The sequence below is a fragment of the Anguilla rostrata genome, chromosome 14 (assembly GCF_018555375.3).
Source record: "Anguilla rostrata isolate EN2019 chromosome 14, ASM1855537v3, whole genome shotgun sequence".
Lineage (NCBI taxonomy): Eukaryota > Metazoa > Chordata > Actinopteri > Anguilliformes > Anguillidae > Anguilla > Anguilla rostrata.
In genome coordinates this window covers 39,277,388-39,349,476 of record NC_057946.1, presented here as the reverse complement: position 1 = coordinate 39,349,476, position 72,089 = coordinate 39,277,388, and the positions used below count along the sequence as shown (strand labels likewise).

At 41.4% G+C, this 72,089-nt stretch overlaps 1 long non-coding RNA gene across 1 annotated transcript; it reads right to left on the bottom strand.

Annotated features, from left to right (window-relative positions):
* Window positions 1–43,300: 43,300 nt before the first annotated feature.
* Window positions 43,301–47,021, bottom strand: LOC135239793 (uncharacterized). Its single transcript, XR_010325489.1, has 2 exons — window positions 46,848–47,021; window positions 43,301–44,114 (listed from the first exon to the last, which is right to left on the bottom strand). It is a non-coding gene; the product is annotated as an uncharacterized LOC135239793 (long non-coding RNA).
* Window positions 47,022–72,089: the final 25,068 nt, after the last annotated feature.

The window sequence follows — 72,089 nt, the reverse complement described above, 5'->3', positions numbered from 1 at the left end:
CAACCTCAGCTGTGGCAACCTGTAGGCCAGGTCATCACTGTCCAATGTCCTGAAATCACCACACGTGTGATTTTGGGCACAGAGGCGCAAAATAAGCAGCTAAATGGCCACCAAAAACAAACACATGTTAAATATATAGTTATGCAAACATTCAGTTTCTCGGTGGGGTTCATGCAAATTTGCAAGATCTTGTTAAAAGTTTGATGCGCATAATGTCATCATTCCCAAGATAAGAATTTTTTAAATAAAATTTTAAATATAAGCGTAATCTAAAAAAAACAGAACTATAAAAGCAAGGTTTTAGAAAATAGAGTTTAAGAAGCAAATAAGAAAACACATATTTTCTGATTTAGCTTCCAACCAAAGTGTAAAAATATACACTGAGATGGCACAATCGGTTTGTGCTCTGGATTGATTAACTGGAGCAGTGAGAAAAAACTTTTGATTACTGAAGTTCTCCACTTGATTTACAGAAGAAGGAAATGTCTTTTTTAAGCATTCAGGGGTCAGGCCATGTCTTCCAATGTCTTAAAAGTTGGAAAAGTAAACAAGATTCTAAAAACAACTGTGAACCAGTACAAGCAGGGAAGCAGTGCTTTAATGAGTGATGTAGGTTAAATACACTGAAGCAATGTAGGTTAAATACCTTGCTCAAGCATACAATGGCAGGGTCCTATCCAGGCATCAATCCTGAGACCTATCGGTTACAAGACCAGTCCCTTACCCATTATACTACACTGCCGCCATAATAGCATGGTACACTCTATCAAAGGCTGCACTGTGGATGCAATCACCAGCATCTCCATATGTCTCCTCTTATTAACCACTCTGAGAGGAGAAGTTTCAATACCACTTTAGTGAAAAATAAATTCACAAAATGTTTAAAATGAACTACAGGTCAGATAAACTCTAATTTTAGCTTTGAGAGCTGGATGACTGTGCAAGTGGGATTTGGCCCCAATTTTCCCTCACAACGCGTCTTAGAAGTCATCAGAAATGAGCCCTCGTTTATGTGGGAAATGTATGCACTTGGCCTGGACCACAGTAGCTGCCAAACACTTTAAGTGGTTAACAAAGCCTCCACGCTCCAAGGTAATGTGTTGTGCTGCAGCGTTTACCGAACGCCTTAAATGAGCAGGCTAATGATCTGTGCAAGGTTTTATGACACCAATTAAAATGAACAAATAATTATTAAAAGTTAGATAGGAAAGCCTGAGAGAATTATAATTGTGTATTTACTACATTGTTTGATTGGATAGGAAAAGAGAAGTGATTAGTTACTTCGGATGAGACAACAAAGAATTAATTAGCAGGGATCAAGACTGCAATTATTGTGTAATATAATGCGAAACGGAAAATCAAACATGCACGCACACATACACACACACACACGGGCAGGGAACAAACACACATCACACATACACACTCTTACACACACACACACACACATCAAACATACACACACATGCATACTGAAGCAATGCAGGTTAAATACCTTGATCAAGGGTACAGCAGCAGTGTTCTACCCAAACATCAAACCTGAGACCTTACAGTTACAAATGGACTGCATTTATATAGCGCTTTTATCCAAAGCGCTTTACAATTGATGCCTCTCATTTGCCAGAGCAGTTAGGGGTTAGGAGTTAGGTGTCTTGCTCAAGGACACTTCGACATGCCCAGGGCGGGGTTTGAACCGGCAACCCTCCGACTGCCAGACAATCGGTCTTACCTCCTGAGCTATGTTGCCCCTATGTCGGTACAAGACCAGCTCCTTACCCATTATACTGTCAGTGTTTCTTTTTTTTTTGTTGTTGCTGTTTTTATATAAAGCAGTGTAGTGCTGGATACAGTAGTCTTGTTGTTTGTAAAACAATGCCTTACATCACCAGCTTTTAGCAGACTCTCTCAACCAGAGAGATTTTTTGCATGTTTACACTGTATCCAGGCAGACAGCCAGATATGTACTGAAGCAATCCAGGCTGAGCACCTTAATGTTCCAAGCCCAGCTCCCTGCCCGTTATACTACACTGTGGCCTATAACTTAGTTTGATGTGCAGTAGGGTAGTTCACAAGCTGTCAATGGACTCTGCACTTCTCGTACTTGCTGTCAGCCCTGGTACTACACGTTTCCCCTCAGGGGAATTTCTGTACTTTATTAAAGTTTTTTTTTTTTAATGCAGCAGGAAGCAGTATTTTCTTCTCTTGCACAGAAGTCATTCGAGAAACGCCAAGCTGGCCGACAGATGCAAAACTGAAAATTGTCACGAGTTATACAAAGAAAAAAGAAACCTTTGTTGTCCATGTGTTACGGATGTGTCCTTCTCTGCAGTTTGTTCTCAGTATGCGATTGTCTGTTTCGTGTATATTTTGTGCTGATAAAAAAAAAAGAAAATTCTCATTGTGCAGGAGACAATAGGAACAACAGAGAATTTATCTTGCCACCCACTTCACTTCCATGAATATCTATACCTTTCTGAAGCTGAAGTCCCATAAAGACATTGCCTGTGCAAATAACGGTCTACGTTCAATTGGTTTCCCAATTTCTTAGAAAGAACAGCTTGCTAAAGAATCCTGAAAATGAACTTGCCTAACGACAGTATGTTTGTTCAGAAGAGTAAAGGATAAAGCTAACAGATTGTGAGCCAATGTAATGTGAGGTAATGAGTGTGCATATTTAATGTGACAGAATAAAGGCTTAGGCTGTGAACCTGCCGGCACACTGGGGATCGGGGACGTGGGGCCTCTCTGGTCTGGCATGGGGCGGGGTGGTTTCCGTAGAGACCCCACTGATTCCCGCTGTCGGCCAGCGAGCCACCGCCATTACTGTCACTGTAATTTAAAAACCCGTCTGGCAGAACCCAGATGGGGGCGATTCTGGCCTGTGTGTCAGGGACATAAATGCAGCGGAGGTTTCCGTGCCAACGAGACGCTTGATGCCCAGGGCTTCCGCAGCTCGCACCAGGCCCCAGGCATTAGAGCCAATCGTTACTCAGCCCTTAGTTACTAAGGGGGCTGTAACGTTCTCCAGTGGGTCCCAGGCTGACATGACTTCCTCTGATCTAACAAGAGCCCAGAGGCAGTGTAGAGGAAAAGGAAAGGTGAGCGGAATAAAAAAAGGAGAGAGGGTGGAATTAAAAAGGAAAAAGTGGAATGAAAAAGGAGAGAGAGAGAGTGGAATGAAAAAGAGAGTGAAATGAAAAAAGTAGAGAGATTGGAATGAAAAAAGGACAGTGAGTGGAATGAAAAAGTTATAGAGTGTGGAATGAAAAAGAGAGAGTGTGGAATGAAAAAGAGTGTAGAATGAAAAATGAAAGAAAGTGGAATAAAAAAATAGAAAGTGGAATAAAAAAGGAGTGGGTGGAATGAAAAAGAGGAGAGTGGAGAGTGGAGACTTGATTTGTGTGAAAACTAACTATTAACTTTAACACCAAGAAAACAAGTGCACAAGAAATGGAATGAAAAAGAGAGAGAGTGGAATGAAAAGGGGGAGAGAGTGGAATGGATGAGAGACAATGGCTCAGGCTAAGAGGTTCACACAAAGCTCATCCTTGCCCTGGGTAAAAAAATAAATAAATGCCTCAGTCACTGCAAACCTTTACGCTAGTAAATTATTAACTAAGAAATAAGATGCACTAGTGCTATTACATCCTGTTAGACTAATGTAAAGTGCTGCCGTTTATTATTATAATTATGTTTTATTTTTTTATATTTGACTTTACTGTATTTTGTCATCCATTTTATCTAATTTTATTGCCATTATATGTGTTTCCATCTCTACAGCTTATGTTGTTAATGGTTTTTATCAATGTTCTATCAATAAAAAATTGATTCCCAAAAAAATAAATAAACAATGCATTCTTGATCATCACTCATTCTGTTCCAAGTCTTATTTTGTGTGAAAACCCATCCCATTAACTTTCACACCACGAATAAGAAAATTATACTGCTTAGCTGAACAGATGATTTACGGTTTAAGCGCTAATTCAAATGGCCCTTGAATTACGGCCATTATTCTCTGCATTAATACAGAAATTTCCCATGAGACTTTGCTGACCCGAGTCACAGTAAATCCAGACATCTGTTTGTAAACACACGAGTTTGCAGTCCTAGATTGCAGTCATAGGTAATTTTCCATAGAGCCCGACCGATGCCAGATTTTTGGGTCCGATGCCAATCCCGATTTTGGAGAGTCCTAGCCCACCGATTACCGATGTTTTGACCGATATTTTGTCAAAAAGTAAAAAAACAACATTTTCAAATCAATTTGAAAAACTTATATTTTATTAAAGTTTCTATATTTACGAACATGTAACTTATAAGCAAACAAATAAAAATAAACACACAAATAACTTTTTAGATTAAAAAAAGTGAAAGATGATATTAAATTATATATATATATATAAACGCCATCTTTAAGTGTGTGAAATCAAAATAACTCCACACCTTGCTTTTACTCCTTTCTTTTTCAGCCATCTATAAAAAATTAATTTAAAAAAATCAGTTTTCCAGTTTCGAATATGTATTTTTATGAATATTATTATTATTGTTGTTGTTGTTATTATTAATTTGTTATTATTTCTTAGTATCTATTCTCAGTACATGAATTATATTTTCTTATTTTATTCCTACTACATGATCTCAAAGAGTAAGACTTCCGAGCTCCCTCCTAGAATCGTGGTGAAATAACTACAATGCGCACGTGATAGAGACCTGAATAAATAGCTATGACACAGCCTCATTATTTCTTATTATATATTCTCAGCAGAGGTGGGTAACCCGGCTTAAAAGAGTAAAAAGACTGACCATGCATTTGCTCCAGCACCATGCACTAAACCAGCTGATCACAATAATTAGTTCTCCCATCATGCTGAAGAGTTATGCTAATTAGAATCAGCTGGCTTAGTGCATGGTGGTGGAGCAAATTCATGGTCAGTCTTTTTACTCTTTGAAGCCGGGTTACCCACCTCTGATTCTCAGTAAGTTAAATGAATTATATTTTCTTATTTTATTTCTACTACATGATCTCAAACAGTAAGACATTATCTAGCGGAGCTAAAGAGTGAATCAAGTGTAACGTTAGATGAAATTAAATTGACTGGATGAAATACGTGAAAGAAACTACAATACGCTTTCGTGCAGGTTACCCGCGCTAACTGTTGGTTGATTCACTTCTCAAACAGCAATCCTTCTCTCATGTTATCACGACAAAGCTAGATAACGTGGCTGAAAATGATCCATGTTAGAAGTGTTTTATCTGCGTTTTTACTGTCTGGTTAGCTTGCTACGATGACGCGTGACTAGATGACACACTCGCTTGCAATAACGCGTTGGCTATTGACACAGCATCATATAGTAGCTAATATCATTATCTCACACAAAAAAACAAATGTGTGATGCATTCAATCACCATTTTATTTTGGCTGGTTATTTATTTGAGAATACAGCGACGTCCTCTGGAAATGTAGATCCTACGCTGCTTATGTGCTCACTGCCACTTCATAAAGGCTTGTTAGCCAGCTAGCTTGCTAAAGTGAGCCAAATATGTTAGCTAGCTCGCTCGCTTGATAATGAGGATTGATAAACATAGTGGTCGTATAAACGCATTTAATTAAAAACTTTCACTAAATATACATACCGTTATTGCGGAAACTGTGCAGACAAGTCTTACAGTGGAGAATATTGGATGAGGCACGAGTGACAGACGTCTTATTAGAGAAGTAGCGCGTCAGCTGCTGCAGTTCACACTTGTATTAGAGCTCCGTCTACTGGATAATTCTAGTAAATAGCAATTACAACGTTCGAACAGACCAAGCGGCCAAAACCAGACTTCGTTTTTGAAGCTCATTTCCTGGTCTTGTTGTTCCTGGTTGCTCACTAGCGCCACTACGGTTGGCTCCAGTATAGGTGTTTTCATATCCGGTTTCCATGTAAGTCTACGGTACAAATGCGGTCAAAATACAAAGTCAATAAATTTTTCTCATGAGAACAAATAGTCACAATATGTGTATTTTATTCGTCTTATGACTGTCCATGGGTCGATTTCATGATTTGTTGTGTCATTTGAGCACTGTTATAATATTTGTTTTGGACCAGTGAGGTACAGTTTACGTCACTTCCTGATTACTGCGGAGAACTAAGCTACAGTAGGGGCTACAGTCTATGGTCACTGGGGTGGGCGGTGGCGCCTCTTGGCCTTGACATTGCGACATTGCGGCCACAGTCCACCTGTGCGAAGTCAGAAAATGCAGGCATCCCATTTCGTAGTGATTTCATTATGGCGTGTGCTATTTACAACTGCACTAGACGACCATAAAATAATCCTCCTCTTAAGTTTTCAGTAGGACAGTCATTTTACTATTTCCTTAGCCTACTTAACCAAATAATTAGTTGGCAGAAAGCGTAATCAGCTTGCTATATTTGGTAGTCCAGTAACCTATGCTAAAACAGTTTGCAACTTCGGCTACCAAGCCATTTGACTAGCTAGCTAACCTTAACCGGCAAACATTCAATCTGTCAGACGTGTTTGACGGCTTGTCAGTCATGTAAATTCTGTAAATCTCTACCTGGGCCATGCTTCACGATCCCGATTTTTGGATAAACACTTTTTCACGAAGCGAATTAAGAGTCTTAAGGTTCATTTGCTGAATAACATAGGCCTACAACACACGATGAAATCACACACATAATTTAACGAAATTAACCATCTTTGTAAGACTGGCATTTAGAAAGGAACATGTTTTTAGCATTTAAGAGACCGACAAGCTAGGCATTTAAGACAGTGGTTCTCAGAATCAGACGGGTATATGAAAATTAGCCTAGTCAAATCACCAGTAGCCTACACATTTCTGATTGATTGACCATCAGTGTAGTCAATGTTCTTCCCCTGTGGTTCATATTGCTAATGCGTGAGCTAACCACGGATAGCCTACCTAGCTCACTGGCAAGCTGATATGCTAGCTAAGCATATTCGTTTTGCTGAGAAACATAAATTGAAGATAACTGAACATAATTGTATTTTTAATGTCATACATATAACGTGATTACATGACACAGTACAGTCACGGATGGAAATTAAACTCCGTAAACATCTGATAATATATTTTAAAACATAACGGCAGACAGTCAGCTAGCCTCAAGTTCGTTCTGCAATCGTTCGTTCAGGTTGATGGGCTTTTCCGCACCGGACTGTCAATCACATTGTAAAAATCACAGAGCCGCTTAACTCTATGGTTTTGGCTCCAAATCGACAACATGGCCGCGCCCGCCATTGAGCTGCAAAACGTGTTTTAGAGACCCACAGAGAGTCAATGGGTGACGTCACAGTAGCTTTGTCCATATTTTTTACAGTCTCTGGAACAGACAAGTACAGATAAATAATCAATGTTTTTTTTGTTTATTATACTTATTAAAATATCGGGACACATCGGTGGCATAACTGCCGATCCCGATGTCGTCAAAAAAGTCAAATAATGGCTCGGGCTCTAATTTTCCAGACAAAACCATTGCTGTAGAACACATGAGCAGGCTGGACCTCGTTGCCTGCTGTTAAATGAGCTGAGCCTCTCTCACACGATACAGTCATTTTAGCACAGTAGCGCTAATATAATTACCCGCCGTAATGTTTGCTTTACAGACACCTTATTTAAGAATGCCTTGCACGGGTGGTCTTCACACTAGAACAGGTACACAGCTGGGACGAGTAATCTGCACTCTATACTAGTGATGGGCGAAAATGAACGAACAAATCTTTTTGAACTCTTTTTAGTGTCCGGTATGTACCGGGTCAGCCTGTCAAACGTCCAAGTGCTCATGAATAGGCCTCTCCCTGCATTTTTCCACTCAAAACTGCTGCCTGCTATGGTAGGTGCAGTGCTCAAAGCATAGCAAGCGGAACAACCAATGGATGAGCGAGATCGAATGAACCGTTCTCTCTAACTATAGGACGTCAATGGGACAACTAATGAATGAGCGAGATCGAATGAATCGTTGTCTCGAACTATAGGATGTCAATGAGTGAGTTGAATCGGACTTGACTCGATTCGAGACAGACAGCCTGCACTCACTGAACAAGATCGAATGAACCATTCTATCGAACTAGGACATCTGCTACTTGCCCCTCAAAAAGAACGACAAATCATTGGTCACATTTCTGTAACATCGTATTGAGCTTACATAGCCTACCTACATACAAGTAGGATGCAGAATCAATGTATTAAAATGAATATTTTATCTTTATTAATGTAAACTCATACATGATGAATGGTAATGCATTGAAGGGAAGTTTGGTGGGGCGTGCAGCACTAGCTGTTGAACGTGCATGTACTGTAACGGAGTGTCACGGAGAAACTGATGCCATTTTTTTAGAAAAAGTATCGAAACTCGAGAGGTTCGAAAGGTTCGATACATTTACATGTATCAACTCGAAGGAACCGATACTGTGAAAAGAATCGGTCCGCCCACCGCTACTCTATACTGCCTTACTGGGGCACTTCATGGCGTTGCAGTCCTCTACGTGAGTATAGGCTGAATGTGAAAAAATAGAACAAAATGTTTAATTAAGTCTTTTTTTCTCTATAGCGTCGCATAATAGCGTACCCCATGATACTCATAATCGTAAAACCTTGATAGCCTCTTTCCTGAGACTATTTTACACATTTTAAGATTCTGCGAAGAATCTTAGATCAGAGACCAGACCAGAGCGAGACCAAATGTTGTCTGTTAGAGTTGAATTATCTCTGGACATTTTAGCCTAGAGTGTAAGGCGCTAAAAATATTGTCTGGTCAGCCTAAGACCGTTTCCTTAAACCACTTTGATTTCTCTCATTCTCTCTCTCATGGCTAATATAAACATCAATCTCATAAAAAGCACGTTTTCAACGTACAAAAATGCCAAGTTACTCACACATACAAGACATACACCGTCTATAACTCAGTCATTCAGACTGCCAAAATCCAGGCATGCCATTAAAAGTATTGATATCAAAATGACGCCAAGTTACAGTACTACAAACTGTATAGGCTATCTTGCCTCACCAAAATTAAATATGATGTATTCCAAAGCAATACAACCCAATATTTCCTCAATAGGGTTTCCTCAAACCCTACGTTCCCAAGACTGTAACCTTGCCCACTAGGCCACAGGCAGACTAGCTGTTTATACTGGAAATGTTTCAGAGTAAAAAGGTATGGGTATTTTGCGTGTGTATGTGAGTTTTTGATTGGGTCGTGTAGGTGAAGATTTGGCTGGGTCCGTAAAATGTCCAATGGGGAGACATGTTGTTAGTGGGATAGGCGGCAGGAAAAATAAGAATGAGAAGAAGAAGAAGAAGAAAGAGAAGAAGGAGAAAATGCAAAATCCCCTTAGTTTGGGGCTTTACCAATTGTGTGGACATGTGAAGTTGTTTATGAAATCTGTCTGTTGAAATGGGGTCAGAATGTACAGAATTGAATGTTTTTAAGGGCTGAGTGTCTGTGGCTGTTGTGGTTATTTCTGTGGGGAACCCTGAAAAGTGCCAAACTCTCAGTGCTGTATAGGTATGGGGCATCATTCACACAAAACGTTTAAGGGGGGCACAGACTCAAACTAAATATAGATGTCATTGGGATGGCAGGTATGCCATCCCCCCAAGGCGTAACTTGCCATCCCAATGACATCTATATTTAGTTTAAGTCTGTGCCCCCTTAAACGTTTTGTGTGAATGATGCCCCTGGTTGCAGGTGTCAGAATCCGCCAGCAAAATGCAATTCATAATGCGGGGCCTGTCGTAATTAAGGTGGGAAATGGAAGTTAGACAGGTTACACCCCACCCGCCCCCATAAAGGCTACTGCTCCTCTGAGCTGCATACAATCAATCAATCAAACTTTATTTATAAAGCACATTTCCGACAGTGGGTGCAACTCAATGTGCTGTACATAAAAAGACAGAAAAAACAGGCTGACTGGAGGATATATAAAAAAACATTTAAGACCTAAGGACAAAACTAAAATCAAGATAAAAATTAGGGTAAACGGCAGCAGTAGAGAAATTGATGCAACAACAAACACAGCAGATAAACAAGGTCGGATAAATAACAGAGTAAATAGTTTAAAATAAATAAAAACATTTTTAAAATGTATAAAAACAGAAGTAGTACAAATAAAAATAAAAGTATAAGAAGTAAATCAGGGAGGGTAAGAACCAGGCTAAAACCAGGTAAAATGCCATGCTAAAGAGAAATAAAAAAATTAAAAGAAATAATAATAATAATAATAATAATAATAATGATAACAGTAATAATAAAATAAGTAGAAAATAATAATAATAATAATACAAAAAAATAAAATAAAATGGGGATAAAACAGTGCTACAAAACCTAGGTAAAAGCAATGCTAAAAAGGTGTGTCTTAAGATTTCTTTTAAATACATGCCTATGCATGGCTTTCTTATAATTTTTTTTTATTTGTTTTTTTTTTTTTTTACCCAAAATGTGTTTATTAACCGTATCGCACTTAGATTTGATTTTATCAGGCTATGCAAGTGACAGAATACACATTCACCTCTCGAGCCAACGTATGTTTCTTTGATGCACTTGTGATGTTCCAGAGCCCACAGACTCTTTCCCCTCCTGCACAGTCTGTGCCTCTCCACACTCCTCCACAGTCAGCCAGAGGTGGAGAGTCCAGGGGTCAGAAAGTAAAAGTCCTGCCGTGTGTTTCTTCCACCCCTGAACACAGCCAGCTGATTTCCAACTAGTTCTACCTCCTGGCAGAAGAACTGAAAAAATTGCTAATTCAGGTGATTTGAACAGAATACTGGAGTGGATATTTTACTTTCTGAATCTGGATTTTGCACCTGTAAATTTGGCACATATAATCCTGTTACACTGGCTCTATATACCTGTACATATACTACTCAGAATAAGCACAACAAAATACTAGAGTGCTTCATTGCATTAATTTTCCTTCATAGTGTAGAAAAGTCAGCTGTACAACCTCCCCGAAACAGTCTTTCATGGTAGGGTGTTTCTCCTTTTTATTGAGTATTCATACATGCACATTTATTAATGCCATCAAAACAGTACTGAGCACCAGTTAAACGGTGGAGTGGGTGGATGGAAGATACCAAAATATATTTATAACATTTTTATGCATATATTATAAGTATTTTTTTGACTCCAAACTTAAAAAAAAAATTTACATCCCAAGTCGAGGGGATAATCCACAAAGGGCTTGTGGTGCTTTAGCACCTGTTAAACCAGAGCAAGTAACAGCAAAAAAATGAGGTATTATTCACAAAGCACCCATAGAGGGTGGAAAGTGCTGGTAACTGCAGGACTGGAGAAACAGTGCGCTGGTGTGTTCATGCATATTCAAATTGAGTTATCTACATAAATTTCAGTGTTAAAATGAGAACTTTTATGCAAATGGAGCTCAGTGCTAGCCAGGCATGTCTGATTAATGTTATGTCCCTGCTTAGAACATACAGGTTTAAGCTCAGGGACTCTGGCACGTAAAGCAAAACCACTGTAGTGGTGGTGGATGTTTTAATTCATTAACAGCCAAACACATGAACCGTGTAGCTCCTGGTGCTCCTCACTCTTTCCACAGAAACTACATTTTCACCTATTTATACACCAGTCTCTTTACCAATCACAGTGCGGTGTTTACCCACGACTACACTAAGTGGTTTACCATTTTAAAATATAACCAGTCCTAACATGGGGTTAGTTCACCACAATTAGCAAATATTTCAAGTTACCACTCATAGTAAGAATGGATTTTTTAAACATGACTTGAAATAGGGTGGTAGATGGGGTGCAGTCTAGTTAAAATGCCATGCAGTGTGTAAACTTGTCAATGACCTTGGCGGCTAATATGTGAGGCAGGCAAGAGGGTGGATCTTCTGTGGATTAGTTGTCATTACAGGCATACTAGAATTGCTTGATGAGAAAGATGACACTAAACCTGTAATTTGTCTTCAGCTATAATTAAGTTTGGCTACTTCAGTATACGGAGAAAAATATTGTGACACCTCCAATAACCGCACGACTTCAATACAAATAATTCTCCAAAAATGGGCCAATTATATGAATTCTATGAATTTCCTGTTCCAGGAAGCAGCAGGAGGTCCATTTGGTGAACGTTCATCTTTTCTGTGACTCATCGGTTGCTTTTTCCATCATTATTATACCTGCACCATTATTTATGTGCAAATTCATAACTAATCCTTTGTAAAATGACAAGAAAGTTTCCAATTAATGTGACCGAATCTGCGCCTGCTCAAATTCACAAACAGTTAGAAGCAAAAACAGGCTTTTTAAGTCACATTCAGAGAACTTGTCACCATGACCTGATTCTGAGGAAAAACAATTAATTTAAATAATTATATTTAGAAAATTGATGCAGCCTCAAATGTAAAGTGATGCAGTAGTGAAGACACAACTTGAGTGACCCTCGATCAAAATATATCTCATGATCTGATGGTTGAACAGAACCACATGACATATTGAACTTGTGAATGGCGATTTAGGTGTGTCTGCACCGTTAGCTTATTGGCATGAATACTCCAGTGTTATGTGTTTTTAATATGATGCAGATAGCATTCGCAGCTGTTGCACCATAAGCAGCATGAACTGCATGTTATTTTTGCTTAGTAGACCTACATTACATTTATTTGTCAGATGCTTTTATCCAAAGCTACGTACAGTAAGTGCATACCATAGGTCATTGGAACAACTACAAAACACAGGTACAATAAGGTACAATATTACGTTATTCATAGCCATGAACACATTAAGTCCAGTTCACACAGTAAGCATTACTCTGACCTAACCTATGCAAAGTCAAACTAGGGGGCATGACAAGCTACAACATCAAGACAATGATACAAGGCACAATAAGTACAGGATAAAGGTACATGTAACATGAGAGGCACAGGAGGTACTGTACATGTGTAGCATGAGAGGGGGATTTAAGTGATAAAATGATCCCAGATTGGGAGTGCCCCGCAGAGTAGCGATAGTTAGTCCAGGTATAGTCTGAAGAGATGATTCTTCAGGCCACCGCGGAAGATGGGCAATGACCGAATGGTTTGTAGAGGAACAGGGAGCGCATTCCACCACTGGGGAACTAGGGTGGAGAAGCTCCGTGGTGGGGAGATAGGGAGGAGCAGCTTGGTGGTGGGGAGCTAGGGTGGAGAAGCTCCATGGTAGGGAGCTAGGGAGGAGCAGCTTGGTGGTGGGGAGCTAGGGTGGAGAAGCTATGTGGTAGGGAGCAGTGTAAAATATGATTCCAGTAGTCAGTATGCGACAGTTGCATTGACTTTTCCCTGGAACTGAAACAGTGTGTTACCATCCATCCATCCATTATCTATACCCACTTATTCTGGGCAGGGTCCATCAAGTATCTATACCCGCTTATCCTGAGATGGGTCACGGGGGCTGCTGGAGTCTATCCCAGTGTGCATTGGGCGAGAGGCAGAAATACACCCTGGACAGGCCGCCAATCTATCACAGGGCACACGCACCATTCATTCACCATTCACTCACACCCGCATACCTATGGGCAATTTAGAGTCTCCAATTAGCCTACCTGCATGTCTTTGGACTGTGGGAGGAAACCGGAGTACCCGGAGGAAACCCACGCGGACACAGGGAGAGCATGCAGACTCCACACAGAAAGGCCCCAAGCCGAGATTCAAACCTTCTTGCTCTGAGGCGACAGTGCTACCCACTGCACCACCATGCCGCCCCAGTGTGTTACCGATGACAGTTAATTAATATACATACTGTATGTCATTTATCTGGAGTGGAAAGTGGAAATGTCTGTTAATGTATGAAAATCACAAACGTCACTTGAAGAAAAGTAGTCAAATGCATGTAAAATTCCTCCTACACAAGTGTGGGTTTTGTTCAAATCATCCTGGATGTTCATTTTTATTTCCAAAACCAATCTCGGGGTCAATTTGAAAAAAAAAAAAAAATGAAAACCCCATGCAACAGCTTTCTGGAATATTCCCAGACAGATGGGTGCGCAGGGGAGACAGCTGGCATGCGGACTGCCGCTGTGGCCGTAAGCGAAGCGTGTGTGTGCACACTGCCGAATATTTATACCCACAATGCAACGTCTGCTTCCCCCCCCCCCCCCGAACAGCCCCTCGTGTCTGAGTTCAAGTCTCCCCTGCAGCCCTCCCCGCCCCGCTCATAGCTCTTCATATTTATTTTATGTGCTGTGAAGCTCAACGCCTTTCTCATGTTCAGCGTTTGCATTTAACGTGATTTGGCAGTCGGTCGACTTCTGTTGCGTACAATTCGTATATGCTGCTGTATGTATAGAAGCTGTACAGGTTACAGTAAGCGCCTCGCTCGAGGGTACATGAGCAGCGCTACACCTGGGAATCTCATCGACAGCCTTGAAAACTGCAGGGCCGGTTCACTAAGCGCTCGCACTTAACTGCCGTTCTACACGTTACATCTGCATAAATTGGACTTGCCATGAAACGGTTGCTATACCCTCGGCCATCTGAACAGCTTCTACAAATAACCGGCAGTGTAATTTAAAATGACATAACGAAACGTTCCCTAAACTGCGACACCGAGAACATTCGGTGGTTGCTTTTTCTCAGGCTAAAAGCTCCTTGTTTTATTGTGTTTGCCTATCCTTGTAGTTATACGTTGTAACGGCCACAGCAGGGGTGGTAATATTTAACTTAAAACTTTATTTATATTCATCTTTCCAGCACAGAGGGCCGAGGCTGAGAACCATCTCTACTCTGGAAACAAAAAAAGAGTTATAATGGAAAGCAAGGCTTGGGCCTGGCCCATGACCGTAGTGACTGTTCCCTCGTTTGTGCCAGAGAGGTCTTTAAAAGGGCTTACCGGGGCAATTTTAGGTAAATTGATGGCAGTACAGTAAAGAATTATCTGCTGAAGGGTAGGGCTAATTGATTGGAGTTTGCATACTCAGTACATTCTTCACCTTGTTATTTGGTCCTAATCTGTCTTTGAGGATTGGTTGAGGAGGCGAATTAATATAAAATTGGTCTTATTGCTCTGTGTATACAGGTTACAATCGCCATTTTTGGATATTGATTGGATTTAGTTGTTCCTGAGTCTCCACAATAAACTTGCATCATTAGCCAAATGCCATTTTTTATGCAGTATGTGTAGTGGTAAATGGATTTATGTAGGCATATTGCCATGTAATATGTATGATATCATATAAGATGGGAAGCGTTTCTTGATGAACCAGTTCTGATTAAGAACTAAAATAACAAAAGGCAATTATTTAGGCCTACTTGTTTATTTATTTTTTCTTAGACTGCAGATTTTAATAGCACCTCTGGTCTTGGCATAACTCAGACCTAATAACCCAGTTTATAAAAGTCAATAATATCTAATGTTATTTTCATTTCAATTAAAAACTTTTTTTTTAATTTTTGAAGTTTGTTCAATTGCCATTGTGCCTTTTCTGTGTTTGTCACATTGAAAGCTCTGTGTTCCATTAAGATGGAGGCACTTCAGAGAGCACACTTAACGGGTATGACAAAAATAGTTTTCTCTGAAACCTGGGGATGCTGGAAGCAGGGTTTTTAATCTCGAAAGTCTAACGTGAATGGACAGGGACAGATTTTGAGAACGGAGTAAAAATAGAATGTATGCCTCGCCTCTCCACCCTTCCCATTTTACCAGCTAAAATACTTTCGTTGCGGAATCAGGAAAGATAGCTCTCTTGTGTTAAAAATTATGTAACATAAATATAATACCTTTTGATCGCTTCGATGAATTTTTAACTGCTATTAAACAATGCTATTTATAATTGATGTGCAGAACAGATGAAATGTGTGGTGTCCGTGTACTAGCGGTGGAAAACAGGCTTCTGCTTTCTGCGGAGACATCACAAGCACTCAGGATAAACTGGCTTCCCGCACGCACTTTAATTTTACGGGACTGAAATAAACCTGCGAGCAGCGTGTTTAATTAAAGTCGGCTCCTGAGTACCCAGCCATTACTCAGACCGTCTGACCCCCGGTTCGCAAAGTTTAGCGCAGAGCTTTTTTTCTCTCATAATACCGCGGAAAGTGCTTTTAGCCGCGTACTTAAAACCACACGGAACTGCCCCGTCGGTTGCAATAAAACGTGTTCCACATATGATGGAAACGTTGACTATTATGGTTTTTACCCTCCTGTGAGATAAAATTGAAAAAATGAAAAATTATAATCCCTTACAAAACGGAAGCTTTTAAAAAATATGCTTTGAGTACACTTTTCTGATGAACTAAATTTCACTGTCGCCTCACAGCAAGTAGGTCGTGGGTTCGAATCTCGGCTTGGGACCTTTCTGTGTGGAGATTGCATGTTCTCCGTGTGGGTTTCTTCTGGGTACTCCGGTTTCCTCCCACAATCCAAAGACATGCAGGTAGGCTAATTGGAGACTTTAAATTGCCCATAGGTATGAGTGTGTGTGTGCCCTGCGATAGATTGGCAGACTGTCCAGGGTGTATTCCTGCCTCTTGCTCAATGCACACTGAGATAGGCTTCAGCACCCCCTGCGACCCTGCCCAGGATAAATGGGTATAGATAATGGATGGACCCTGCTCAGAATAAGCAGGTATAGATAATGGATGGACCCTGCCCAGGATAAGTGGGTATAGATAATGGATGGACCCTGCTCAGGATAAGTGGGTATAGATAATGGATGGACCCTGCTCAGGATAAGTGGGTATAGATAATGGATGGACCCTGCTCAGGATAAACAGGTGTAGATGACGGATGGACCCTGCTCAGGATAAGCGAGTATAGATAATGGAAATACCCTGCTCAGGATAAGCGGGTATAGATAATGGATGTACCATGCCCAAGATAAGCGGGTATAGATAATGGATGTACCCTGCTCAGGATGAGCGAGTATAGATAATGGATGTACCCTGCCCAGGATAAGCGGGTATAGATAATGGATGTACCCTGCTCAGGATAAGCGGGTATAGATAATGGATGGATAGTACCCAGGCAGTGTAGTAATTAGTTTTCGCTTTCGCCTTACTTTACAGAATTAAATGTAGATCACGGTCAAAAACTTAAATTCTACCAATTTCGGATACAAAGTTTTGAATAGTTAGATAAGTAGATACATGGTATACTTATAGATGGCTGGGGTTTCAAGGGCTTTGACTGACAGGGGCCCTCAAAAAATAGTAGAACATTGGAGTGGTGGGGCCCAATGTGAGATCTTTCCATGGGGCCTAGAATCCCTGTTGGCACCTCAGCTTATAGTTCCAGGAAATGCTTTAAGCACACTTAAAATGGGCCAATTTAGTTCTATAAAGTTACATAAAAATATAGTTTATACTTGTACTTAAATGTACTTCAAAAATAAACTTATGTATTATTTTTGTAAGTATTCTTTCTTTCATAGTACTTTGTTACATTGTTAGATGGTTTTATCCAGAGCGACTTACACAATTTCACTTTTAATGGGTTTTTTTGTTGTTGCATGTATTCATATAGCTGGGTCATGAACAGAACTGGTTCAAATTCCCAAACCATTGTACCACACTGTCCTATTAATGCCCCTTTGCATGCGCAGGAAAAGACTGAGGGTTTGGAAGCAGGGTATTAATAACTTACATGCTGCACCTGTAAAATATTATTACATACATTTTTATCTCACTGAGCTGTCACGTGAACTATTTGTTTAATATTTCTATACCGCACAGTCAGGATTGCAGCAAACAATAACAAACCATATAAAAGTCTAGTAGCATTTTCACCTTATTGTTATCCATACTTTAAAGGTACAGGTGGAACAGTTGGGTGTAGTTATAGATAGATCAAGACAAATTTCCAATTTATTTGTGTCCTCAGGAAAGAGAAGGAAGGAACAAAGGAAGAAAATGGTAAAACATTAAAACATGGCTATCAACTCCTCGTGTTTTATCAAGTCCTCGTGTTTTTTCATCCCAAGTGTATTCTCATGTAACTTGAGTGTCCTTTGTGAGAAAAAAAAAAAACCGAAACACTGGAATCAATTTAGAAAGGCACTGAATTTTGAACTTAAGTTCAAAAGCCTGCATCAAGTCCTTTACTGCAGCATTCGAAGTGCGTGGGTAAATGCAACATTCGAAATACATGGGCAAAAGCAGCATTCGAAGTACATGGGTAAATGCAACATTCGAAATACATGGGCAAAAGCAGCATTCGAAGTACATGGGTAAATGCAACATTCGAAATACATGGGCAAAAGCAGCATTCGAAGTACATGGGTAAATGCAACATTCAAAATACATGGGCAAATGCAGCATTCGAAGTACATGGGCAAATGCAACATTCAAAGTACATGGGTAAATGCAGGCTACAAATTATAAGCCGAATGAATCTGCCTCTGATCTTGTGCGATCACATCCCTTATCCAAGGCCAGTCCCCCATCCTCTGGTGTGCCTTCTGCTGACTGGATCCGTTTAGCATGGCTGTGTCCGAGGCAGGGGACAACTGCCGTGTTTCTAGTGGGCGGGCCTGCCTGTGAGTTTAATCCTCCAGTCATCCCTGGTACTTGTTGAATAATTTACATAACCAAATAAGTACACAGAGCCATCCAGTGCACTACTTTTAAGTCTGCAGTAAATTATTTACACACGCTGCATTTCCAGAATGCAGACATTGTGCTATCGCGAGCAAACAAATGTAAATGAAGGATCGAGGTTAAACAAACCCTGCCGTTCATTAGCGAGGTGTAGTGAGCGCTGTTCGGCTCCTTCAGATATATTTTAATCACATTCACTCCCAGCCTAACAAAATGCCTGTGTCAAATATCCTTGTGTGCTTTTTAATCTATTGTGAATCATGCTGTTTTATTAATTAATTGATTAATTTGTTTATTTATTTATTAGGGGGCCAAGCTGCCCTGCAGTAGATTGGAAACCTATCCAGGGTGTATTCCTGCCGCTTGCCCAATGCACGCTGGGATAGGCTCCAGCACCTCCTGCGACCCTGACCAACATAAGCGAGTATAGAAAATGGATGTACCCTGACCAGGATAAGCGAGTATAGATAATGGATGTACCCTGACAAGAATAAACGAGTATAGATAATGGATGGACCCTGTCCAGGATAAGCGGGTATAGATAATGGATGGACCCTGCTCAGGATAAGCGAGTATAGATAATGGATGGACCCTGCTCAGAATAAGCAGGTATAGATAATGGATTGATGAAAAGGAGCCAAACACCAAGGGTGGTTTTTACTAGGATTCTTCGTCTTATTATTTTTCTTCTGCTTATTCCTACGTTTTCATCCCTTTCTCTTGCTCAAAAACTTAAACCAAATTTTGCAGGCATGCTTGGTATTGCTGCCAATTTATTATGCATGACACGCATGCAAATGGCACTCTAGGTGGTGCTACAGTGCCACCTGCAAAATCGCAACTTTGAAAGAATTGTTATGCCGTTTGATGTACATCCACCTATTTTCTTCCAAGTCTATCACCTCACTTTGAACTTATAATATTATGGAACCCCCCAGTGTCTGCCTTATTGATTTTCTGCCATTTCGAATTCTTGGAAAAACAAACTTTTTCATACTTCTCCTAGAACGTTTGCCTGGTTCTCACCTCAGTTGGCATGTTTGATCCACAGCATGTCCCTGTGTTAAACTGCAAAGAAAAATTTGATATCTCAAAAGATGTCCATAGGACTGTACTTTCCAATTAGACAGAAATGTCCATCTACAATGAAAATATGCGCATGACAAATACAAACTTATGCTGATTTTAGTGATACTTCAAGGGATGATAGACAGAAATGTTGTGAACGAGACTCACAGTTTTATAGTGCAATGTAGAGGCCTGTAGAGGGCGCTTTTTGTAAAATACTCATTTGCATAAGCTCCATAAGGCAAAATTGTATGAAGTTTTACTGAAACCCTCAGAAAGCGTCCGTCCAACAGTCATGAGAAATACATCCCCCTCAATGCAAAATTCTCAATGCAAAATGCAAAAAGTTGGTAGTGGAGGTGTTGTTGGCTGGTGCTGTTGGTGTTGGTATGGTGTTGGTAGTGGACGTGTTGTTGCTGGTGTTGTTGGCTGGTGCTGTTGGTGTTGGTGGATGTGTTGTTGCTGGTGTTTTTGACTGGTGCTGTTGGTGTTGGTGGATGTGTTGTTGCTGGTGGTGGTGGTGGTGGTGGATGTGTTGTTGCTGGTGGTGGTGGTGGTGGTGGTGGTGTTGGTGGATGTGTTGTTGCTGGTGGTGGTGGTGGTGGTGGTGTTGTTGCTGGTGTTTTTGACTGGTGCTGTTGGTGTTGGTGGATGTGTTGTTGCTGGTGGTGGTGGTGGTGGTGGTGTTGTTGATGTTGTTGTTGATGCTGGTGGTGTTATTGTTGCTGGTGGTGTTATTGTTCTTACAAAAAGGAGAAAAGATAAGCAATTATTACATAATTTTGTAACTTGAATATGTAACATGACCTCATGATGCCAAAACATATATACAGTATTTTGATGGTTGTGTTTTTAAATTAATCGCACCAGTGTGAAATAAATGCTCAATAAGACCTATTCATATGAGGCCTGTGTGAATCCTTTTGATGGAAAAAGTCAGTTTTGAGAAGCGAGAACATGTGTAGTTTTGGCAAAAGGTTAACTGTTGCTGTGCTTTGTGTGTAGGGTTTTGAGAAACTGAGCTATAGTTTCAGAAAACGTGTTTAAACAATTGAGAAAAACTGTAGTATGGTGTTGGTTGTGCTGTTGCTGGTGCTGTTGGTGGTGGTATGGTGTTGTTGATGTTGTTGGTGGTGGTGTTGCTGTTGTTCCCTGTAAACAGTAAATGTTTAAGAACTAGTAGTGTGCTCCCATAACTCTTTTTTACTCTTAAAAAGAGTACAATGAAATAATACCACACGTGCACACACACACATACACTCACTCACACACACACACTCACAAACCCCCGGCACACACACTCACACACATACACACACCCCCCCCCACCCACACACACCCCACATGCACACACACGCTCACACACACACACAGACCCTCGGCACACACACTCACACACATACACACACACCTCCCCCCCAAGCACCCACTTACACACACACACAGGCATACATGCACCCCCCCCCCCCCCGCCCACGCACACACCCCACACACACACACACACACATATTTGGGGAAGGGTTTCTCTGTTACAGGGGTGGGGGTCTTACAGGCCCCCACACTGAGAGACCCAGACCCTGTTAAATCATGACTTCTGGTTTAACACCGCATCCCAGCAGGACAGTTAGCTGTCAAGGTATTGCCATATTCTGTCACCTACTCAAAGGTCCCCCTTTGAATGCTGTGCATTTAAATTCAAGAATATACAACATTAGCATGAAGAATAAACAGAAGTACAAAAGATCCTTCAAATCATTTCTCACTCACCCCTGAAGCGACATACATTGATTGGAATATAAAGAGGCCATATTTTCAATCTGTAAAAATAAATTGTTCTCAGACAAGGTGTTCGGTTCCCCTTGTGGTGGCATCTGTCTGATTGGATGTTTATTACAGCATTGTCTGGCAGCGGTGTGCTTGAGTGAGGACACTCTATGAGAATGTGTCCTAGGAAAATAAACATAAATCTATGTGCAAAAGTGTGTATTTCCTGTCTCGTATGGAGAGAGAGAGAGAGAGAGAGAGACATAGAGAGAGTCAGACAGACAGCTGGTCATGAATCTCACTAACAAACTAATACCTAACACTGATCAAACTCAGACCAGCACTGCTTAAAATCAGAAACTATAGTAAATCAAGTAATTAAACTAACAAAAGATGCCCATCTGGAACATTGGAATAATCAAACCAAAACACAAAACAAACTTAATTGCTATTTGGCCCTAAATCAAGAATACCATTTGGCAGAGTATCTCTTCTCTGTCAGAGATACAAAGCAGAGACAAATCCTGACCAAGTACAGGCTCCGTTGAAAAAGTAAGGCACAAGAAGCATGGCTACCCAAAGTGGAACGCATATTGCGTAACTGCGAGACAGGTGAAAGAGAGAGAGATGCACTTCCTTCTGCATAGCGAGAAATATTCACACAGAAGAAAAAGAGACAGAGAGAATGTGTGAGAGAGAAAGACAGAGAGAGTGTGAGGGAGAGAGAGAGAGAGACAGAGAGAGGCAGCGAAGTGTGGGGTCCGCTCACAGAGCAAGATTTTACAAAATGGGACAAACACCTCATAGAAACCCTGCATGCAGAACTTTGTAAAAACATCCTCCGTGTCCAGAGGAAAGCAGCAAACAATACATGCAGGGCAGAATTAGGCCAATACCCATTATTAATTAACATCCAAAAAAGGGCAGTTAAATTTTGGATTCACCTCAAAAACAGCGACCCCCACTCGTATCATTACAAGGCCCTGAAATACCAAAAGATGAGCCCAAAGAAGAGTCTGCTCAGCCAGCTAGTCTTGAAGCTTAGTTCATTAACCCCTACTAACACAAAGCAGCCTCAAAACAGCAACATACAAACAATCATAGTCAACCAAATTATAGCAAAACATAAAGAAAATTACATCACCTATTGGGACACACAAACAAAAACACAAAGCAAATTAGAATGCTATCGGGCCCTAAAAAGATTACCTGACCACAGTGAAAGATTTAAAAAAAAAGGAAAATATTGACAAGATATAGACTCAGTGAACACAACCTGGCTATCGAGACAGGTAGACACCGGCAGACCTGGCTGCCCAGAGAGGACAGGTTGTGCTCACTTTGTGACATTGAAGAGGGTGGAGACAGAGCTTCATTTCATGCACTCAGAGACAGAGAAGCTGCCATTCCTTTTGGGAGAAAGAAGGGAATGTGTAGATTTGGCAGCACAGTACATTGCCACTTGCCAGAAACTGAGGGACAGGGAGTAACATTGACACCAGAAAAGTAAAATTATTATAGTTCATTGACATTTTGTTATGCGTTATGTTCTAGATGTAGAATTTCATTTCTGTGGATTGTCTGGATTTTATATTTTTTCTGTTTACTGTAGTTAAATTGTTATTGCCTGTCTGTTATGTTTGTCATGTGAGTAAATGCTTTGGCAATGTAAGTGTACCCTTACCATGCCAATAAAGCTTATTGAATTGAATTGAATTGAATTGACAGAGAGAGTGTGTGAGAGAGAGAGAGAGAGAGAGACAGAGAGAGTGTGAGAGAGGGGTGGGGGGTGAGGAGTACAGGCAGAGCAGGGAATACCCAACAGTGTCCCAGACCAGCAGGGGAGTGACCACGTCCTTAAACAAATAACCACCCGGAATGTTCCTCTGTCCTGTTAGGGCAGGGGTCGCAAACTCCTGTCCTGGAGACAAACCACAATACCTGCCGGTTTAGATTCCTTTCAGTCAGCACCAACTGAGGCCTTGGAAACATGGCAAAAAAAAAATGACATAGACTGGTTGAAACTCACACTTCTAAGAAACATCACAGGGAGAAAAACATTTCACTCAATAATAAAACATAACAAAATATTAATATATATTCACCTCTATGATTATATATTAAACATTGCAAAATTATGTATAGCATATATGAATAATGGAAATATTGATATCGTTATACTTAGGGCCATAGAGCAGCCTCTGTATGAACTGCAACCGGAAAAGCAGCCCCCCTGCTTCCCAGGTGCACCAGCCCTTGGCCCCCTTCTTCCTTGGGCATATACAGCACATTCTGTGGAACCCAGTGTAGTCGGTCCCAAAAAAAGTTCACCAGCACTGACTGAACTTTCGCCAGTAGCCCTGACGGGGGGGTAAACACATGCTAGGCGATGCCACAATGCAGATGCCACCAGATTGTTGATCACCAGTGTCCTTCCCCGATATGACATTTGTGGTAGCAGCCATTTCCACTTCCTCAGACGGCCCTCCACCATTTCTAATACACCTTCCCAATTTTTCTTTACCATGTCATCATCTCCCAAAAAAATACCCAGATACTTAATGCCCCCACGCGTCCACTGTAGCTCCCCTGGCAGCGTAGGCTGCCCACCCCTCCAGCCTCCCACTAACAGTGCTTCACTCTTGCTCCAATTGATCTTTGCAGATGATAACGCCTTGAAATCATTAACCATGGTAGTTAACACATCTTTCTGACCAGAGATCATAACAGCAAGATCATCTGCATAAGCTGACAATTTTACAAAATCTGGGCAACCTGGAATTTTAAAACCTGTAATTGCAGTCCTTATCCTGTGCAACAGGGCCTCGATAGCCAGCGAGTAGAGCATTCCAGTCAGTGCGCACCCCTGTCGTATGCCCCTACACACCTTAAAAGGGGCACTCAAACCACCATTTACCTTCAACACACTCTCAATGTTCTGATACAACACCCTAACCTTGGCAATAAAACCATGGTTGAACTGGAAGGCCTCAAGGGTCTTCCAAAGGTACTGGTGTTCCACCCGGTCAAAAGCCTTTTCTTGGTCTAAGAAAATGAGACCAGTGTCAATCCCCAATTGTCCAGAGAGGGCCAAAACATCCCGAACTAAGGCTACATTATCAGTTATCGTCCTGCCAGGCACACAGTAGGTTTGGTCAGCACCAATAACCTGCCCAATCACTTCCTTCAGTCGGTTAGCCAGAGCCTTGGAGAGGAGTTTGTAATCGGTACAGAGCAATGCCACGGGCCGCCAGTTCTTCACCTCCTTATGGTCACCCTTTTTTGGCAGCAAGGTCACAACCGCCCTCCTGCAGCTCAACAGCAGTGACCCTCCAGCCAGACTGTCATTAGCAAGTCTTCACCTACCACCTGCCAGAAGCCCTTGTGAAATTCTACTGGCAGCCCATCAATTCCAGGGGCCTTCCCACTCGCCATGTCCTGAAGTGCTGTGTATAGTTCCTGCTGAGGTATAAACCCCCCTAGATCCCCACTGGCATGAACGGTTGGAAGCCCGTCATAGAAAGCATTTGCTATCTCTGCCTCCTCTCTGTATTCACTCAGTTAAAGCTCTGAAAAGAACTCCACTACCCTCCGTCGGATTGCAGTAAGCTCTGTGAGCTCCTGACCTGTGACGGATTTCAGACAGTGAATAAACCGACTCTGACCACTTTTCTTCTCTAAAGCCGCGTTTCCACCAAAATTACCCGGAACTTTCAGTCCCAGGAACTACTTTACCAGGAACTAAAAGGTTCCTTCAGCCAATGGTTGTCTGCGTTTCCACCGGGGTCTAAAGTACCGCGAAGATTAGGCAAATTAGCCCACTGACGTTGTCGTCGGTCCATCTGTCATATGATTTCTTCTGTAACCCCATACTACCACCGAAGTAGCCTACATTATTTTCTAATAACCGGGACAGCCCGGAGGGGTTTATTCCACTTATATACAACGGGTTACCAACAATGACTATATATGGTTACTTTTGTATTTATTGATTTTCATATATCCTCTCAAACACATTCATTAACAGCAGAAAACATGCACACGTTGTAAACAATTTGCTGTTTTATTACTTTCTCGTCATCAATTCCATATAGGCTAATCGCAAAATGACAAGAATAGAACGAAAACTCGGACTTGCGTGAAAATGTAAATTAGTAGTGGTACAGCCACCGTTTGCTTTCCTTCGAAGTTACTGCTAGCCGAGCAGCGATGTGTGCCCTCCAGATGCGAACCATGCACCATAAATGAGTCCATAGTCTTTCCTGGTCTTTTCGTGGAATTGAAAAATGGCAGTAAAACTGAGTAAAATTACGGCAGTCTGAAAAAGCTAAAGGGAAGAGTACTAGAATTAACCTGTTATTTTACCCGGATAAAAAGTGCGGAAGGTGATTTCCAGTTTGCTTGTACTGTATCACCAATGTTAATTATGCAGAACTACCGCATACCTCACATAACTGTTGAGTCAATTACAACGGGCTAACAAAGAAAATCCGGAAGAAAATATTCAGCAACCGAATTAATCCGTTTGAATGTTTTGGTAGCCTACGTAATATGCTGTCCCAGCACGAATGCTTAGCATTTTATAAAACGAATACTAAAGCAAGAAAAGAACAGAAGAGCACACGTTATAATTCCAAGACGTTGACAGGCTATAACCAAAAGTAGGCTACTGCGCCGCATAACATACAAGTTTGATTTGAAGTTATTATGAAAATAAATTGGTTTTCCGCTGCATATTTTCAAACATGGCGGGTAATGGCGGAAAATAAATACAACACAAATGCTACGAGTACTCGACCAATCAGAAATGTTCAGCGCTGCAAGCTCCACCCAAAAGGTTCCTGTACTTTCGGAAAGTACTACCCCCCGAGCAGGAACGTTTTGGGGGGTAAAACAAAGCCCCCAGAACTAAATTTAGACCCTAGTTCCTGCGGTGGAAACGCACTGAGTTCCTCAAAAGGTTCCTAGTTCCGGGGTATAGTTCCTGCGGTGGAAACGCGGCTTAAGCCAAAGAAAAACTTTGATGGGGCATCCATCTCAGCTACATCCTGGAACCTTGACCGCACCAGTGCTCCCTGAGCCCGTATGCCCAGCAGGTCAACCAAAGACGTTTTTTTGGCTTTGAGAACACCAATTGTTTCTCTTCCTCCAGAGGTCTCCACCAAAGTTTGGAGATCCTCTATTTTGCTCTCCAGTGCCTTCATAGACTGGGTGATGTCTCTTGTGACATTTAAAATGTATTGCATACACAACTGTTTAATCTGTATTTTACCACAATCCCACCATTGTTGCAAAGAGTTGAAAGTATGTCTTCGCTTCTTCCATGTACCCCAAAAAAAACCAAAAACCTCCCTAAAATTAGAGTAGTGTAGGAGTGTATTGTTAAAATGCCAGTAAGCACTCCCAGGCTTAAAAGATTGGATGGAAAAAGTCCCTGTCACTAAGCTGTGATCAGAAAAACCCACTGGGGTTATAAAACACTGTTTTATTGCACTAGCTTGATGCTCAAACACATATATCCTATCCAATCTAGCCATTGTGATTGAATTTCCTCTAGTGTGTGTCCAGGTGTACTGCCTATGCTGTCCATGGGCACGCCTCTAGACATCACACAGCTCATGTATCTCAAAATTTAAGAAGGTGCATGTGGTTCTGTATGGTTCCTATCCAATGTGTCCTGCGCTGTACAATTAAAATCTCCAGCAACATACAACAAGTCATCAGTGTTACATTTAGCTATTATTTCATTAAGCACATTCAGAAAAATCACCTTCTCTGGTCCATATGTTGGGGCATACACATTACTAAAGGCTATGTTGAAGTGATCGAACTTTGCAACCACCTTCAAAAGTCTACCTCTAACCACCTCCTCTACAACATAGGAGAGTGGCGAGAAAGACCTTGAAAACAAAATGGCCACCCCTGAGCTATTTGAGCTCTTATGGTTCAGAAAAACCTCACCCTCCCACTCCTTCCTCCAGTCAGCCTCATTAGTACATCAGTATCACTGTGTGTCTCTTGAGCAAAGGTAACATCAATGTGTTTTTGCTTTAATAACTGGAAAAAAATTCCCCTCTTTCTACCATCCCTCGCCCCATTCAGGTTCAGTGTTGCTATCTTAGCCTCTGCCATGTATGGTAGAGTGATAAAGAACAAATAAAACAGCACTATAAATACTGAACAGAGAAAAGGGGGAGTTTGCCTATGCCTGAGTATCATCATTTAGCTTGATTTGTTCCTTTGCCTTTTGTAAAAACTTTAATACTCTAAACCTCAGGACTGGGAAAAGCTGCCTGCCCTTTGATGCTCATGTGAGCCTTTACACATCTGACAAATAGCCTCAGATCAGGAAAATGTTCATTTATCTGAATGTTCTTTTGATTCTTAGTTGTTTTCAGAAAATTCATTATCTGTTCAATCGTGTAGCCACCTGTAGGCTGCTCAAGCCCACTAGCTGTAGAGGAGTCTGAAAAATACTCGTCCTCACTAGAGTCTGCAACACTAGAAGTGAGATCCTGTCTGTCCGCTCTCTCAGCTGGTGTTTGTTGGTCTACTTTTTTTGTTTTTGCAGTACGTCCTGCTGTACGTGAACTTTTCCTTTTAACTGTTGGTATCTTGAAAACACCCTCATCTTCCTCCTCAGGCCCCCCATCCTTGACTATGGCTGTAACCATGCTGTCTGCTTGCGCAGCCCCTTTTCATTCACTCATTCATTCATTCACCTCCTCCCCACCCATGCTATCTGCTTGAGAAGCCCCTTGTTCATTCACCTCCTCCCCACCCATGCTATCTGCTTGAGAAGCCCCTTGTTCATTCACCTCCTCCCCACCCATGCTATCTGCTTGAGAAGCCCCTTGTTCATTCACCTCCTCCCCACCCATGCTATCTGCTTGAGAAGCCCCTTGTTCATTCGCCGCCTCTGCCACCTTCTCCCCCCCTTTTCCTACAACCACTTCTGTTGTGTCAGACACAACATTATCAGTATTATCATTACTTCCCTGATCTGAGTTTGTTTGCGCTTCCCCTGCCACGCAAGACGACGGGCCAGCAGGCTCATCTGCAGCAGGCTCCCTAGCTAAATGACCCACACAGTTGCACACAAAGCATCTCAAGCTATCAGAAGTCGCATACACAGTATAATCAAAATTGTCAATCCTAAAATTGAACGACATGGAGAAATTATCCGTATCATTGTTTAAAATCATGTGCACTTGACTTCTGAAAGACATAACGTGCTTTAAAAGCGGGGACTGAAAACCACTGGAAAGTTTCTTAATCGGGGTAACTATTTTACCGTGATGTGACAACGCTTGCGTTAGCATTTCATTGGTAACCATAGGCGGCATATTTGACAAAGTAATCCTTCTCGCCGGGTTGACAAGAGGAAGCACCACGGTAAAAGTTTCCTTAACAACAATTCCATGTTCAACTACGGCATTAACTTTGTCAATGCTGTCGAGAAACACCACGATTCCTTTATTCATTCTTGACGCGAACTTAATACACTCGTGTCCAAGCACCTTCGCTATCGCTAATATGCACTCTTCTACCGAGCATGGCACACTCGGGGCGGCTTTAATGCCATTTCGCCGAGTGAGCCGCTCACCACCTAGTGACGCTCGCATACTGACCAGCAAAGCTGGTCGCCCTTTTTAAAAAAGCGTTGCCTACCTACTAGTAAATAGTGCTTAGGAACAGTGTAACAGAGAGAAAAAACCAGTACAAGTCCTGAAAAACCCTCACCGGTGTGAAAAAAGAAAAGTTTGGAAAACTCACCGACAGTCGTGCTCCAGCCACTCTCACTCACACACTCACTCCCAGCATGCAGCAGAGAGAGAGAGAGAGAGAAAGAGAGAGAGAGAGGGAGGGAGGGAGAAAGAGAGAAACAGAGGGACGCAGAGGGATGAAGAGAGAGAGATAGAGAGAGAGAGGGAGAGGGAGTGCTGGCTGTCAGTTAAATTCCCATTTAAATTATTCAGGAAAGGAATATGTTTGCAGGTGCTGTGCAATCCTGCAACCACCATCAAGGGTTTGTATCTCACCCCGTTTCCTGTGATTACACACGGCCGTTCTCTCCGCTCCCGTACCGCTGAGCCGAAAGACGAGGACACAGAAGGCAATTTGACACGCTCTGCTCCGAAAGCAATAAAAAAAACCGTGCATTCTCACGAGTCTCTGGGCGCTCTGGCCCAAAAGAACGTCCCATAATCACGGAGTAGAACAGCTCATTACCTGCAATTCATATTAAAGAGGAGCTGACTTCAGATCTACGGGAGGGTTTTCTGAAAGATTATACATTTGAAAGTGTGGCCGGTTTGAGGGGGGCTGCTTCTTGTAGCTTTCTTCTGAGCTGATCTGTATGCAAAAGTATCACATTAACTTCTCAATGGTCGTCCTTTGATGTTAGTGTCCATCACAACGTTATCGCTCATTTTACCTGCAGCCCCAATGCATTGTCTTCCTTGTGCTGGAAAAAAATAACTTTGTCCTTTCTGATCAAACATGTTGGGCTCTGGAACATTTTTTGGTCTGGTGTTGCCATAAATCACGGTTTTATTTGTCTGTCACACTGCCAGCACTGCCCTCTCGAGAGCTTACAGAGGGCGATGCCCCCATGAAATATCCGTCTCGAAATGCCCTTTGAAATATCCATCTGGAAATACCATCCTCTCGCAATAACAAGCTGTTGCTAAGACAGAAGAAATCTCTCGGGCAACAAACAGTTCAAAGATAGTTAATTGGGATGTGAACCTACGAAAAAAAAATGGAAAAAATAAATATTTATGTTCATAAATTTATGAACGTTTAAATTTGCTTCGCTCCTACACCCTGAAGCAGAAAGGGTCGGGCACAAACCATTCCAAGAACCAACAGTAACAAACCAGTAATGCCGCTGATCTACCGTCCTGTAGGTTCTCATTTCAACCCTAGTGTGGCACACCTGATTTTACTAATTAGGAACTCAGTGAGATCTCTTGCAGTTGAATGGGGTGTGGCTTTGTTAGGGTTGGAGTGAAAAGCTACAGGATGGTAGATCTCCAGGAACAGGGTTGGGTAGCCCTGCTCTAGCTGTTGAATGAGGTGTGTATGCTTAGTATTGGCGTGAAAACCTACAGGGCAGTAGATCTCCAGGAACAGGATTTGGCAGCCCTGGCCTGCAGTATTAAGGAGGCTGTAATCCTAATGGAAAAAAATGGATGTTATTCAGCTGAAAATGAGGGTTGAATACTTCCCTTTCTGTTACGCAAAAGGACTGCATTTATATAGCGCTTTTATCCAAAGCACTTTACAATTGATGCCTCTTATTCACCCACACACACACACATACACACACACACACACACACACCAACGGTTAAAGGCTGCCATGCAAGGTACCAATCAGCTCATTGGGAGCAGTTAGGGGTCAGGTGTCTTGCTCAAGGACACTTCGACACTCCCAGGGTGGAGGATTGAACTGACAACCCTCCGACTGCCCGACAACCACTCTTACTTCCTGAGCTATGTCGCCCCCCACGCAGACACAGACAGCGGAACAGACCCAAACACTCAGAAGACTCAATAACGAACAGACAGAAACACAGGAGAACACAAGAACTCAAGAATAAAACAAACAGGAGTAAATGGGAGGAAACTACTAACTGGAAAACAAGAGAAGGTAAGAGGCTTGCAAAATCAACTCAAAGACTGAGCAAAGACACGGGGAAAATAAAGAACTGAAACAAACAGGGAAACCGATGCAGACAGTGACTTAATGAGCAGACATGAGCCAAAGAGAATAAGAACCACTGATGCCACAACAGAAGTAATAACCCAACCAAGGACACCGAAACACTAGGGAAAGGAAACAGGCGGCCTCTGGTGGACATATGGAGGAACTGCGAGACTTTCATGAAATATAAATGCCCTTCAGAAAATTGAAATATAGAATGTAAGGAAACATTTTTTGCGGGCCAGTTATGCTGAAACATTTGCAAAATGTCTGTTTATTTTCATTAAATATTTCTCAGTTTCATCTAAAGTTCATACACTGGCATGGCTTGGACCCAGGGCTCCAGGCAGCAGCACTAACCACTGCTGATCACAGCGCTACAATATTAATTTCAACTTCAACTACAACTCCAGGAACTAAGGCTGGATGTTCATAATGGAAGTCAAGAGGGTCACACAGTCTGTGACTTTTGCCATTTTATGTCACTTCCATGACATTCCCCCCCTTTTTTTTTAGCCATTTTTGCAATTTACTCCATTTTTAGTGCTGTCCGTGATTTTTGGATGGTAACTGTCACCCTTAATTTAATCCACAGTGTGATTTGAATAGGTCTTCACCATTTAACCATATTAGCGAATGCTGTGAGAAACGACGAAGAGCGACAATGTGTACAGGGATCAAGATTGTGTGCTGGAATCAAGATTCCCATCCTTGTCAGTTGTTGTAGTTACTTATTTTGGCCCCTGAGAATAGTGTTGAACTCAAAGGCTCCTTCAGCCATTACAGTAATGCTGTCAGTGACAACAGGCGCTCCATTACAGACTCAAACCTCACAGCATACAACATGGTACCAAAACTAACTTTAAATAAGTAAAAATGGACGCACAGTAACCCTGTTAATTATTTAAGTAATGCAATTTGAGCATGCTCTGTTTCTAACAATGTTCTATGAAAGGCCAAAAGCATGCTATTTCTTTCTGTGACAGGCTACATAAACAAGCACAGCAATGCTAGTGTTCGCTCCGTTGACTGCCTGCTTTTTTTTTTTCTTTTTAAACTGCAAGTAAACTGCAAACTGTTACAGTTTGCTACAGTTGTTATTTTGATCATTTGCCACTGCTGCGCATGAAAACTAGTAACAATCTATTAGTAATTTGGTAAATGGTAAAGTTTTTTTAAAACACATGATTTCTTTTTTCACTTTTGCCACAATTCTAAACAGATTTGCCATGACTGCCTCATAAGCCAGTATTTCCTGTGGTAAACACTCAGCGTTATTGATGATTCATTTCACCTTCAATTAGCTGTGGTCATCTAGAAAAACAAAATCTGTTAAGTTTTGTGCTAGCTGATTGGTCCATTTTCATTAAAAAGGAATATTACTGTATTTTCGATTACAGTAAAGGATGATTGCTGTAATATTCCATCAGCTGTAAAGAACTCACTCCAAACCTATTGTAAATCTTCAGCAGCATGCAGCATACAGCACCAAGCACAAAGAGCTGTTCATAATACAGTAATATTGCTGTTAAAACGTGTAAAATTCCTAACAGTATAAGCATCATTTTCTGTGAAGGAGAGAATTCAGCTGTCCCATGGCCCATTGTTGGTTATATCTTGTTGCAATGGACTACAAATTTTGGTGGTGAAAGAATATTTTTATGAACTCCCAGATGGACACTATTGTCCAGTTTGTCATGCTTTGTCAGTATATTTGCAGATGAGCCTGGGCTCGGGGTGCCTGTTAAATGGACAAACTATGCAACAATGGTGGCAATTAGAAACTCTGTATTTGCCATCATTGTAGTGTATTGTGTTCCAGAGTGCCCACTATGTATGTGTGTGTGTGTCACACTCCAGAGGTTGTGGGTTAGAATCCCAAGTGCCACTGAACTGCTTTGTCCTTGAACAGGGATCATTGTCTCAATTGTTTGCAGTTCTGCTGCCCTTCCTGTTCTCCCCACTTGAAATGTACAATCCTGTTCTCCAGTTGCTGTCACTGCTGCAACTGCCACCGTGAATTCGGGCGGGTGCAGACAAGCACATACTATCCCCAAGAAGCTCCAGCTGCTGCTACACTACAGCCCACAAGCTGAGCTTGTACCGGCAAGAATCAGAGGAAGATATTTCATGTCCAGCCTGAGAAAGCCAGCTGACCAGCAGGGGTCAGTGGAGAGTAATGATGCATGGTCATTCCAGCTGGCTTTCCATTATTCATTATAATTTTCCCTCTGCTGTTCTGCTCTTATTTTTTCAGTGAGCACACCTGCCTGTTACAAGGGATGATTATTTAGCCAAAAAAGTAATGATTTAATTCTTAGATTATTTAACCATAGAATCCGTTCAAGTAATTTATTGCAAGTGTATTTCCTAAACTGGAAAGATAATGTGATTGTAATGCATTTGTTTATACCTCCAACAAATTTTCTTAATCCCTCTTTGTATATGAATACATGCATAACCTTTCAGGATTTCATAATGAAACTGGTAATGTAATAATTATCACTGTGAGGTCCATGGGGATAAAACTAGAGGCTTGCAACATGATGATTGCATGGGATTTTAAGTTTATTTCATGGATGAGCAGACAGCTGAGCCAAAATTTTGTTGACTGTGGAAGCTTGTTTATGGTGGAGGTGAGCACAAAAGATTTCAAAGCAATGATACACATTAACAACTTTTGGGATTATTCTCACAAGAAAACAGGAAACACAAACCAAAACACCACATTGTACAACTACTGAAAATCAAAACTCAAGCTGACATGACCAACAACTGGATGATAGTACTGTGTGACCTTGCTGCTAAAATGCACCTGTGCACAGGTAGCCCTTTTATAATGCTGTATTTTCAGTTTTTTTTAGGTATCCAAGCAATAGAATTATTGTGACATTGTCACTGAACTTTTTGTTTGCATGTTTGTAATTTTTAATGGGGACAATAGTTATATATGGGTAGCACTGTCACATCACAGCAAAAAGGTCATGGATTTGAATCCGAACTGGGCCTTTCTGTGTGGAGTTTGCATGTTCTCCCCGTGTCTACGTGAGTTTCCTCTAGGTACTCCGGTTTCCTCCCACAGTCCAAAAACATGCAGGTAGGCTAATTGGAGAGTCTAAATTGCCCATATGTATGAGTGTGTGATTGGTGTGTTTGTACCCTGTGATAGTTTGGCAGCCTGTCCAAAGTGTATTCCTGCCTCTCGCCCAATGTACACTGGTACACAGGCTCCAGCACCCCCCACGACTCTGCCCAGGATAAATGGGTATAGATAATGGATGGTTAGTTATATATCCTTGGATTAATAAGCGCAAGGAACTGTATACAGGGGGGACCCTGGACCGGTTTTGAGAACTCTAACTCTAACTAACCAGAGTCATAATACGGTGAGCAGTGGGGCTAAATGAGAATCAAGGTCAAATTAAAGGAAACCGAGTCAAACACACAAAACGCACTGCCCGAAAAGCTAGAAGGTCTGAGGCAAGAATTGGAGTCAAATTGAAGGAGTCACTGGTCAAACAAAAAAATGCAATCTGCAAATAAACTAGGGAGAGATGAGAATTGGAATAAAAACCAGATATGGAACTCTGTATTCTCTATTTTCTGAAAGTGCAAAAGGGGCATGACTGAGTGTAGTTACGAACTTGGTGTAGTTAATAAACAGAGAGGAGAGCAGGAACTGAGTATTTGCAGAGCAGGTGGAACGTGCCATCTGAGGCTGTGCCCGGGGTAGCACTACACTTTATGTAAAAAAGCGATAAATGTCATGAGGTGTCTTGCAGGATTGGAGTGGGGAGCTGATATAGCATCTCTGAAATATATTTATGTAGCCTTAATTAGATCAAGATTAGACTATGGAAGTATCGTATATGGATCAGCAGCAAAATCTGTGCTTGCGGACCTAGATGTTATACAAGCTTGGGCTTTACGAGTGTGTTTAGGAGCAGTTAAAACTTCCCCAGTGTGTACACTCCAAGTGGAAGCAGGTGAAATGCCACTGTGGTTGCGTCAGAAACAGCAGGTGGCTAACTACTGGGTTAATCTAAGGGGGCATGGAGATAGTCATCCAACAAAAAGGGTACTGCAGACAAGCTGGGAGATGGAGAGGATGGAAAAAGCAAGTTTTGGATGGGTAGGAGATTAAGTGGCAAGAGATATGGGAGTATATGATAAAGAGTTTGGCGAAACTGTGGTGTGGCCTGTTAGACCTGTCTGGGAGTTAGAAAGTGTGGGGGTAGATCTGGAATTACTTAAGATTAAGCACAGTAATAAGAATGCTGACTTAGTTAGTGAATATTATAACTATAGGGACTGTAAGTATAAAGGCAGTGTTCAGATTTTTACAGATGGATCAAAGGATCCGCAGACAGATGCGACAGGGGCTGCAGTTGCTGTGCCTAATTACCAAGTGGGAATTGGCAAGAGAACATCGGATTGTTTAAGTGTGTATGCTGTTGAATTGTTTGCCATATTGATGGCATTAGAATGGGCTGAACGGGGTAGGGTTAACAAAATAGTAATATGTAGTGATTCTGTGTCAGCCATTGCAAGTATTAAGACAGGTACAGCCAGAAATCACCAGGATCTGCTGTATGAAATCTTGTTTGCCAATTCAAGAGTGGTTAGGCAAGGGAAAAATGTTACATTCATGTGGGTCCCAGCACATTCAGATATCCTGGGAAACGAGAGAGCAGATACGTTGGCAAAAGAAGCAGTCAAAAAGGGAAGTGTTGAAATCAATATCAAGTTATCAAAATCAGAGGGAAAGGGCATTGTGTGGGGAAATATCAATAAAGAATGGCAGCAGCACTGGGATCAGGAGAGAAGGGGGAGACATTTACAGCTGATACAAAATAGAGTAGGCAGTGTAAGAAAGAGGGGAGGAAACAGAAGAGAAGAGGTTGTAATATCAAGATTAAGAATAGGACACAGCCATTTACGCAGCACACTTCATGTTATAGGTAAACATCCAACCGGTCTTTGTGAAATCTGTCAGGTACCAGAAACCTCAGAACACATTATCATTAACTGCAATAAATATAGGTCGGAAAGGAAGGATATGATGGAGGAGATGGGAAGATTGGGGATAACAGGAGCAGGATTGAGGAATGTACTGGAGTGTGGTGCTAGTGGGCAGGGGAGGAGATGTTTTATTAACTACCTGGGGAACGGGACTGTTAATGAAAGTGTGACAGTCAATAAGCTGTAGGAGTTAACTTACTCCAAGAGATGGCAGTAATGCAACTTTCAAGGATGCAAGCTGCCGGTAAACAACACAGAAGAAGAAGTATAGGCCATTATGTGAATGTCACTTATTCCTGTTATTTCAGTTGTTTGCATTCTCATTGGTTGTTTAAAGTCACATTGATTGCTAGTCACATTATGAGAGCAGCCATTTTCCCATCTTCCCTGTAAAACAAGCTAGAGCACAGCATGATTCAAGACCTCCTTTAATCTTGTTCCATCTGCCTGTGTGATCCTTGGAGAAGCTTTGTGAGTAGATTAAATCATCTATGTTTTTAGGAATTATTTTTACATTACATTACATTATAGGTATTTAGCTGACGCTCTTATCCAGAGCGACTTACAACAGAGTAACCAAACTCAGGATCAAGTCCGCTTAAGTCCATTGAACAACATGTAGATAAAAAGCCTTTACTATGATGCATACAATAAGGAGAAACAAGATAGTCTGAACCAAAAATTTTTTTTTTTTTTTTTTTTTTTTTTTTTTTTTTTAATAGTTATGGGAGGGGGTTTAGGGAAGAGGAGAGAGGTACACAGAGAAGAGGTGCGTCTTGAGTTGCTCATACTTCATTGTATTTCATAATATTTGTTTACATTATTTCATAGTCACTTTTGTATTATTTGCAGTTTCACACTACGACAACTTGACCACATGAAAGTGCTGTATCTTCATTAAACTGACGTACAAGTGCACGTTGATAACTTACTTTATGCTCCTTCATCATTGAAGCTACCTAGGGCTACTTCAGTCAAGTCAGTTAAGAGTGTTTAGCTATCTGGAGATGTGTGCCTCGCTACGCGCTCAGGTTCCAGAATAGTTTGTGAACAATTTAAAAGTGGTTTGAAGGTCCTAGGCCCTATTCTCTAGGAGCTATTGAACTTGAAAGCATTTGTCAGCTGTGTTTCTTTTCAAATATCAGTGTAAATTCATAATTGGAAATATTCCTGTAAAATTGCACGAGGTCATAATGCCCGAAGCATAGGCTCTGCATCTTGTGGCCATTGTTTGTGAACACTCTAGATGTGGTTTGATGGTCCTGGGCCCTATTATCTAGGAGCTATTGAACTTGAAAGCATTTGTCATCTGTATTTTTTTCAAAAATCTATTGAAATATCTAACTGGAAATATTTGTGTAAAATTTAATCAGGTAAAAATGCGCAAGGAGAAGGCTCTGCGTCTCGTGGCCATTGTTTGTGAACAATTTAGAAGTGGTTTGATGGTCCTGGGCCCTATTATCTAGGAGCTATTGAACTTGAAAGCCATTGTCAGCCGCATTTTTCTCCAAATATCAGCTTAAAGTCATAATTGGAAATATTTGTGTAAAATTGCACAAGCTCATAATGCCCAAAGCATAGGCTCTGCGTCTCGTGGCCACCGTCTGTGAACACTCTAGATGTGGTTTGATGGTCCTGGGCCCTATTATCTAGGAGCTATTGAACTTGTAAGCATTTGTCAGCTGTGTTTTATTTAAATATCAGTTTAAATTCATAATTGGAAATATTTGTGTAAAATTGCACGAGGTCATACTGCACAAAGCATAGGCTCTGCGTCTTGTGGCCTTTGTTTGTGAACACTCTAGAATTGGTTTGATGGTCCTGGGCCTTTTTATCTAGGAGCTATTGAACTTGAAAGCGTTTGTCAGCTGCATTTTTATCCAAATATCAGCTTAAAGTCATAATTGGAACTATATTCCTGTATAATAGCACGAGGTCATAATGCCCGAAGCATAGGCTCTGTGTCTCGTGGCCACTGTCTGTGAACACTGTCTGTGAACCCTCTAGAATTGGTTTGATGGTCCTGGGCCTTTTTATCTAGGAGCTATTGAACTTGAAAGCGTTTGTCAGCTGCTTTTTTTCCAAATATCAGCTTAAAGTCATAGTTTGAAATATTCTTGTAAAATTGCACAAGGTCATAATGCCAAAAGCATAGGCCCTGCGTCTCGTGGCCACTGTCTGTGAACACTGTCTGTGAACACTCTAGAATTGGTTTGATGGTCCTGGGCCCTATTATCTAGGAGCTATTGAACTTGAAAGCGTTTGTCAGCTGCATTTTTTTCCAAATATCAACCTAAAGTCATAATTGGAAATATATTCCTGTAAAATTGCACGAGGTCATAATGCCCGAAGCATAGGCTCTGCTTGTCGTTGCCACTGTCGTTGAACACTCTAGAAGAGGTGTGATGGTCCTAGGCCTTTTTATCTAGGAGCTATTGAACTTGAAAGCATTTGTCAGCTGCATTTTTTCCAAATATCAGCTTAAAGTCATAATTGGAAATATTTGTGTACAACTGCACGAGGACATAATGCCCGAAGCATAGGCTCTGCGTCTCGTGGCCGCTGTCTGTGAACACTCTAGAATTGGTTTGATGGTCCTGGGCCTTTTTATCTAGGAGCTATTGAACTTGAAAGCATTTGTCAGCTGCATTTTTCTCCAAATATCAGCTTAGTCATAGTTGGAAATTATCCTGTAAAATTGCACGAGGTCATAATGCCCGAAGCATAGGCTCTGCGTCTCGTGGCCACTGTCTGTGAACACTCTAGAATTGGTTTGATGGTCCTGGGCCTTTTTATCTAGGAGCTATTGAACTTGAAAGCGTTTGTCAGCTGCATTTTCTCCAACTATCAGCTTAAAGTCATAGTTGGAAATATTCCTGTAAAATTGCATGAGGTCATAATGCCCGAAGCATAGGCTCTGCGTCTCGTGGCCACTGTCTGTGAACACTCTAGAATTGGTTTGATGGTCCTGGGCCTTTTTATCTAGGAGCTATTGAACTTGAAAGCATTTGTCAGCTGCATTTTTCTCCAAATATCAGCTTAGTCATAGTTGGAAATTATCCTGTAAAATTGCACGAGGTCATAATGCCCGAAGCATAGGCTCTGCGTCTCGTGGCCACTGTCTGTGAACACTCTAGATGTGGTTTGATGGTCCTGGGCCCTATTATCTAGGAGCTATTGAACTTGTAAGCATTTGTCAGCTGCATTTTTCTCCAAATATCAGCTTAAAGTCATAATTGGAAATATATTCCTGTATAATAGCACGAGGTCATAATGCCCGAAGCATAGGCTCTGCATCTTGTGGCCATTGTTTGTGAACAATTTAGAAGTGGTTTGATAGTCCTAGGCCCTATCATCTAGGAGCTATTGAGCTTGAAAGCATTTGTCAGCTGTATTTTTTTCAAATATCAGTTTAAATTCATAATTGGAAATATTCGTGTAACGAGGTAAAGATGCACAAAGCAACGTTTTTGCATCCTATGGCCATTGTTTGTGAACAATTTAAAGTGGTTTGAAGGTCCTAGGTCTTTTTTGTCTTGGAGATTTTGAACTTGAAAGAATTTGTCATCTGTAATTTGTTTAACTAGCTAGAGAAATACCAAACAAACAAATGGCAGAAGCACAAGCAGAGGCGAAGGCAGAAACGCACAAGCAGGTCAAAAACACAGGCAGGTACATACGGTCGGAAACAAACACAAGGAACCAGCACCCGAGTCAAGGGGACAAAGAACTTAAATAGACAGGGGTAACAAGACACAGGTGAACTCAAAGAACAATCAGACCAGAGGGAAGGGAAAACGAGGCAGGTGGGGACGATGATTAAATAACGAGACAAGTAGTTGTTTCTAGTAACAGTTTAAGCCATCTTCAACCAGCTTAGTATCCCAACTGGTCTCAGCTGGAATTTTCAGTAGGGATAACAGGTCACACATAGGAAAGACTACATAAATACCTCATGATATTTGTGTGACAACTGACCTGTAATGATTACTACTAATGGATGATAAACCAAGAGAGACATAAGCGCAAATTTCTTCAGACCTGAGATAAAGCCTTATAATATATATGGAAATATAAATCACTTTTTTCTCATCATTAAGTATAATTTGTACACCATTGTCATAGTTTCAATGCATGAGCCATACCTTGCCTCTATATAATGGTTATATGTTGCTTTGAAAAGATGACTTGATTTCTTCTAAAGCAAGATATCAATTTTGATTATGATAATACATATAATGTATTAAATCCATACTTACCAAACCACCCCCAAGATAACCTTTTGTGACTTTTTTGAAATTCCAGACATTAGCTGTGAACTAAAGGTGATCATGAACTTGCTACGAAGGCACTTCCCAGGGTCTGGAATAGTCTTCCAGACAAACTCAGGACCTCAGAGTGTCTCATATTTTAAATTGTTACCCCTGTCTATTTAAGTTCTTTGTCCCCTTGACTCGGGTGCTGGTTCCTTGTGTTTGTTTCTGACCGTATGTACCTGCCTGTGTTTTTGACCTGCTTGTGCGTTTCTGCCTTTGCCTCCACTTGTGCTTCTGCCATTTGTTTTCTGTACTGGAGAAGTTCTTTTTTTTTTTGTTGTATTCTTTTAGTTTTCGTTATATGCCCCTCGTGGCTCTTTGTTCTGTTTTTTTGTTAGTAAAGTCTTAATTTGTATAAACATTTTTGAGTTTTGTGTTTTTTCCCCACTCTGCGCCTGGGTCCTAGCCCCCATACCGTGACAATAAACAGCTACACATGTGATCTAACTTTCAAGTAGTTGGCTACCTCCCTGGATATGAAGTAAATGTTTTACCAATAAATAATAGTAAATGCAATTTTATCCACGGAAATAGCTACACAAAAAGGCAAAATAAATGTGGTCGCGATCGCCATCGTAGACGCAAGAAGGAAATAAAAAATAAACGAAAAGTTGGCTCTCTCTTTTCCAGCGGAATAAACACCCCGAAGTGAAGCACAACATTACCTACTGATCGTAGATAAGATCGCTGTGAGGTTGCTTTCCATAGAGGATTTCAGCTGCATACTCCCGTATTACTGAAAATGCTGTACAGGTGGCTAGCTATAAGTGCATATACCGGCGTATGAGTGCTGTGCGTTGTGTTGATGGTAGCGTAGTACTGGCTAGCGCTAAAAGCTAGGTAATTGTTAAATAGTCTACTTAGATACCCCTCTATCAATACATATATGTATTGATATAGTGGTGTAGATTTCGGGGGGGACGCAGGGGATACATTCCCCTCAATATTTAGAACACGTGCATTTGCCCCCCCCCCCCCCAATAAAAACATGAAAGCATAAAAACACATAAACATAAAAGAATTTCCACCATAAATTGATGCAGAAAAGGCACAAATTGGCACATAAAAATTCACCAGAATGCAGGGAAATTAAGTGTTTGACGCTCAAAATGTCCTGGGAGAGGACCCCCAGACCCCGCCCTTAAGGCGTCCCTCCCAAAGTCCAAGCGAAAACTACGCCGCTGTGTATATAAATATACATACGAATATAAATACGATTGCATGCTTCAGCCCCGGAAGGCCACACCTAGCAACGCCAGTGTCTGTGTGTGTGAGAGTCTGGGGGAGGCAACAGCCCCTCAAAATGTCTGTGCACGTCCCTGGCATACACAATACATCTTGGTTGGTCAACTTGATTGGAAGCATGAAATGTCAGACCACCTGTTGTAATTTTTGGTATAAGGCATTATATTTTTATTTAATAAATCACAGCATACATCATTTTAACCAGTTATCAGTCCTTGAGTATGGTTTTTATGAGTCGATTTTAGCACAAACTGTTTGCTAGGTGACCAAAAAACACGTCTTTACAATTGGGACAGCTGTTACAATTACGCCACCTCTGAGTTGCTATGACAATGTGCTTTTTGCTGTTATATGTTTATATAACAGCATCTAAAGAGAAAACGAGAGGGTTGATACCCAGGGAGGTCACTGTGAGAGGGCTTCTGATTTAAAGATTAGGGACAATAGATGGGGCTTGGCATTTTAAATGGTGTATAATATCTGTAAAAGAAATGAATTGTTCTCATCAATGTGTCTGAAATGAATTCCATGTTTAATGTTAGATGTGTTCAGCTAATTTGCTTGCTGCGTTGACATAGCATCATCTTCTCAATGCTCCAAGTGATTAATGGAAAAGAAACAGCCACCTGGTTACAAGCATTTATAATAGGCTAAGCACACACCAGATTGGGCTATGTGGCAGGCTATTTGCTGGTTGTTGAACAGAAAACAAAAACAGCTTTCCTCATCAATCTGGAGGTTACCACAACTCGCTTCACGGTTAATTACAAAGAGCGTCAATGTTTGCGCACAGTCTATTTTCATGATATATTTTCAGTTTCTATTTACATGCATAATTTGAATATGTGGCTGGTCTCACGTTACCCACTGGAATGTGTTTCCTTGATTAACATGAGTATGCCCAGAAAAAACTTATTATACCATTGTATGGGCATTTTCATTTACTGTTACTCCGCCCCTCTGTTATAATTATAACCAGCTACTTCATATGAATATAACATTGGACTACTTTTACTCTGGTTTAAATGGCTTCCAGCTAAGTTATGTCTGTAACTAAAGCGGGTAATGACCACTGACATGTCAAAGCAGATTCGAGTAAAATGTCATAGTGCTGGGATAAATATATTCTGGGTAAATGAGCAACATTGCACTGGAGTGAAAACCTGGATGGTGCGATCCTGAGTGCCAGGAGTAGGGGAGCCGTGGGACTAATGACGCACCTGCTGTGGAGCTAATGCACCCCGTCCCCCACATTCCTCCACCTCACCTTTTTAAGATGAGCAATTCCCATTGGTTAGTGTCAATTTGTGGCTCATAAGTTTTAAATAAATCTGTTATATTTCTAAACAAATTAAGACCCCCCCCCCACCATGACTATCGCCTGTGTCCATCTAAACGTAGTTTAGTCCATCTGATAGTTGTTTTCTACCTTCATAAAATCCAGCTTTTCTTGGAAGTTAATAACTTTCAGCAGTAATAATAAGATGCTGTACCAGGCGTGCACAGTGGATTCTCGTCCGTCACACGCTGGTGACTACAGCTGACTACAGTTGACAACTGCTAGAAAAAATGGTTCCCTTGAATTCTCACAGATGAAAACATTACAATATGTAATAATAGGCCAACAATAATTTATGCATTTTTCAATTGGTGGACAGACCATAAAGGAGTGAGACAATTAAAAATGGCATGTAATACAATAAAAACCACAAAAATAAAAACAGCGATACAATTTAACACACTGAAGGCTGGGTTTTTTAAAAATCTAAATATAGCCTAAGTGTGTTGTTTATGGAGAAACTGAAAGCTATTAACCAGGAAAATCACTATAAGTGTATTTTTCCTATTTTTCTGTTTCCAGATCTCAAAACTGAGAAGGATTACTAACAAATCCCCTGATGAAGGCATTTACTGCCGATACGTGTTGGGTTTACCCAAAATAATAAAGGCTTTTTACACTGCTAATCTGGAGATTGAGTGCCTTGCGATTTTTTCTCTCTTTCTTGAGAAAGATTACTGTTGGCCATACACACAGTGTATGTACTGGGAAGTTTATGTCTTTATGTTTATCCCATTTTCAGATATTTCAAAATACCATACTTTGACATTTTTTTACATGAAATATATAATATTCATTGTAGCACACATGTAGTATGTATGTGACAGATGTAGCCGTTAAGGAGGAGCAAACTCTTAGGAAGCGCGTGTTGCAATGCACGTGCAGCCCACAGTAACGCTGAACGTCTCTGGGACCAGCCTGTAGTGACTCGCGGTTCGGCAGGGCTCTGTGTAGTAGACCCTGATGTTGTATTTGATGTCCAGCACGCGCAGGTGGGGCTTGAAAACTAACAGCTTGTCGTTCCGGCAAAACCTATGGTTGCAACTGGCAGTCCAGATAGTCTCCGGTAATCTAGTGTAATTAGTGTTTTTCCTGAGAGAGAGAGAGAGAGAGAGAGAGTCAGACAGTCTTCTCTGTCAGAGATACAAAGCAGAGATGGATCCTGACCAAATACAGACTCAGTGACCACGCCCTTGAAATTGAAAAAAGTAGACACAAAAATTCATGGTTACCAAAAGAAAAACGAATATGTGGTCACTGTAAGACAGGAGAGGTTGAGACAGAGATGCACTTCCTCCTAAACTGTACAAAATATACAGATATTGGAAAAATATATTACCACAAAGTTTCAGAAATTATAAAAAAACTTCCATTCTTTATCAAAGAAAAATGTGCAGTCCTATTAGGACAAGGACCAACAGCCCCAACTGCGGCTCAATATGTCTCAGCTTGCCATAACCTGAGGGACACTGAGTGACCATCCTACATTATTATTATTTATTTATTTTTTCTTTAAATGCTTGTGCCGATTGAACATTAATTGATTTATAATGCTTTGGCAATATGGACCTAGGTATTTCCTGCCAATAAAGCAATAGAGAGAGAGAGAGAGAGAGTGAGAGAGAGAGACTCAAAATAAGTGCCTCAGGAAACCTAGGGCAGTGAATACTGAAGAAAAAGCCTGAAGAGCCTTTTTATGCAATGAGAAAATATCACAAAACAAACATAGAATTTGGCTTAAAATCTTTGACAGTGTAATCCAACCAATTGCCTTATATGGAAGTGAAGTATGGGGTCCACTCAGTTATCACAACTACACTAGGTGGGATAAGCATCCTATAGAGGCCTTGCATGCAGAATTTTGCCGAACAATACCACCAATGCATTCAGGGCAGAATTAGGCAGATACCTATTGATAATTAACATTAAAAAAAGAGCACTTAAATTTTGGATGCACCTCAAATCAAGTCCCCAAGACACAATGCAATTTCAAGCACTGAAAACCCAAGATCTGAAACCCAAAAAGAGTCCTCTCAGTCAGCTGGTCATGAGACTCACCAACCAACTAAAACCAAACACTGACCAAACTCAGACCAGCGCTGCTTTATAACCAGAAATTAGAGTAAACCAAATAATTAAACAAACAAAAGATGCCTATCTGGAACATTGGAATAATGAAACTAAAACACAAAAAAACTTGGCTACTTGGCCCTAAACAGACAATACAATTTGGCAGAGTATCTCTTCTCTGTCAGAGATACAAAGAGGAGACAAATCCTGACCAAGTGCAGGCTCAGTGACCACACCTTAGCAATTGAAAAAGAAAGGCACAAAAAACATGGCTACCCAAAGAAGAACGTATATGTGGTCACTGCAAGACAGGAGAGGTAGAGACAGAGATGCACTTCCTGCTATATTGTGAAAAATTTTCACAGATAAGGGAAACATATTTTAATAAGATCCTAAATTCAAAATTCCAAAACAAATTTCCCTCCCTAACAAATGATCAAAAGCTGCGAGGAGAAGGACCGACAGCCTCACTCGCAGCTAGATTTGCCTGCCTGTTGCTTGCCTGTTGCCAGAGAGAGAGAGAGAGAGAGAGAGAGAGAGATCTGTCAATGACAAGAAATGCATTAGAATTAATGGTTTTGTTTTTTTCTCTCTCGATTGAATACTGACATTAAATATTTAATAACTCACAGCTTATCCACATTCTGTTAGGCATACCATTCACGAGCAATCTGATCGAAAAGTACCGAGAGTGAAATGTTACATTTAACCCTGAGGTTAACTATGAATTATTGTTCGGTCCCGGTCTATAATGTCTGTTCGATCCAAACAGCTGTATCAGTCGATATCACACGTCACCACATTGCCTAAAGTTAAAGTTGCGTTAAATAAATGTAGCCTACGAAGATCCAGTCTAAGTTGAATAAATCCAATCAATTGTTAATTCACTGTCTAATAACAAAAGGCTAACAACCCCATTCGGTTTAACCATGCCATTGGGGAGTGGGGTGGGGGTGTCTGCTCTTTTGCCTGGCTAGCAATCCCAGCAAGCAAGTATGCCTGTTAGTCAGTAAACTACTGTTTACGATTATCTATGATACATTCTGAGTTCTTGACATGCACACATAATACAGTAGCGGAAAAACACTACCGGAAGAAAAAAAATTCACTTGCATAGCCAAAACAGACTTTTGGCAATATCTCCCGAAATATTTATTGAACTCTCCCGCTGTTCGATTAGACAAAGAGATGGTAATTTTGTGTGTTTAACTTGAAATACGTCGTTCAAGCTGGGTGCATTTACCTAAAAAGTCCCTCTTACATCCCCCCCCCACCCCTTAGGTTTTGCCCCGTTGTCCATACGCTTAATGAAAAAAGATACACCACTATGTGAACTACCCCGTTAGCGTTCAGCATAACCAGCCATTATAAAAATGGACTTCAAGATTATTCAAAATCTGCGAATATTCCACGAATATTATCCGAGTGAGTGCGGAGGAAGAGATCTACCTGTATCCACAATACATGTTGATAAATGTGCGTATTTTTGCAATGCTAATTTAAATAAAAAATAAAAAAAATTAACGTAGGCTACTCGCTTAATGGCCTCATTGAGGAGAACCTGTATATCTGGTGGTATTGAATAGCCTATTTTCGTGAATTAATCGTTATGTTAATAGTCAAGGAAAATTACTGAAAAAATGACTGGTCGCGACTAATAATCAATTTAAGGGGAAGTTCTCAGTCCCCACAAATTTTCAGCTCACCAATCGCCACTGCTCATGTCCCCCCTTATTGTAACTTTGTCAGACTTACTTGTATGTCCATGGGGCCAATGAGCGGTTGATTTCATCCTTCCCGATGAAAGAACTCGCGGCATTGCTGAAGAGAACCTTCGCCGACTGGTCGATCTCCCTCCTGGTACAGTTGTCTTCACACTGAGAACAGCGTAGTATCGAACGGACAGCAGGCGCCGTGCTCAGAACCACAAACTGTGGATAGGGACATACGGAATAATATCGTTAACAGGGAGAGCCGCTGAAAGAATAGTTGAAATATACAACTCTGTTTTGTTACAAAATATGCCTACCTCTCGAGTAAATGTTGCCTAAAAATAATCTATAACCAAAACTATATGCGCAATATCGCATTAGAGCTGGCACAGGGTAATAGGCTACCATAAAAAGGTGGGCAGCCTATTTCATACGAAATGCACAGAAATAATACGAACAAATTCCCCCGTAACGACGGCTTTTTTAAAAAGCCCACCTTGTCCAGAGCAGACAGCCACAGATAACCCAGCGAACATTTTTGTGTGAGACACTGTCTATGCGTTCAGGTGAAAACCCTGCTACATTTGGTTGAGAAGTGAAAGTTCTCAAGCTGATTATGACGTAACCAGGACGTAACCGGTTAAACCTGAGCTATATTGAGGTTAACCTAGCCCGTTAATATCAAAGTAGGCTAAACGTTAATGTCAATGTAAACGTCTCTCAACCAAGATTTCCACCCCTCTAGAAGTCGGGTCCGGCTTTTGCTCACTTGAAAGGATGCGGAGACCTGTCTGCCCTTAATTTAAATGGACAATTTTGAAAAAAAATCTTTAAAACGTGCATAGCCTATAACCTTTCATGGCTCAACGAGGATAGCGCATGAAAATATCGTTTTGCTAGCCGTATCCCTTCCCACCCCATACATCATCAGTGGTTAATAATGTTCCTGATACTTCACTCACCAGTACAATCGCGAGGTTCATTCTCTGCTTTCTCGTTCTTTCTCTATGGAGTCTTTTCAGTAGTTCAGTAGGTGAATTGGCAGACCTAATCACACATATTTTCACACATGTCTGGAATACCTATATATGCCAAATCGGCCTGACGTAAACGAACGGAATTTTTATTGCAACAAATTTGCATTGCGTGGAGGTTCACATTCAGCTCAGCCCGTGACCGTGGCAACTGAATGCTCACAATAAACATTAGGACATTTTTTTCTACATCAGGTTCCACAATGTTCCACAAAACACAGAGATGTGCATTTTTTTTTATAGCCTAATGAATAATCTTAAATTGTTTTTTTTTTTATCCTTGCTGTTTTTGCTTTGAATGTAATGTCACTGTGTAATCCCCTCCCCACAGAGAGAGAGAGAGAGAGGCGAGAGCACTGACAGTAAACTGTTTTTTAAAATATCTATAAAAATATCTAAAAATCTATAAGATCTCTGATATTCCAAAAGAAACCCAGATCTCAGGAAACCAGACACATGTTCACTCTAGGAAACGCCGCACTAGATCACTCCCTGTTCTGTGACTACCTGGGGCTCAAAATAAGTGCCTCAGGAAACCTAGGGCAGTTAATACTGAAGAAAAAGCCTGAAGAGCCTTTTTATGCAATGAGAAAATATCACAAAACAAACAGAATTTGGCTTAAAATCTTTGACAGTGTAATCCAACCAATTGCCTTATATGGAAGTGAAGTATGGGGTCCACTCAGTTATCACAACTACACTAGGTGGGACAAGCATCCTATAGCATGCAGAAGTTTGCAGAACAAAACTAAACATCCAAAGGAAAACAACCACCAATGCAATCAAAAATTATAGTAAACCAAATAATTAAAGGAACAAAAGATGCCTATCTGGAACATTGGAATAATGAAACGAAAATACAAAACAAACTTAATTGCTACTTGGCCCTAAATCGAGAATACAATTTTCTCTCTGTCAGAGATACAAAGCAGAGACAAATCCTGACCAAGTACCGGCTCAGTGACCACACCTTAGCAATTGAAAAAGGGAGGCACAAAAAAACATGGCGACCCAAAGAAGAACGTATATGTGGTCGCTGCAAGACAGGAGAGGTAGAGATGGAGATGCACTTCCTGCTATATTGTAAAAAAAATTAACAGATAAGAAAAACACATTTTTAATTGAAAAAAGATTCTAAATTCTAAATTCCAAAACAAATTTCCCTCACTTACAAATGATCAAAAAAAAAAAAAAAAAAGCTGCGAGTCTTTTATATGTATGTATGTGTATGTGTATATATGTATATATACATATACAGCCATACCACCATGCACTCTGCTCCTGCCAACTGCCTGAAGCTAAGCAGGTGTGGGCTTGGTTAGTACTTGGGTGGGAGACCACCAGGGAATACTGAGTTGCTGCTGGAAGTGGTGTTGGTGGGCCAGCAGGGGGCAATCTTCCCTCTGGTCAAATATGCCCCAGTGCCCCTGTGCAGTGACGGGGACACTGTGCTGTAGGAGATGTCGTCTTTCGGATGAGACGTTAAACCGAGGTCCACAGTGAGTCACACTGTGGTCATCAAAGATCCCATGACACTATTCGCAAAGAGTAGGGGGTTCCCCGGTGTCCTGGCTAAAATCCCAGATCTGGCTCTCACAAAAACTTGCCACCTAATCATCCCCTGATTTAACTGGCTAAAAAATGTTCTCTCCCTTCAGTGGAGCTGCTCAGGGGCCAACAATAGAGGATTATGGTTGTACTGGGCATCTCCCAGGTGTGAATGTGTATGAATGTGAAGCAGGGCGTTCCTGCAAAAGAGCATCTGTGCTCAGTGAACCTACCCTGGGTAAATAAAGGTTAAATAAAAAAGTATATGTATGTATATATATATATATATATGTAAATATATATAATAATTTTATTGAGAACATCCTTTAAAAAAAAATAGAGAATAGAATATTATAGAAATAGTATTATAGTAGAATAATAGTATTTAATTCATAATATATAGAATAATAGTAGTCAATTTAATAGGTAATAAATGTTGTGTTACTGTCATTTATGCTGTTATTGCTGCTTGCTTTTAAAAAGAATTCTTACTATGGTTGATTCTTGTTATCACTATGCTTTGGCAATATGTATTTTCAAATATGTCATGCCAATAAAGCATTTGAATTTGAATTTGAGGGGGTGGGGGGGAGGGGAGAGGTGTTCCATGTTTGTGCTGTGTGTGTTTGCTTGGTGTGAGCAGTGCTGTGTGTGTTTGTTTGGTGTGAGCAGTGCTGTGTGTGTTTGGTTGGTGTGAGCACTAGTGTGTGTTTGGTTGGGGTGAACAGTAGTGTGTGTGTTTGCTTGGTGTGAGCAGTGCTGTGTGTGTTTGGTTGGTGTGAGCAGTGCTGTGTGTGTTTGGTTGGTGTGAACAGTAGTGTGTGTGTTTGGATGGTATGAACAGTAGTGTTTGTGTTTGGTTGGTGTGACAGTGCTGTGTGTGTTTGGTTGGTGTGAACAGTAGTGTGTGTGTTTGGTTGGTGTGACAGTGCTGTGTGTGTTTGGTTGGTGTGAGCAGTGCTGTGTGTGTTTGGTTGGCGTGGGAGTGGTGGCCCTAGCCTTTGAGGGGCCCTAAGCAGGATTTGATTTTCAACTACTCAATTTCATAATTTGTCTTCATTTCTCCCGTGCTACTGTTATTTTATAAAGCAAAGATTGCTGCGACATATGCATGTGCTGCTGTTCTCCACTGTCGAGTGTTCCTTCCTATTCTACTACTTCCAATTCTCACCTAAGGTCAGTGATTTATCTAAGCAAAACAGCAAAGAGGAGTCCTACCTACAGCTTAAGCATATCATAATGCCTTTTAAACCTTATAAACACTAAAAGTGCATCTTGACAAAACAACAGAAAACGGAAAAAACCATTTTGCAAATTGAAATTATATCTCATAAACACGCTTTCAATGTACAAAAATGTCATGTTACTCACACATACAAAGCACTGTCTATAACTATTGTATTGATACAAAAATGACGGCAAGTTACTGTACTACAAACAATATAGGCTATCTTGCCTCACCTAAATTAAAGAAGCTGTATTCCAAAGCAATGATACCCAATGTTTTCTAAATTGTTTCAAGTCACTTGGCCCTGTTTTTTTTTTTTTAATCTTATCTTCATACATTGTCATTCAAACTTTGTGTTGCATCAAATTGTCAAATACCTCAAATTGTCCCATGCAAGACATTTCAATGGATGTACAAAACTGCTGGTGAATACCTACAGTAAGCATATTTCTCCAGAAAACATATATTTATACTTGCTTGATTGTCAAGTTAATTTTTTATAAATGTACAAGTGCTTGTATATTTGATACGTACAATAAATACAGCATGTAAAATAAATATTGTACATACATACATAGAAAACCTCTTTATCCCCATGGGGACATTTCCCTCACTGCATGTGTCATTCACATTTACGAACAGACATGTATACCAAGAAACATACAATCATTCACGCAACAGAAAGGCTGAGCAGCTAAATACATACATACCGATACGAATAGGACATATTGAGGCCTGTTCAAACAATCTTGACTCTTACAAACCCATCCACACATGTTTGGCCTGTTCATGCACTATATGCTTATACACACAGGGCCAAGTGACTTGAAACAATTTAGATTTTGCAAGTTTTAATGAATGAGTTATAGAGAGTGCTTTGTATGTGTGAGTAACTTGGCAATGTTTTTTTATGAGATTTATTTGTACACAGACACAACTTCAGCCATCTAAATATCCTTTATTTAAATTAGTTTTTTCTTATTCCTTCTTATTACTTACTTAACCTTTATCTAACCAGGAAAACGTCTCTGAGATTAAAAAAATCTCTTTTTCAAGAGTGTCCGAGCCAAGACAGGCAGCAGCACATACAGTCTATCACGATTGCAGACGAACAATATAAAACAACTTACAGACAGTAAAAATTACAGATCACAAGGTAAATTAAAAAAAAAAAAAAAACTTTTTACTAGGAAATAAACAACTGCAGTAATAAAACTGGAGGTCCACACAGAGGCACATAGTGTTGTTGTGTATTTTTGTTTAATTTGGCTGCAACCAATTAAAAATCTATTAATCAACTGATAAATATGTATTGTCTAGTAATAAAATACAAAATGGTAATGGTGATTTACTTGTTAAAGTAGTATATAACAGTTTTGAAGCCTGAATATATTTATTTCACCAGACTGTGTTGAAAATACATATAATGAATTCACCATGCGGTAATCTCGATGTCACGGTATTTCTGATGTCACGTTTTCACATAGTTAAAGGATGAAATGACCGATGAATGGGAACCGGAAATCCTACTCTTATCCAAATTTTAGCCATAGGCAACAACAAAAACAAAAACAAATGGAACTGGAATGGAATTGAAAAATGGAATCTGGAACCACACAAATGAAAACAGCACAAGCACTTGTCATGGTCGGGCAGGGCAGCCCTTTGCTGCGGTCTCACCGTACTAAATAAGGACTAACTGCTTTCCCTGCGTCCACCTGTGGCTCCCTCAAAGTTTGCATGAGGATCCTCCGCATTAGGAAATCCCAGAGCTTTCTATTGGCAGCCAAACAAACAGCGATGACATCACACCGCTGGGACGCCGTTGTTCGGCGGGCCAAGCTTTGCATACTCACCGAATACAGTGGCACAGCGGAGCTTGCCCTTGTTCCCCTCCCACGCAATGTAAAGGGGAAGAACTGGTGATTCAGCACCAGGGCGAAAGCGAATTATGTGGCCTGTCACCGGGCCAGATCAAAATTTGGAGTTTTTAAAAATATCTCCTCCTGTGTTCGTGATGAGGCATGCAGCTGTGCCTTGCCGGGGCATGCCCCATGCCTACAGGCTACTGCACTGAGAGTTTACCAGTCCTCAGTGTTTCCAACATAAATAACCACAATGACCACGAACTCTCAGCCCTTACGAACAATAACTTCGGTACCTTCCGACCGCTTGTAAACAAACGACTTCACACATCCACACAATAAAGCTCCATGCTTGGGTGGTTCGGTATTTTCTCCTCGCCGATTACATCATCGCAAATGCTCCAGTATCGCAATCAGTAATTTTCCCCATTGGACATTTAGCTACATCAGAATGAATTAAATGGAAAAATACTGATAAAAATGATAAATACTTTGGCCTATTAATTAAATATTGAATCGTACAAACCTATCCAGGCCTGTTTTCCCCATTAATGCACTCTATGCTTGTGGATCAAATAAAGTTATTATTTGTAAACACAATTTTCTAAACAAAGTACAAATAATAATAATAATGCATTTCATTCATGATGTGCTTTTCATACACCCAAAGCACTGGATGCAGACAATTGTTCACACATATAGTGTAGTCATTTAAAAAATGTTTTAGGTGTCCCACTGCTCAATTGCTGATTATTTCCACAATAAATTATTTCCATTTGACATTTTCATGTGACACCTGCGATAGATTGGCGGCCTGTCCAGGGTGCAATCCTGGCTCTCACACAATGCACGCTGGGATAGGCTCCAGCACCTCCCCGCGACCCTGCCCAAGATAAGCAGGTATAGATAATGGATGGACCCTGCCCAAGATAAGCAGGTATAGATAATGGATGGACCCTGCCCAAGATAAGCAGGTATAGATAATGGATGGACCCTGCCCAAGATAAGCAGGTATAGATAATGGCTGGATGGATGTGACACATACACTTTCAATGACTCAATTCTCTTCAGATGGTAAAATGAAGAAACACAGGGCCGAGTTACTTGAAATAATTTAGGAAACATTTGGTGGTATTGCTTTGGAATACAGCTTGTTTCATTTTTGTGAGCAAAGATAGCCAATATTGTTTCTTGTAACTTGGCCTGATTTTGATAGCAGTACTTTTAATGGCGTGCCTAGATTTTTCCAGTTTGAATGAATGACTTACAAACAGTGCTTTGTACGTTTGAGTCACTTGACATTTTTGTACATTGAAAATTGTTCTTAAGATGAAAACTTACACTCCAGAAAGGATATGTTAATACTTTGTTGTCAAGTTAATTTTACAAAATGTACAAGTTATTGTATATTTGCTACTTAAAATAAATAGAAATTTTAAAATAGATACTGTACATAGATAGATGAATACATAGACTCCTTCATTATCTCCATGGGGACATTTTTCTAGCAGCATATAACATTCACATTTACAAACACACATTTATGCCAAGATACCTACAATCATTTACACTACAGATAAGAGGGTATGAATGAATAAATACAGATAAAAATGACACATTTAGGCCCATTAAATAAATATTGAATTAATTTATTTTATTTCTCTTACACCAAATGCACTGGATTCAGACGATCATTCAAACATGTAGTGTAGTCATTTAAAACATTTTTATGTGTTAAACAGGTTGTGGAAAGTTCTACATGAACTTCCTGGCTTTTCCAGAAGTAGTTGGTTAATATATGTTTGTGTTAAGGAGAAACATGTTAGAATATCTCCTGTTATCACCAGGTCCCAGGCAAGGGCCACAAGGGACCAACTAAGGGCCACAAGAAACCAGGTAAAGGCCACCAGGTCCCAGGCAAGGGCCACAAGAGGACAGACAAGGGCCACAAGGGACCAGCCAAGGGCCACAAGTGACCAACTAAGGGCCACAAGAGACCAGCCAAGGACCACAAGAGTATAGGCAAGGGTCCCAAGAGACCAGCTAAGGGTCACAAGAGACCATGCAAGGGTTGCATGGCTTCAAGCTCATAGGACAGAGAGGGGCATGACACAGTTGGGGAGGAAGAGACAGCACGACATTAAAGCTAACTGTAGCTTTGCTAACTTTTTGTTTGTTTTCCACTCATTTTAATTATTGTCTTTTTGTTGTTTTACTTTTCTCCAAAGATTAAATTGCGGCGTGAAGAATTGGTCTGTGCTAACAGCACATGGAGTGTACTCTTCTGCAACTCTGCTCTCCAGAGGAGTGTGTGTGTGTGTGTGTGTTCTTAATTCATGCCCTCCAGAGGGGAGAGTGAGTGAGAGAGTGTGCGTGTGTTCTTAATTCATACCCTCCAGAGGAGAGAGTGTGTGTGTGTGTGTGTGTTATTAATTCATACCCTCCAGAGGAGAGAGAGAGTGAGTGTGTGTGTGTTCTTAATTCATATTCTCCAGAGGAGAGAGAGAAGTGTGTGTGTGTTCTTAATTCATATTCTCCAGAGAGAGAGATAGAGAGAGAGAGTGTGTGTGTTCTTATTCATGCCTCCAGAGGAGTTGTGTGTGTGTGTGTGTGTGTGGGGTTTCTTAATCATGCCCTCCAGAGGAGTGTGTGTTCTTAATTCATATCTCTAGAGGAGAGAGAGAGAGTGTGTATGTGTGTGTTCTTAATGAATGCCCTCCAGAGGAGAGAGAGAGAGCGAGAGTGTGTGTGTGTGTTCTTAATTCATACCCTCCAGAGGAGAGAGTGTGTGTGTGTGTGTGTGTTATTAATTCATACCCTCCAGAGGAGAGAGAGAGTGAGTGTGTGTGTGTTCTTAATTCATATTCTCCAGAGGAGAGAGAGAGAGAGTGTGTGTGTGTGTGTTCTTAATTCATATTCTCCAGAGGAGAGAGATAGAGAGAGAGAGAGTGTGTGTGTGTGTTCTTAATTCATGCCCTCCAGAGGAGTTTGTGTGTGTGTGTGTGTGTGTGTTCTTAATTCATGCCCTCCAGAGGAGTGTGTGTGTTCTTAATTCATATCCTCTAGAGGAGAGAGAGAGAGTGTGTATGTGTGTGTTCTTAATGAATGCCCTCCAGAGGAGAGAGAGAGAGCGAGAGAGAGAGAGTGTATGTGTGTGTGTGTGTTCCTAATTCATGCATAGTGTGAGATTATCCACTCAATTCTCAAACACTAGCAGTTCACCCATGCCTGCCATCCAGATTGTTTAGGAGAACTTGTCTTAAGGAAAATGCAGGTTAAAAGCATAAGCAATAACTTGTAGCCAACGATTGGCATAGTACTCAATTACAGAATAGCAGCCGGGAGTGGGTGATCAATAAGTACTCCAAACAAAGAGACTTGATTAACCATACAATAGACTGTTTCCTGGCAATGGAACTGGAACATCAGCCCCCCAATGGATGGGCAGACTTCTTGATTTAGGGAGACCAGGCACATTATTCTCAATAAACATTTCTGCTTCCCGCCTCAGAGAACTCTGAAAGATGAAAAAACGCATTTAAAGATGTTCAGTCCTGAATATGGCGCACGCGCTGGTTGACAGGCTGTCCCCGGGTGTGCAGGGTTGGCTCACGCCAGCAGGTGCCACTTCGGTCTCCTGCCACAACGCAGCGCGTGCACGGAGCTCGTCACCCAGGCTTCTGTGGGTCGGAAGCAGGCAGGATTGGCAGCTGTGTTGCTGTGGCCAACAGAGCCCCGCCCCCGCCCCCTGCACCCGCCCTCGGACCCGCCCCCTGGACCGTTGTGCAAAATGGAGTCCAAGCTGGCAGCTGGCGGCGGTGAGGGTCGTGTCGGTGGGATTATGAGGCCTGACCAAAGCTGGCATTAGGAGGAGGCAGATTGTATTTTTATTGTTTCTCTGATTTTTCATGTATTTTGTATTTATTTTACTATGAGTCCACAGTAAATTGTATAACACAGCTCTGCGTGTCTGTTTTTATGTGCTTTTAATGTTGTACTTCTAGTCTGGTCAGCTTGTTATTAATGTGATAACATCAGCCTGCCCAGGGACAACAAATGGAAATTAGCGATCTGGCTAAATCTGGCACATTTACAACACAGAATAGTGATATTGATCAATGTGTATTGTCCCTGTAAAATAAATAAATACAATAAAATAAATAAATAAATAAAATCCAGCATATCTCTGTACCAGGGTTGCTAAAGACATGCTGCTATTCCAGCATCCACATCCTGTTTATCATTTGTATTTTGTTCATTTTTTGTTCATTTTTGCTAAGCACACAAACATAAAAGTAACCATGCGGTACAGCAAGGGCTTGGAGTTACATTTTGTTTTTGACTCGTTTTGACCCAGGAAAGGCAGGTGCTACAAAGTTATGCGGGCCTTTTGAACATGCCATCGTAAGGCTGGTGAATCCAAAAAACGTGTCTCAGTGAGAATTTGACACCAGTGAATCACAAGATGAGGGGATGGATGCCAGGCATTTCTTTCCATTTGATCAGGCCTCACGTTTGTGGACATTTTCCAGGCTCACCTCTGCTGTGGGTGCGGTCCTGTTCGGGAGGACCTCCCTGCATCTGTTGGGTGGGGGAAAAAATATTCCCACACAATATTTGGAGAATATTCCACATTCTAAGAAATACTCCAATCTGGATTAACACCAAAAAAAAGAGAAAAAGAAAAAAAGCAGGCGAGACATCCCGACTGTTGGATACTCAGCATTCCTGACATATTTCCTTTGGAAAGCCCCATGTTGTTATTCTGCGTTTGGTAGACAATTTCCTCTCAATTTCCTCTTGGCTTTATCCAAATTTCGCCGCGAAGAAGGGGGGAGTTTGGGCTGGGCTCCTGGGGTTGAGGCCTAATTTAATTTTCACACAGCGTTTCGGTGGTCAGGCGTGGCTTAGTCACCCCTGTTTATCTCTTTCTGCGCGCGCTCTATTTGCAAATGACCAGAGAACATTTCCACTGCCCCGAATCGAAATGGTTCCACTGAGATGTATACTTATTGTTCATTGAGGACTTTGTGGATCTTTGTCGTCATCTTTAAATTAAAAAATTTAATTTGCCTTCCCTTGCAAATGGCACTCAACGAAGTGAATTTAAAATGCTGCTTAAAAGCAGGATGCCAGACATCTGAGCGCTGTGTATGAAACAGCAGGTCTGAGACGGCCGTTTTCATACAGTATGTGATCTGCAGCCAGTTTTTTCAGGGCTGCTTCTCAGTACTTTGTTTTTGTACCTCCTGGTCTGTTTAGTGCTCAGTGTCTCTGAATATGCAATTTCAAAGGAGTGGGGGAGGGGCTCTCCTGCTGTAGCAGCCATTGTCATGAACTGTTACAATGTAACAATTTTTTAAACTGCCACTGGTAGCCCAACTGACTATTTTAGAGGCTAACGAGCTACACGATGAGCTATAGCTGCTAACAAGGGTAATGGCTTCTTAAGTTTTATATTAAAAAGTTATATAAAATGTATTTTTTCAAAATATTTGACTGGGGGGCTTATACAGGTCTTATGTCCTTTTTTATTTTTCTTTGAGTAAAGAGTTGTGGTGTGGGGATGGCTGGTTTAAGCAGCCACACCTGCCCTGGGTCAAGCTAATTAGACCTGGCCAATTGGATGATTGGTTAAGAATTGGATAATTGGCCAGGCTAATTGGACCCAGGAACAGGAGTGGCTGCACCTGTGCGTAGTGAGGTAATCACTTCGCACAGGTTAAATCTGCCATCCCCATCCACACAAGGGAGCCTCTCTGTCATGACAGTGTTTTACATCTGCTCATTTGGCTGTACCATCTTGCCAACTCTCGTAAATAAATGTGGACTGTTAGAACATCATCTCCCTGTGTCTCTGTGCTGGAGGGCCCCTAGGAAAGCCACTTCGGTGGCCTGTGGCAGGCTTGTTTGCCACAAGAGTCTTTTCTTTATCTTTTTTATTTAGTTTTAGCTTGAGCTTTGGCTTCCCTTAGCTGTCTGGGCAATCAATGTTTTCCTATAATTTTGTCTCAGTTTGTCATTGCATTTTGTTATGTATTTGTTTTTGGAAAGTTTCCTTTTTCTTTTTGGTTTTTTTTTTTGTGGTGTTTTTTGTGCGTAGTATATGGTGTGGTAGTGTAGTTTTTAGTTGTGCTCAGTGTGTGTATGCGCACTTGTGTGTGTGTGTAGTATATGGTGTGGTAGTTTAGTTCCTAGTTGTGCTCTGTGTGTGCGTGGGTGTGTGCGGTGGTAGTTCGGTGCTGTTGGGAGCGAGGACTTGGTGTGGATGGCCTCCGGGGAGATGCTGTCCCTCTCGCTCGGTGAGGGCGGTACCGGAGCCAGCCGTGACGGTGCAGGAGGTTCTCCAGTGAGGACGTTGCTGGTTAGCCTGAAGCTGGACAGGGCGGATGGGCTAGCTCGGAGGAAACAGGGACCCGAGCAGCCTGATACAGAGGGCCAGGTAAACAAAGAGGATGAGGAAATGGAGTACGACTCTGAGTCAGATGACACTTCAGCGGCAGATCCAATGTCTCAGAGTGGCGATGAGTAGGGGCGACATGGCTCAGGAGGTGAGAGCGGTTGTCTGGCAGTCAGAGGGTTGCCAGTTTGAAAAAAAGCTACAGATTAAGAAAGTGTGCGACTACTTTTAGGAAGGCGACTTCGGAACAGGAAAAGACGAAAACCATGTGAATGACTGTGAATCACTGGCTAGCCTCTGCAGCTCCCTCTACTCCCCTCTTCATTTTTTTGCATAGGTATTGCCGGTTGAGTCATTAAATTGCGTAAACATTAATGGCGGAAGGGATGGGCAGGTGGCCTTGGCGTCAGAGCAGCGTAACGGCAAAGGCTTTGAAGTTGTGTCGTTCACAAAACAAGTTCTGACGTAGCTAACGAGGTAGGCTGCGGCGTGTGTTGGAAGGCTCAGTGTTTTCTTTGTCAAGGGACCAATGTTAACACCGGGGGAAGCTATTGTTTTCTCTCCTGGTTCATGCGTGAAAATTTTCTCTGCTACGGAAGTAGGGCAGGGTGGGGTGCACATGGTATGGGCTCAGATAGGAGAAGTCATTATTTTGTTTTGTAAACATTAATTCTCCTAATCAGGGTTCAGAGCTGGTGGAGGTCTTTAGGAGGTTGAAGGACACATTAGCACATATAATATTGGGGGGGGGGGGGGAGGGTGTGATTCAGTTTCACTGTAGAGTTTATGCTTGACAGAACAAGAGAGGAATCACGCCTGAACATGCGCATGATTTTGTCCAGAATACTAACCCAGGTAGACTGAACAGACGCCTGAAGGGTTAAACACTCACGTTTGGACTGCACACATGGGTTAGGGCATTGGATGGTAGGGTCACTGCTGCAAGGTCAGATTGGATCGACGTTTGATAGGCGTTTGGCACCAGGTTAGCGAGGCGTATTATCCATCCTGTAGGTTTCACAGATCGGAATTTGGTACCGCTGATTATGTCTTTACGCAGACTCAGGGAGAAGCTAACTGGGCTGCCCCAGCAGGTTTCTACAGAACTCACCGCTAGCGCTGTCAGCTTATGCTGATATTAATGTTTTTAGAAAAAATCAGGAAGATGTAGAGAACAATTTAAAGAAGAGTTTGAGGATTTATGAGAAGGCCTACTCTGCTACACTAAACAGGGAGAAAAGTGAGGCCTTGAAGGTTAGCCAATGGTTGGAGGTTGCAGCTCCCAGTCTGTCTGGGAGGTGGGGGATGGGGGAATGAAGGTTCTGGGTGTTTCTTAGGGACTGAGAAATTTCAGAAGCAGAATTGGGTGGGTGTAGTGGTGAAGATGTCTACCAGATTGTCTAGATGGAAATGGCTGCTCCCCCAGCTCTTGTATAGGGGAAGAGTAAGGGTTGCCAATAACTTGAGCATCTTAGCATTCTGCCATCTCACATTATGGCACAAAACAAGTGTTCTGAGTTGTGGTGCCAGGAAGAGGTTTGGGGTGCTGTCCACCAGGGGGCAGCAGCAGCCCTACTCACAGGTATGGCAGCAACTCTGATTCATGGCAATCATTATGACTGTTGCCAATGATTTAATAATTTGGCCTAATAAAAGGCCTGCTTGTCAGGTCTAAAGGTGGACCGTTTTTTGGACCGGCTGAGGGCTTTTTTTTGTCTGTTTCTGCTGCAGTATGAAGACGGTCAGGGCTGACACCATTTACCAGTCTGTTTTACAGACCTGACAGATCTTTAAGTTCAATGAGATGCTACCGCGGAAACTTTGGAAGAACTGTGTTTGCCCTCCCCCAGCTTTTGAGCAAGACTGGGGCACTTGATGGACACAGGCATCCGGTCCAAAATTTTATGCCCGTTTTTGTACACTGATAATTAATGGATGAAATCCTAATTCTGCCGTGCATGCATTGTTTTGAGTTTTTCTTTGTAATTAAAAAAATTCCACATTCAGGGATTCTGTAGGGTGTTTTTCCCGTTTGGTGTAATCCTGGTTGGTGATGGGTCCCCACGCTTGACTACCATAAATGCAATTGGTTTAATTACACTGTTAAATATTTTAATCCAAATTTCAATGGGTGGGTTTAAGCTGTAGAGCCTCTTTTGTTTTTTTTATGTTGCAAAAAGCCTTGTGTGCTGTCTCCTCCAATGGTCAAACCTCCCTGACAAGCTGATAGTCAGACCCTGGTTATTAGAATTTGTGGTATGTTCAAGGATTCTGTTGTTGAAAGTAAAGTGGAACTTATGTGCCCAAGATCTATTTTTTCACTGAAATATTATGACTCTGGTCTTATTCATGGCCTGGCAGTGCAGATCCAACAGATCCATTGATTAACGTGCTCGGAATGTGAACAACACACCGGCAGCTGCAAGCTAGACCTAGTCAACTCTACAGCTGCTACAGATACAGACGTCTCTCTCTCTTCCCAAGCTTCGGACAGACAGATTCTCTGGCAATACGTGTGTAACGTTCGCAGCAGTAGCGTTAGCAGCGGCAGAGCGAGTTCCATCCAAGCTCATACAAGTTTTCTGTTATAATTCCTGCCAGCTAACATTTGTATTTCAAAAACGTGTTTTGACTTGAATTGATTCCCCTCTGTTATCTGTTCAAAATATGCCAATTTTGAGTGAAGAAAATGTTTTGTGGTGTAGATAACGTGTTCAGACATTATCCAAAATGTGAAATTCGGGAGCCCTTTGGAAAACCCTTTAAAAATTTCACTGCTTTTAGTCATCTGCACAATAGTTTTTTTTTACAGTGGTGAACAACAAGTTGGGGGTGAGCTGTGTATGATTTTTCTGCCACTAGCTGGAGTGAACGTTGTGAAAATAACAGTAGAATTGCATTTTTATGTACATTATGTGCACAGTAAAATGTCCTATGTTAATTCAACATTAAACAATAACTGTTTGTGTTAATTCTATGCTAGCTACATTTTCTACCGCTGTAACCTCTGCCAAAATTAATTATTATCAAACAAAAATTCATAAATCTGCCTCTAACCCTCATCAGCTGTTCTCCATTTTCTCCTCTCTCCTCAGCACTCCTTCCCCACCTCAGTCCTCCCTCGCTGCAGATGACTTTGCAGTTTTCTTCGATGAGAAAATTGCAGACATCCGCAGCTCCTTCACGTCCACCACCACCCTTCCCCACTCCCCCGGCTCTGTTCCCTCCCCTTGTTTCTCCACTTTCTCTCCCCTCACTGACTCTGATGTTTCCCAGCTCCTACTCTCCCACCGCCCTACCACCTGTGCTCTTGACCCCATCCCTTCCTCTCTCCTCCAGACCATCACACCTGACATCCTCCCATATGTCACCTCCCTCGTGAACTCTTTGTCTTCTGGATGTTTCCCCTCTTCTTTCAAGCTGGCCCACGTCACCCCACTGCTGAAAAAGCCCACTCTGGATCCCTCTGTCATCCAGAACTACCGTCCTGTCTCCCTTCTCCCTTTCCTATCCAAAACAATTGAACGAGCTGCTTCTAATCAACTCTCCTCTTTTCTCTCCCTGAACAACCTCCTAGACCCCTACCAGTCTGGCTTCAGACCTGGCCACTCGACAGAGACCGCACTCCTCTCGGTCAATGAGTCGCTTCACGCCGCACAAGCAGCCTCCCATTCATCTGTCCTGATACTCCTAGACCTTTCTGCTGCCTTTGACACCGTCAACCATCCCATCCTCCTGTCCTCCCTGGCAGCTATGGGGATCTGTGGCACAGCACTAGACTGGATTGAGTCCTACCTCTCCGGTCGCTCCTTCCAAGTCGCCTGGGCTGGTGCAGTATCAGCACCTCGCCCCCTTGCCACAGGAGTTCCCCAGGGCTCTGTCCTTGGTCCCCTCCTATTCTCCCTGTACACCCAATCTCTTGGTCCTGTAATCTCTGCCCATGGGTTGTCCTATCATTGTTATGCCGATGACACCCAACTCTTTCTCTCCTTCCCGTCCTCTGACACTCAGGTCTCTGCTCGCATCTCTGCTTGCCTGAGGGACATCCAGAGCTGGATGGATAACCACCATCTTAAGCTGAACCCAGGCAAGACGGAGATGATCTTCATCCCTGCTCCATCCTCTAACCTTCTCGACTTTTCCATTTCCCTGGGGGACACTGTGGTGTCATCATCACCCACCGCAAAAAACCTTGGAGTGGTGATGGACAACAGACTGTCCCTCTCCCAGAACATCACAGCGGTGAGTCGAACGTGCAGGTTCTTCCTGTACAACATCTGGAGAATCCGCCCCTTCCTCACCACCTACGCAACCCAGCTCCTGGTTCAAGCGATGGTCCTGTCCCGCTTGGACTACTGCAACTCGCTACTGGCATCCGCCATCAGACCCCTGCAGCTCATCCAGAATGCTGCAGCGCGTCTGGTCTACAACCTCCCCAGACATTCCCATGTCACCCCCCTGCTCACTGACCTCCACTGGCTGCCTGTTATGGCTCGCATCAAATTTAAGACCTTGGTGCTTGCATACCAGGCAGCTAAGGGGTCAGCACCAGGATACATCCAGAGGATCATCAGACCCTACACACCAGCCAGACCTCTCCGTTCTGCCACCTCTGGACGCTTGGCACCTCCCCCTCTTCGCGTCTGCACTTCCCGCTCCCGTCTGCTGTCTGTCCTGGCCCCTCGCTGGTGGAATGACCTCCCCGTGACGGTCAGAACAGCAGAGAATCTCACCACTTTCAAATGCAGACTGAAGACTCATCTCTTCAGGCTGCACCTCTCCCCACCCCTCCCTAGCCTATAGTTCAGCTCACTGTACCTAGCTAGGATAATTTGATTATGTTAGTGTATCTGGCAGGATTGTTTTTGTATGATTAGGTGTGATTCCAGTGCTAGTTTGTACTTGGTAGGATTCTTGCTTGCTGAACAAGCTTACTCTACAGGGTTGGAGTCCTGATCGATGTGGTCACTTCTGGCACTACGATCCTTACTTCACGCTAGTGTTTCTTTTGCGCCTCTACATCATGAAACCTATGCACTTGTTGTACGTCGCTCTGCATAAGAGCGTCTGCTAAATGCCTATAATGTAATGTAATGTAATGTAATTCAACACTGTTAGAGTTGAATTAAGACTGGTCATTGTACTGTGTACATTCCATGAATAATTTCCTAAATTTTGATTCGTTGTCGCTAGTAATAGGGTAGTGTAGAGGTATAAGCACTCGCCTACCACCGCAGAGACCAGGGTTCAATCCCCGGCAGCGGTACTTCTGGCTTGGTCAGACATTCCTACGAACACAATTGGCAGTGTTCGCGGGTGGGAAGCCGGTGAGGGTATGAATGATTGTTGCCATAGCGACTGCTACTGGCCGCCTTTACACTGCTGAGCCAGTGTAGGAATAAAAGTCATCATTTATTCCTACACTGCCAACAAAACAGATGAGCAGACATGGCGTGAGTGAGCGGCCGGCTGACTCATTTGGTTAAGGCGTCATGCCTGATGGTGGACGAACACCGCAGTCTTGGATTGGATCCAAACTTGTGTCAGTGCCAACAGTGGCTGGCACCTCCATAGGACAACGGCAATCGAAAACGAACACGCTCAGCCCCTTGTTGACCACTTTTAAAAAATGTTCTTAATTAATTGGGTTATTTTTTAAAATGCACTTTTGTTTTTCCCTTCCAGGCAACAAGAGGTTTAGATGACAAAATACATACGAGAAAGTTGGACAATGAGCCAGCGGTTAGAAGAGCAGGAGATCGCGTCAGAGCATCTCGCTGAATCACCTTTTTAATTTCCCAATCACAGTTCAGCTGAAGGCTGACATCACAAACAAAGGCAGACAGAGGAGCTGGAGCTGACCTGGCAACCGTACAGCATATTAAACGATGAGATCACCTACATTATCATGATATTACAACACTGCACGATTTTAGCATACATGTACACATTATTGCCACTTTTAGATATTGTAATATATTCTTTTAAATAAATGTGAAATTAAATTATTATATTTTTTTATAAAGCCACATTCAAACATTTACAATATACTGCAGTATAGTCAGTTGTAAAAATTTAAAAAAAAAAAAAAACCTTGTTGCAGGAATCTATGCATTAACTTTCTGGTGAACAATTAAACAGTCAGCATTTTGGCCGAAGGGGGCGTGTCAGTGAAAGGCTGGATTCAGTTTCAGAGCAATTATGTGGAACGCTAAATTATTTTCTCATGAGGGGATAGAATTCTCTTGAACAACAAAAAAAGGTAGTACTTTTTTTATCATAAATATTAATGGGGAGCCTAAATTAATTGAATTTTCCCCCCACAGAAACCAAAAATCCTGATAAATGACGATAGCAATAATTCCTAGTAAGCGAACCCAGCCGAGACTGTCTGCAGTGAGTCACGGTTTACTCAGCAAGGTTAGCACCAGGGGCGGGTGGAAGTGCTGGGCGGAAGCCGGGCAGGATTTCCTCAAATTCCAGATTCCAGGAGCGTGGGATATTTGAAAACTTTTGCATAATCACGGTATCCTAGCAGCCAAAGTAAAGCATTGGTTTGAACATTAGGCTAGATAAATTTAAAAAGGAAATACTTTAATAGGTATACTTTTTTCATGGCTAGCTATGGGGGAGGAAACTAATACCAAAATTCCCAGACTAGAGACTAATAGATGTATTTTAAGGCCTACCTTCAAACTTTGCTTGACATCATGGGAAAATCAAAAGAAATCAGCCAAGACCTCAGACAGAAAATTCTGGTTCATCCTTGGGAGCAATTTCCAAATGCCTGAAGATACTATGTTCACTATACTATGTTCGTCTTTACAAACAATAGTATGCAAGTTTAAACACCATGGGACCATGCAGCCCTCCTACCGCTCAGGAAAGAGACTCTGTCTCCTAGAGATGAACGTGCTTTGGTGCGAAAAGTGCGAATCAATCCCAGAACAACACCAAAGGACCCTGTGATGATGCTGGAGGGAACATGAACAGAAGTATCTATATCCATAGTAAAACGAGTCCTATATCGACATAACTTGAAAGGCTGCTCAGCAAGGAAGAAGCCACTACTCCAAAACTGCCATAAAAAAGCCAGACTACAGTTTGCAACTGCACATGGGGACAAAGATCTTACTTTTTGGAGAAATGTCCTCTGGTCTGATGAAACAAAAATTGAACTGTTTGGCCATAATGACCATCGTTATGTTTGGAGGAAAAAGAGTGAGGCTTGCAAGCCGAAGAACACCACCCCAACCATGAAGCACGGGAGTGGCAGCATCATGTTGTGGGGGTGCTTTGCTGCAGGAGGGACTGGTGCACTTCATAAAATAGATGGCATCATGAGGAAGGAAAATAATGTGGATATATTGAAGCAACATCTCAAGACATCAGCCAGGAAGTTAAAGCTTGGTCGCAAATGGCTCTTCCAAATGGACAATAACCCAAAGCATACTTCCAAAGTTGTGGCAAAATGGCTTAAGGACAACAAAGTCAAGGTATTGGAGTGGCCATAACAAAGTCCTGACCTCAATCCAATCGAAAATTTGTGGGCAGAACTGAAAAAGCGTGTGCGAGCAAGGAGGCATACAAACATGACTCAGTTACACCAGTTCTGTCAGGAGGAATGGGCCAAAATTCCAGAAACTTATTGTGAGAAGCTTGTGGAAGGCTACCCACAACGTTTGACCCAAGTTAAACAATTTAAAGGCAATGCTACCAAATACTAACAGAGTCTATGTAAACTTCTGACCCACTGGGAATGTGATGAAAGAAAAAAAGCTGAAATAAATCATTTTCTCTACTATTATTCTGACATTTCACATTCTTAAAATAAAGTTGTGATCCTAACTGACCTAAGACAGGGAATGTTTACTAGGATTAAATGTCAGGAATTGTGGAAAACTGAGTTTAAATGGATTTGGCTAAGGTGTATGTAAACTTTTGACTTCAACTGTATATGTATACAGTACTGTGCAAAAGTCTTAGGCACCTGTAAAAAATGCTGTACAGCTAAAATGCTTTCAAAAATAATGAAATGAAAGGTTATAAATATTGAAAAAATAATATAAAGAGCAGTAAATAATTAAAAATTAAATAAAATCAATGTTTGGTGTGACCACCCTTCGCCTTTAAAACTAAATCAATTCTCTTAGGTACACTATCCGGCAGTTTTATAAGAAGATCGGCTGGTAGGTTGTTCCAAGCATTTTGGAGGACTTGCCACAGTTCTTCTGCAGATTTTGGCTGTTTCCCTTGCTTCTGGCTCTCCAGGTAATCCCAGAGACCCTTGGTTAAGTTTTTTTATCTGAAAAGTAGTCTATTACTTAAAATATTACTTTATTTAACAAAATACAAAAATGTATCTGTAAAATTTCATTTTTTGGAAAATTCATGTTTGGAAATCTCAAATTTGCTCTTTTCTACTGACACACTAATGCAGAAAACAAAAAAAAAAAACATCTAAGACTAAATATATATTATGAAATATATATACAGTGGGCTCCAGAATTATTGGCACCCTTGATAAATATGCACAAAAAATGCTAAACAAAATGTAATACAGTTATTGACATAAGATTTATTTTCCAACATGTGTTAACTAGTGTGCTTGATTAATGATTCATTGGAATCAACCAAATTGATTCCAATGAATCTTAAATTTTTTAAATAAAAAAAGTATTTCCCCAAAAAACAAGTTTATTGGCACCCCTGGTTTGATACTTTGTGAAAACACCCCTGGCAAAGACGACAGCCATGAGTCTTTTCCTATAATTTGTGAAAAGGTTAGAGAACACATTTGGAGGGATTTTTGACCATTGCTCCATGTAGAACTTTTCAGAATCATTGATATCTTTGGGTTTGCGCTTATGGACCCCCCCTCTTCAGTTCAGACCACAGGTTTTTGATGGAATTTAAGTCTGGAGACTGAGATGGCCATTGAACAACATGGATGTTGATTTCACTTAAACATTTCTGTTTAGATTTTGATGTATGCTTGGAGTTATTGTCCTGCTGGACAATCTACCTATGACTAAGTCCTAGCTTCTTAGCAGAGACAACTAAATTTTCTGCCAGAATTTCCTGGTACTTTGTTGAATTCATTGTGCCATTGATCACTAAAATAGTGCCCCAGGACCACTGCCAGCAAAACATCTCCAAAATATCAATGACCCACCTCCATATTTGACCGTAGGTATGAGGTGCTTCTCCTGTATGCATTCCTCTTTTGCCGCCAAACATGTTGATGGTGTGTATGGCCAAAACGTTCAATTTTGGTCTCATCTGACAATAGCACTCCCTTCCAGTCATAATTCCAAATGAGGTTTGGCAAGCTCCAGATTCTTGGTTTTGTTTATTGTGCTCAGTAAGGGCTGTCTTCATGCCACCCTTCCAAAGAGTTAGCTGGTAAGGAGGTGCCATTTTATGTTTTTTTTTAGACTTTTTTTAGACCGCAAGAAACAAACCAATCTCTGCAATTCAAACAGTGATCCTTGGGTAATTAATGGCCTCTCTCCCCATCTTCCTCACCGTCCGTGGGGACACCATGCACTTGCTTCCTCTTCCTGGCAAATTTGCAACCATTCCATATGTTTTACACCTTTTCATTATTGCCCTTACAGTGCTAAGTGGTATGTCTAACCATTTATGTCTTTTTTGTACCCATTACCAGACTTGTGACAGTAAATTACCATCGGTCTCTTCTGAATTGACAGTTGATTGGCTTTTCCCATGCTCTATGGATGACAAAGGGATTTTGTATGCTTGTTACCTCATTTTTATTCTCTAGTGAAACTGGAAGTGATGGAATGACACAATATAGTTCCTTTAGACTGAGATTAACTAATTAAGTAAAATTGTATTACTAATTTCATTTTGTTTGTATTTTTAATAAAAAACATTGAAACATGAGAGTAAATGTATTGAAATAAAAGTATCTAGTTCTCCCATATGTTTGAACATAACATATAGATTATTATCTGTCATTTATTATATGCAGCCTTTTTTCTTCATTTTTATTAAAGGTGCCAACAATTCTGGAGCCCACTGTATATATTATACTTAAAAATCTAGGGTGCCTAAGACTTTTGCACAGTACTGTATATATACATATATATATATATACATATATATATATATATATATATATATATATATATATATATATATATATACATACATATACATATATATGTTAATAATTTGTTCCCCATTTCAGGGCGTCATAATGTTTGAGACAAATGGCTTCACAGGTGTTTCTGATTACTCAGGTGTCTTCAATTGCTTCCTTAGAGCAAGTATAAGAGAGAATTGGGTATCTAGTTTTGATTGCCTTTGGAGTCAGCTATTGGCGTTTCTCAACACGAGGGCCAGAGTTGTGCCAATGAAAGTCGAGGAAGCCATTATGAGGCTTGGAAATCAGAAGATTAAAAGGGGGTCCTCCAATTGTATGGAGGGTGATTAGTGCCAGAGACCCCCTACTGAAGCTCAGTCCCTACACACTAACACTAATTTTACATTTTCACGAGAGCACAAGGGTCGTCCCAGAACTGAGAAAACGAATTTCTGAAAGCAAATTTCAGCACGGTAGTGGCTGTTCGGCCCTCCGACTCACCCTCAATAATGAGGAAGTTACTTACTGCTGGCTTACATTACATTACAGGCATTTAGCAGACACTCTTATCCCGAGCAACTTACACAACTTTTTTTTTTTACATAGCATTTACATTGTGTCCATTTATGCAACTGGATGTATACTGAAGCAATTCAGATTAAGTGCCTTGCTCAAGGGTACAACGGCAGGGTCCTACCTGGGAATCGAACCTATAACCTTCTGGCTACAAGCCCAGTTCCTTACCCACTATGCTACGCTGCCGCCACTTAGAAGCAAGCGCTGACCCGGCAGACAGTGGGTTGCTTAATGCCGTTATCGGAGTCATTAAAGCATGGCAGAGCTGACTGCATTCGAATGTAATTCGACTGCCACGTCACGTCATTTCAAAAGACAATTATCATGGTCATCGCAGCATTGTATTGTTTGCAAACAAGTGTTGTCTGGAATGATACACATTTCATTGATTAAAGTGTACTAATGATACCAATCTAAATAGCAATAATCATTATTCATAATGCAAATGTGGCAGTCCAAATGTAGCTCACTATGCTCAACTGTTAAGTGAGCAGGGTCGCGGGGGGTGCTGGAGCCTATCCCAGCATGCATTGGGCGAGAGGCAGGAGTACACCCTGGACAGGCCGCCAATCTATCGCAGGGCTCACACACCATTCACTCACGCACTCATACCTATGGGCAATTTGGAGTCTCCATTCAGCCTACCTGCATGTCTTTGGACTGTGGGAGGAAACCGGAGTACCTGGAGGAAACTCACTTGGACAAGGGGAGAACATGCAAACTCCACACAGAAAGGCCCCAAGCCGAGATTCGAACCCTTGCTGTGAGGCGACAGTGCTACCCACTGCACCACCGTGCCGCCCTGTTAAGTGATATGATGATATGGTATGTTAATGATTTATTATTGATAATAATTAATTCTTTGTATATTACGATTCATTGGAGCAGAAGAAAAGTGCGTTCCACACACCTGTTTCTTTTGATGTTCCCTGTCGCCCGAATGCCTGCTCTCGCTTGTGAGTGGCCCTTACATCAATGACACTTTTTATTAAGCGAAACAGGGGGAGCACTTATGGGGTGAATGGTTGAGTGTTGGGATGCACCCCGACTGTCTTGTCTGTTTACGTGCGAGAAGGAGGTCCGTCTCATAGACACGCACATTTACTACACAAGCAAGCTAAGTTGGTGAAGCCCCGGAAGTAAGCCTGTACTATGCATGCTGAGGGCAAAACATTGCAGCTCCCATAAAAGATGTAAGCAAGATTTGATCAGCCAGTCTGAAATGTGTACCATAGTAGCTGAGAACCTCTGTGCAGCCCGCTGCATGCACATAAACAGCTGTGTCATCAGCATACATTTGATAAGTAATGCTGGGAGGACAGACATCTGGAAAGTCAATGACATATAAATGAAATAATAATGGTCCTAGAATTGACCCCTGTGGGACTCAACTTCATTGTTTAATTTATTCTTTAATCTCCCTATCATGATGTGGAGAAAGCAGTTGTGTTTACATGTCAGTGGATTGCTCAGATTGTTGGTGCATTTGTCAATCAAAGGAAATTAATTGAAACCAATTCAAGCAAAGTCTGATATCAGTAATACAGGTGTCACAGTGGTGTTTTAGAGGGAGGCAACATCTGTGTCAAAATAGTTAACAATGTGACAAGCATAATTTATACGAACTCCGACAGTTAGGCAATTGGCACCATCTAGTGGTTATAATCTGATATGGTAAATACTTCCACAGAACTTCACTCTTAATTGTTTGGCAATTAATCTCAATAATCATTAACATTTGAAGTGCATATTTGGATTACAGAAAAATCACTTAGGCTTTACTAAACACAATATTACAAGTTAAATAATATGCTTATATAGGCTACATAAACTGGCAAGAGTGAACATGGGACTCAAAAGATAGGTGAATAAAGACAATCTTTTAATTGTAGGCCTAATTATAATCATTTTAAATGTAATCATAGTTATAATTTTAAAATGATATTATAATTGTTTTAACTTTCCCAATGAAATTTATTTTACTTTCCTAACACTGATAATTATTTTTCAAAGCTCAATCCTTCAGTACACAAAAAAAAAAAAAAAACATATCCCAATATATAGCCCATACATGATAGCATTTCCATTGGATCATCATTTCCATTGGATGGGTATCCTATTTATTGTAGGCTAATGTTTATGGTCATTTGTGAATAAGTCTATTCCTGGAAAATACACAATGCTAATTGTTGCATTAGTCTTTGTGTGAATGTGTTTTCTGAATTGCCATGCGAACAAATAAATAGTAATACCGGTAGACCTAAACATCTTTATCCTTCGATCTGATTGGTTGTATACTTCCGATATTACAGGCTGGCACACTGAGTTGTGGATAAAACAAGATTATAGGCCTACTTTATTAATCTCATCGAGAAATTGCAGCAACACAGTAGCTAACAAAAGCTTGAAAGGGGGTTCACACTGGACCTCACTCGACGCGTTTCTATGGACAGGCTGCGCGGTGGTGATGAATGCGTTCCGGTGCGGTCGCCGGTTCTGTTGGTTATTTGCATAGAATGTACT